This window comes from Tachyglossus aculeatus, chromosome 2, assembly GCF_015852505.1.
Source record: "Tachyglossus aculeatus isolate mTacAcu1 chromosome 2, mTacAcu1.pri, whole genome shotgun sequence".
Taxonomy (NCBI): Eukaryota; Metazoa; Chordata; class Mammalia; order Monotremata; family Tachyglossidae; genus Tachyglossus; species Tachyglossus aculeatus.
The window spans coordinates 134,500,360-134,552,017 of NC_052067.1; the positions used below are offsets into that span (position 1 = coordinate 134,500,360).

Below are 51,658 nucleotides of genomic sequence, written 5' to 3' on the forward strand. Positions count from 1 at the left end.
CTTCGTACAGTGTTCTGCACAGAATAAGTGTTAAACAAATATGATCGATTGGAATGTGAGGAGGCAGGATCTCTGAGGTTTTTCCCTTGGAGAGAGAGGGAATCCAAGAAAATGAGGCCTACACCAGCTGTCCTCCCCAGACCAGGCAGATTGTTGTCTTTCTCATTCTTACCTCTTCCCAGGGAAAGAGTCTGCTCAGTCACTCCATTTCTGAATGAACCACCAACCATTTAGAAAGTTTTCTAGGTAATCATTGCCAACAGGATCTTCATGATCATCATTACTACCTGATCACCATCATCATCGTCATTATCATCATCAACATCATTTTCAATCCCAGCTTCTCATCACCTGCTTCTCTCCTGCCAAGGAGACTCAGTCATATATCCTAGGGCCTGTCTCAAAGCAGCTCTTCATTCCAACTTTTCACCCATTCATTGTTAAATCCCCAATTCTGAGCCCTCCAGTTCCTTAGAGCAATCCCTCCAGAAGACTTTCTCTAGAAACCATGTGTTCTAGTAAAATGACATTATACATTTCTGTCTGCTTGCAATTTCTTCTCAGACAAGGGTTGCATATTTCCCATCTCCTGACATGTGAACATCACCTCTTAGTTTTCTGCAGATCACCAGCAATATCACATACATCACCTTCAATATCACCTGTGATCATGTGTCTTTGTCTTGTCTTATGCTGTCAAGTCGTCTCCAATCTATAGTGACGCCATTCATTCATTCATTCAATCGTTTTTATTGAGCACTTACTGTATGCAGAGCACTGTACTAAACACTTGGAAAGTACAATTCGGCAACATTCATTCATGCATTCAATTCTATTTATTGAGCACTTACTGTGTGCAGTGCACTGTACTAAGCACTTGGGAAGTACAAGTCGGCAACATACAGAGAGGGTCCCAACCCAACAACAGTCTCACAATCTAGAATTGGGGAGACAGACAACAAAAAAAACCAAGCAGACAGGCATTAATAAAATCGATGTAAATAAAAAGAATTATAGATATACACACATCATAAATAAAATGAATAGAATAATAAATATGTACAAATATACCCAAGTGCTGTGGGGTGGGCAAGGGTGTAGAGCAGAGGGAGGGAGATGGGGCAATAGGGAGGAGAGGAGGAGCAGAGGAAAATAGGGGCTGAGTTTGGGAAGGCCTCCTAGAGGAGGTGAACTTTCAGTAGGGCTTTGATGGAGGGAAGTATGCTAGTTTGGTGAATGTAAGAAAGGAGTCCATTCCAGGGCAGAGGTAGGATATGGGCCAGGGGTTGATGGCGGGACAGGTGAGAACAAGGCATAGTGAGGAGGTTAGAGCCAGAGGAGAGGCATGTGTGGGCTGGGCTGGAGGAGAGAAGGGAGGTGAGGTAGGAGTCGGCAAGGTGATGGAGAGCTTTGAAACCAGTAGTCTGGAGCTTTTGCTTCATAAGAAGTTGATAGGCTTTTGAGGAGGGGGGGTGACATGCCCAGAGCATTTCTGTAGAGAGATAATCCAGGCAGCAGAGTGAAGTATAGACTTAAGTGGGGAGAGACAGGAGGTTGGAAGATCAGAAAGGATGCTGATGTAGTAATCCAGTCAGGATATGATGAGTGATTGTACTAACAAGGTAGGGGTTTGGATGGAGAAGAAAGAGTGGATATTGGCGATGTTGTGAGGGTGAGACCAGCAGGTTTTGGTGATGAATTGGATGTGTGGGGTGAATGAAAGAGCACCCACCTCCATCTGCAATCATTCTGGTAGTATACCCATTGAATTTTCTTGGTAAAAATTTGGAAGTGGTTTACCATTGCCTTCCTCCATGCAGTAAACTTGAATCTCTGCCCTCAACTTTCTCCCATGCTGCTGCAGCCCAGCACAGGTGAGTTTTAACTTGTAGCAGGTTGCCTTCCATTCACTAGCACAGCCCAAGCTAGGAATGGAATGAGTATGCCTCTACTTGATTCTCCCTCCCATAGTCGAGGCTGGTAGAGTACTGGAAACTCTCCAGATGTGACCCTGTGAGGGGGATATCATGTATATCACCTGTGATATCACAGTAATCATCTGAAATACCACAACGTTCACCTATCAAATACCACATCTGTGTTACCCAGAAACCATCCGCAATATTCATTCAATCGTATTTATTGAGCACTTACTGTGTGCAGAGCATTGTACTAAGCGCTTGCAATATGGCACACATCCCCTGGGATATACAATGGTCATCTGCAATCTTAAATACAGCCCCTGTGTTATTACATTCATAATCTGCAGTATCACACATGTCCCCTTTGATATCACAATAATGATCTGCAATATCACCTAAAACACCTGTGCAATTACATCCATCACCTGAGATATCACATATGTATCCTGCAATATCATATTTTTCAGCCACCTATTTGGATTCAATGTCAACACAGAAACATGATGCCCAGTCTCAGGGAGCTCATTGTCACATGGTCTGGACAGAGTTCAAAGTTCAGAGAGTCTGTTCCTTCTCCATTCCATTACCTTCCTTCTCAACCACCCCCTCTTCAGTCCCCCTGCCCACCTCATAGACACCTGTGGGGTTCTTTGCAATGATCATTTGCCCAGCAGCCTACCCAGTGATCTCTAGAAAGGAGCCTGTATTCAGACATTGAACAAGGAACATTGAACGAGGATCTGACAGTGCCCAACTGAGCAGCAGCTCACTACCTCGCTGGCTCCTTCAGGGAAACAACAGCTCCCATCGACCAGATCACTGGTCGAAAGCCAGTCGCTAGCCCCACTGTGTGGCTCAGGGTCCAGGTGGTTGAATGAGGCAGCTTAAGGGGGACAGTCTCTGATGATTCTGCAAAGGGCCAATACGCAGAAAAAGTTGCCACCAGGCTGCCAATTCTGCTCCATTATCAGTCAGGACAACTGCAGCAGGAGGGGTTTCAGCGGGAGGGGGCTGCTTGATTGGGACCATGTTAGCGAGGGATGTTGTGGAGTCTCCTTGTGGAATCTTCTACAGGAAACTCCCATCTGGTTAGCCTTGTTGCGCTGCAAGTTGTTGAAGGGAGGAGATGGATGAGGCGACCATAAGAAACACCAGCCTGGCCCAGAGATCAGTGATGAGGGTGGTGAAATTCCCCAGGGGAAGCACACCTGTTATTCATTGGCCTGGTCTCCATTGCCCCTTGTCTACCCCTCCCCAGGGCTAAGCACTTCTCTCTGAGTGCCCTGTGGGATGAGAGACCTGGCCAGAGCCCTGGAAGCATTGGTCTCAAAGGCGCTGCCTACATTATAAAGATCCTTCGCACCAGCTATTCAGTGAGCATTTACTATGTACAGAGCACATAGTGCAGAGTGATTTGGAGAGTACAAGACAATAGAGTGAGTAGACACAATCTCTGTCCTCAAGAAATGGCATAGTATAAGGTTATGTGCATATGAGTTGTGGGGCTGCTGGTGAGTAAAAAAGTGTTTAAGGAGCACAGAACAAAGTGTATAGATGATCCATGTTGAGGAGGACAAATAGGGTAGGGAGATGAGAGGCCAGTCAGAGAAAGATTCTGAGAGGAGATGTGATTTTAGTAGCACTTTAAAGATGGAGAGAGGAATGATCTGGTGAGTATGAAAGGGAAGGTGTTCCAGCCAGAATGGAAGATGTGAACCTCGGGAAAGTGGTGAGACAGAGGAGATCCAAGTACAGTGCACAGTGTGGTAACTGGTAAAGTGAAGGGTGTGTACTGGGCTGCAGTGAGATCTGGGGGAAGCTAAGGAGAAAGGGGAGAGCTGATTGAATGCTTTAAGTCCAACGGTGTGGAATTTGTGTTTTGAGGCAGAGTTGCATAATTAACCATTGGAGGTTTAGAGCAGTGGAAAGATATGTGCAGAATTATTTTTTATAAAAATGATACTGACAGTAAAGTGAAAGATAGCATGGAGTGGGAAGAGACTAGAGGCAGAGGAGTTAGCTAGGAGGCTGATGTAGTGGTCAAGGAGTAGTGCTTAGATTAGCATAGTAGCAGGTTGGATGGAGAGGCAGAGGTGGATTTTAGAGATACAGTGAAGGCAGAAGCAATTTGGTCATATACTGAATATATGTGTTGAATGAGAGAGATGAGTTGAGGATGATGCCAAGGTTATGGCTTTGTGAGAGAGGGAGGATTGTGGTCTTTGCTACACTGATGGGAAACCCTGGCAAGGAGATGGTTGGGGCTGGAAGATGAACAGGTTTGTTTTGGACATGTCAAGTTTTAGGTGTCTGAGGCACAACAAATACTATCATCATAACCATAAAAGTAGAGATGTTCTGAAGCCAGTAGGAAATGTGAGAATGTAGAGAAGGAGAGAGGTTTGGGCTGGACAGATAGATTGGGGAATCATCTCCATAAAGATGATAGTTGAAGCCATGAGAGTGAATTAGTTCTCCAAGGGGGTGGGTGAAAATGGAGAATAGAAAGTGACCCAGAACTGAGCTTTGAGGGATCCCTACGGTAAGGGAGCCGGAGGCAGAGCGTGAACCGGTAAAAGAGAATGAGGGAGGGATCAGGGAGATAGAGAGATCCGAGATAGTACACTCTCAGTGAGGCCAAGATTAGATAGTGTTTCCCGTTGAAGAGGGTGGGCCATAATGCTGAAAGCAGCTGAGAGATCTAAGAGGATTAGGATCGGGTAGGGACCGATGGATGTGACAAGAAGGAGGTCACTGGTGACTTTAGAGAAGGCTGTTTCTGTGGAGTGGAGGATACAGAAGTCACATTACAGGGTATCATTTAGAGCATTGACGGAGAGAAAGTGGAGGCAGCAGGTCTGAGAAACTTGCTAGAGGAGTTTGGAAAGGAATACTAGGAGGGAGATGGGGTGACAACTGCAGGGTGCCATAGGGACAAGGGAGGGATTATTTTGGATAGGGGATGCATGAGCATTTTAAAGGGGAAGGCACCGTTGGAGAATAAGCAAGGAGTTGGAGATTGCAGTCCTGGACGGAATAAGGGAAGTGGCAAGTGTTTTAAAAAGGTGTGAGAGGATGCGATAATAACAAAGAAAAAATAATGGCATTTATTAAGCACTTACTATGTGCTAAATACTGTTTTAAGCAGTGAACAATAATGATGGCATTTGGTAAGTGCTTACTATGTGCCAAGCGCTGTTCTAAGTGCTGGGGGGGATACAAGGTAATCAGGTTGTCTCACATAAAGCTCACAGTCTTAACCCCCATTTTACAGATGAGGTAACTGAGACACAGAGAAGTGAAGTGACTTGCCCAAAGCCACACAACTAACAAGTGGCAGAGCAGGGATTAGAACCCAGGACCTCTGACTCCCAAGCCCAGGCTCTTTCCACTGTGCCACACTGCTTTTCTGCTTCTCTATGTGGTCTGCTCTGTCCAGTCATCTCTGTGAACCTTAGGACTGGGTTTGAGGGCCAAGAGACTGCACAAGGGAAGGGATTAAAGGGAATAATTTACAGAATCAGCAAATTGATCAGAACGCCAGAGGAGCAAGTGAGAGTGCAGAACATTGGAAACAGGTGTCAAGTATTTTTGAGTTTTCCAGTAACTGTCTGGAATCATTCCCAGGGTATCAGAAGCCTGGTAGTCTTGACTGTTTATCCCATCAGTCACTATCTTTCCAATAGCAGGGAAATCTAAGAGTCTATCCCTGGAGTTGCCAAGGAAAACTGTGTTTCATATGTCCTTTATCAACTCTGACTGCGTATGACTTGTTGAGCAGCAAATGTTAGGTGGGCAGGGAATATGTCTACCAACTCTGTTATATTATATTCTCCCAAGCTCCTAGTGCAGGACTCTGCACCCATTATGCCATTAATAAATGTGATTGGTTGATTGACTGATGTAGGGCTAAACAGTATTTAAAATGGTCCCGATCTCTCCCCAGTCCTCAAGGGTACTGACAGATCACTCAAGAGCCCTAACATTTCCCCTATGTATTTCAAACTTTCCCTCTAAAAACCTATCCATGGATCACTCACCCAAGACTTTAACCATTTTTTTCTGCAAATGGCTGGAATTTTCAACCTGCTCAACTTCATATGGGCATAAATTTCACTCTCTTAGTGAAGTGTGTGCCTTTGGTTGTTGTTAGATGGTGCTCCCTAACAGGGCTGGGGTGAATCTGCCTGCCACTGCCCAGAGGCAGCAGTACAGTGACTGTAGCCATAAGAGCCTTTTGCTGTGAATATAGTTTGGATGTACCAGAACAGAGATGGGAAAGCTGATTTTCTCTGGAAATCCCACTGACCCCATTCTGTTATATTATTCCAGCCCCTGGCTAAAGACCTGTGGGCAGGGAATATGTCTACCAACTCTGTTATATTCTTCCAAGCTCTTAGTGCAGGACTCAGTACCCATTATGCAATTAATAAATGTGATTGGTTGATTGACTAATGTAGGGCTAAACAGTATTTAAAATGGTCCAGATCTATCTCCTAATGGCTAATGCCTCTACCTTTTCTTCTGTTGCCTTACACAGGGTAGGATCCAGTTGTCTGTTCTGAAGCTGAGGTCAAGGAGACATTACATGGCCAACAACATCACAGGACAGCCCCTTTCCTCCTTTTTCCTCATTGGGATTCCTGGGCTGGAAAAGTTTCACCCCTGGCTCAGCATCCCTGTCTTCCTCTTGTACAGCCTGTCGTTGCTGGGGAACTGCCTCATCATCCTCATCATCAGGATGGAGTCAAGCCTCCACCAGCCCATGTACTTCTTCCTCTGTATGCTGGCTCTCAATGACTTGGCTCTCTCCTCTTCCCCAGCTCCCAAGATGCTCAGCATCTTCTGGCTGGATGACCATGACACTGGCTTTGACACCTGCCTGGTCCAGCTGTACTTCATTCACACCTTCTCCATCATTGAGTCGGCCCTCCTAGTGGCCATGGCCTTTGACCGTTATGTGGCCATCTGCCAACCGCTGCGCTACACCACCATTTTGACTAATAAGGTGGTGGTACTGATGGGGTTGGTGTCGTCATTCCGGGCAGCCATCATGGTGTTCCCATGTATTGTCCTTATCAAACGTCTGACCTTCTGCAACAAGAACACTATTCACCACACATACTGTGAGAACATGGCTGTGGTGAAGCTGGCCTGCTCCAATGCAATCATCAACCAGATCTATGGCATCTGTGTGGCTTTTTCGGTAGTGATGCTAGACGTGGGGCTCATCACCGTGTCCTATGTCAGGATCCTCCAGGCCGTGTTCCGACTCTCCTCCAACAAAGCCCGGACCAAGGCATTGGGAACTTGTGCCGCCCATGTCTGTGCCATCCTAATATTTTATGTGCCTGCCCTCTTCAGCTTCCTGACCCACCGCATTGGCAAAAAGGTGTCCCCATCCATCCACATCATCTTTGCCAGCATCTACCTCCTGGTGCCCCCTGCTGTGAACCCTCTGGTCTACGGGGCCAAGACAAAGCTGATCCGGGACCGGGTGATTTTCATCTTTTTTTCTAACAAGCAGACAGTCTCCAAAAAGTAGATCTCGGTCTTTGTTTTTCCAGGGCTCCCGGCATTGCTTGATTCCAAACACTATAACTAAACATGCATGCATATTTTTACATGGACAGATATTGGTAAGGTCTTCATGCGTATATTGAGCCTCACTTGTGCGTTGCTACTTGTGAACTGTTTCAATGTTCCATTCAGGTTTTACTGATATCTTCGTGAAGGTTGTACTTTCAGGGCTGCTGCATCCCTGGTTTTGCTCAGGCTGAATCTAATGAAAAAGGGGCAAATTCAGGTTGCAGAGTGTGGGGAAAGGAAAGCCACAAGCTCCATGGCAACCAGGGACTGAAAGAGCTTGGTTTGCAATAGCGGGTGAGGATATTTCCCTGATGAATTTGCACAAGTGAAAGGACAACTTTCCATCACTCTGGGAGGAAGTTATTTTGACCAGGCTGATGTGGAACCTTTCTGCTAGACCCTGGGACCAGCCCATTAAAAACAAAGCAGATGTCCAAATGGCAGAGGGAAGTCCATTTGCACCTACTCACAGCCTCCAGACCAATGAATCAATCACCCACTCTGGGGAGCACTTATGTGCATCAATCAATTAATTAATCAGTGGTATTTATTGAGTACTTACTGTGTGCGGGACTGTACTTTGCATTTGGGTAAGTACAAGTATACAAGGAGCTGAGAGTCTAAAGGGCTGTAAGTGATCATCACTTGTCTCCAAAGGGAATAAAACCTAAGAAGAGGAAGGATTCCTGATCATGTCACTAGGGATGAACGAACCCCAGTTTAAGAGTTCATACAGGAGGCACAGGGCAGGTGAAGGTGTAAAAAATCTCAGGAAGGGAAGCATGCCATTAGGGTCACGGTCACCTGCCAAGGATGTTCACTTTGGAAGAACTGTGGGAAGGTATGTGGAAGGAGAAATACGCAGATGAAAACATAAAAACCCAGCAGAAGCCCAGAAATGGACATAATTGGAAGGTTTATGAAGCAGTCTCTTGCTCATGTAGCCTTTTAGAATGAGAAAGAGGCTTCCATTTTGATGCTAGATTTGGTTTTCTGCTCTTTTGTACTGATTCAACCTGGTTATCCGATGCAGGTTTTTTGATAGTAATTTAGTTTAGATGTCATTGCTTGAATTACTTTCCTTTAGCTTTATGAAAATACGTTTCCTTTCTTTTAAAATACGAGTTCTGGGCACTGTGGCATTTTCAGTCAGTTTTTGAGGTCAAATGACCAGTTTCTAATACCAATTTAGGGGTAATTTACAGCCAAGATAGGGACTCTCTTGGGGCCCCACACTAGTGCACTTAGAGATTGCCCCTGAAGTTTGCTGCTTCCATTCTGTGACTCCTGGACTTAGAATGCCCTAAGGCCTCAGGAAGCATCTGTTCTTCAGGCAGTCCAGTCCTGTTCCCTAAGGGCTGACTGTAACCTTTCCCTGGGATAACGAGCGTCTGAATTTGCAGGTTCTACCTACACAGCTCACTCCAGCACACCCTTTAGTATTGAACAGATAACCACTATCCTCTTGAAGGTTTCAACAGCAGTAGGTAATGGTACTGACACCTGTCTACTTGTTTTCTTTTGTTGTCTATCTACCTCTTCTAGACTTTGAGCCCATTGTTGGGTAGGAACCATCTCTATATGTTGCCGATTTGTACTTCCCAAGTGCTTAGTAGAGTGCTTTCCACGCAGTAGGCACTCAATAAATACAACTGAATGAATGAATGAATGAATTGCACTTGTGCCATCCACGGCACTGTGAAGCACCAGTGGAGAGCAGAATAGTTAGTTGGTAAAAGCAGCATCGTAGAGAAGACCTAGGAGTAACATCTACTACTTGTTCCTATGTGGCTTAGTGGAGTTGGGTAGGGACTGTCTCTATATGTTGCCAACCTGTACTTCCCAAGCACTTAGTACAGTGCTCTGCACACAGTAAGCACTCAATAAATGCGATTGATGATGATGTTAGAGCAATGGCCTCGGAGTCAGAAGGACCTGACATCTAATCCCGGCTTCACCACCTGTCAGCTGTATGACCTTGGGCAAGTCACAGAACTTCTCTGGGCCTCAGGGGGATTAAGACTATGAGTCTCAGGTGGGACAGGGACTGTGTGTAACCTGATTAACTTGTATCTCCCCCAGGACTTAGAACAGTACTTGGCACATAGTAAGAGTTTAACAAGTACAATAATAATAATAATTAAAGCAAGGCTTGTTGGCTCCCCATCTCCTGCTAAAATTTCCTCAGGGGCACCTCTATGGACACACTATCATCAGGTCACTCAATCAATCGTACTTATTGAACACTTATTTGTGCAGAGCACTATACTAAGCACTTGGGAGAGTACAATATAACAGAGTTGGTAGACATGTTCCCAGCCCACAATAAGCTTCTTTGTTGTCCTTCCCTGGAAAGTCACCTGTTGATCTTCAGGCTTCCTCACTAACTTCCATTTCCTAGTGGTATTCTCCTCCAGAGCCTGGAAGGAATTCCCTCTCCTCCTGGCTCCAGGGTTTCTTACCTTTTTTCCAGGCCTTTATTTCTTGTCTAGCCTCTGTCATTGGCTAAACTCCAGCTCATATCACCAGGCAAGAGACTGACATCCCTTGAAAAAGAGCTTTCCTTCTGCGAGGAATTTGTTTTCATGGCATTTTAATGGCATGTTAAGTGCCAGGTGTGCCAGGCACTGTACTAAGCATGAGGGTAGATACGAGATATGGACACAATCCGTATCCTATGTGGGACTCACAGACAATCCCAGTTTTACAGCTGAGGTAACTGAGGCACAGATAAGTTCTGGCACTTGTCCAGGATCACAGAGCAGACAAGTGGCAGAGCTGGGATTAGAAGCCATGTGCTTTTGGATCCCAGGCCCGTGTGCTTTCCACTAGGCCTCCCTATGGAGTGAGCTGTTTCTCTATTCTAGAAGCTGCTGGTACTTTCCTCCTGATTTCTATGGATTCAGCCTGCTGGGCTGCCACAGCCACCTTCTTATATTAGAATTACCCATCTGTGGGGCTGATTAGTATTCATAAAACTGATTTACTGCCCACTGCAAAGAGTTTGATAGCAGAACCCCACTTTATTCCAGAAAGAGACTGGAAGTTAAGTCATGAGATGGTGGTAGTAATTTCCCTGAGTAATCTTGGGAAACATTCCTTTTTTAAAATGGTATTTGTTAAGTGCTTACTATGTGCCAGTCACTGTCCTAAGTGCTGGGTTAGATACAAGCTAATTAAGTTGGATACAGTCCATATCCTACATACAGTCCATAGCTACATAGTGCTTTGCACAAAGTAAGTGGTCAAGAAATGCCATCATTATTATTATTAATCCCCATTTTACAGATGAGGTGACCGAGGCACAGTGAAGATAAATGACTTGCCCGAGGGGACACAGCAGACAAGTGGCAGAGGCAGGATTAGAACCCAGAGTCTTCTGGGTCTTCTGAGTCTTCAGGCCCATGCTCTATTCACTAGGCCACATTGGCTTTAAAGCTCTCCATCACCTTGTCCTCTCCTACCTCATCTTGCTTCTCTCCTTCTACAACCCAGCCCACATACTTTGCTCCTCTGGTGCTGACCTTCTCACTGTGCCTCGATCTCACCTGTCTTGCTGCCAACCCCTGACCCACATCCTGCCTCTGGCCTGGAATGCCCTCCCTCCACAAATCTGCCAGACAATTACTCTCCCCCTCTTCAAAGCTTTATTAAAGGCACATCTCACCCAAGAGGCCTTACCAGCCCCACTTTTCCTCATCTTCCACTCCCTTCTGTGTTGCCCTGACTTGCTCCCTTTGCTCTTTCCCTACACAGTGCCCCAGTGCTTATGTATATATCTGTCATTTTATTTATTTGCATTGAAATCTGTTTGTTTGTACTGATGTCTGTCTCCACCCCTCTAGACTGTGAGCTCATTTTGTGGGCAGGGATTGTCACTGTTCACTGTTGTATTGTACTTTCCCAAACAGTACAGTGTTCTGCACACAGTAAGCACTTAATAAATATGATTGAATGAATGCATCCTATAGGAGTGAGAAAAGCTGAGAATCTCAAGATGCTGATAAATAGAATATTTGAGTTGGGGAAAATTTATGACTGTTTCAAGAGGTAGAAACCTGAAACAAGTGAGCACTTTGAGGAATTTAGCAAGAGGATTTCCAGTGTACAGTCCACCATCATCAATCAATCAATCAGTTGTTACAGAAGTTTTAGAATCCTCTTTCCTACCTAACTTTCTCATCAAAACCTAACTTTCTCATCTTCCCCATTCCTCAAAATGTAATCTTGGCTTTATCCTTAACTCCTCCCATTCTTTTGACCCCTCTCCCCTTCCCGCTCCTGCCATTTAGTTGGTTAACAATTCCTTTTGATTCTTCTTCCCCAACTTTTCTAGAATCCCACCCTTTCCTTTCTACCCATTACCCATATTAAATGCCATTATTATTGTTATTATTAATTATTACCCAATCTGCCATTATTGTTGTCCAGGAACTTATCCTATCCTGGTTTGATGATGATGATGATGATAATGATGGTATTTGTTAAGCACTTACTATGTGCCAAACACTGTTCTAAACTCTGGGGTAGATACAAGGTAATCAAGTTGTCCCACGTGGGGCTTACAGTCTTCATCCCCCTTTTACAGATGAGGTAACTGAGGCACAGAGAAATTAACTGACTTGCTCAAAGTCACACAGCTGACAAGTAGTGGAGCTGGGAGAAGAACCCATGATCTCTGACTCTCAAACCTGTGCTCTTTCCACTAAGACATGCTGCTTCTTCTGGTTTGACTACAGCATCAGCCTCCTCACCGATCTCCCTGTCTCCTGTCTCTCCCCACTACAGGCCACATTTCTCTCCACTACCCTGATCATTTTTCTCAAAGATCTGTTCTGACTTCCATGAGGAGTGTAGCATAGGAAACACCTCAACGAGCAGCTCACTACAGTCCATAAGCCTTTATTACCACTCTCTCCCAAGAGTTGACAGCATATTTGTACAGGCCCAGGTACTGCCAGTCACTCAGTCAGTCAGCCAGTCAATCGCATTTATTGAGCACTTACTGTGTTCAGAGCCCTCTACTAAGTGCTTGGGAGAGTACAATATAACAGATACATTCCCTGCTCACAACCAGCTTACAGTCTAGAGAGGGAGACAGACATTATATAAATAAATTACAGAACACATGTTGACTACAAATTTGGGCTTTTATTTCTTTGACCACTGACATATTCCCCCAGATTCTCATGGTGCAAATCCTCCGTGGCCTTTGATGGCTGCTGGGTCATCAATCTGTTCCCAGTCAATCAGTACTGGCTGCCATTACAGTTCATACCTTAGGGTGAGATGGATGGGACCTGCCATCCTTCGTTTGCTGGCTCCATGTGGCCGGGTCACAGGGCTCGAATGCTGGGTGAAGGAAGGCGAGGTAACAGGGTTGGACCTCTGCCAGGCTCCAGAGAACAGGGAATTGGAGTGCAGGTCCCCACCACCATGGGGCTGACTGCTGGGGAGCCGGAGGGGACCACGGGGAAGGGTTGGGTCAAGCTCCACCTTCTGCTTAACTACAGAAAGTCTGGGGCAGGGAAGAAGAATAATAGTAATTATGGTATTTCCTTAGCACTGACTACATGCCAAACACTCTACTAAGCACTGGGGTGGAAACAAACAAATAGGGTTAGACACAGTCCCTGTCCTAATTAGAGCTCACAGACACAATTTCCATTTCAGACTGTGAGCCCAATGTTGGGTAGGGACTGTCTCTACATGTTGCCAATTTGTACTTCCCAAGCGCTTAGTACAGTGCTCTGCACATTGTAAGCGCTCAATAAATATGATTGATTGATTGATTGATTTTACAGATGAGGCAACTGAGGCACAGCAAAGTGTAATGACTTGCCCGAGGTCACACAGCAGACAAGTGGTGGAACTGGAATGAGAACCCACGACCTTCTGACTCCCACTCCTGTGCTCTAGCTACTATGCCACACTGGGTCTCATAAAGTGGGAGAAGTGGGTGAAGGAGAGCTGGAAAAAGGGGTCTGATCTTTGAGTAGAGAGGGGAGGGATATCAACTCAGCAGCAGAAGCAGCAGCAACCCAAACTTTCTGCATGACATGTGCCCCCACCATCCCTCCCACCCATGTCCCAGAACCAGCACCATCCACCCGTACACCACTGTCTGCATCCTGGTGCTTGCAGGAAACAAGTCATCATCTGCCCTCTCACTCCCTTAGCTGATGCCCCTCACCTGCATCCCAGGAAAGCTGAAACTCTCTGCTCCACCCCCTCACCTCCAGGATGATATAGGGATGCTCCTGGTGGGATCTATCTTCCTGGGTACAGGCTAGACCCAGAATTACCACTATCTTAAGACATGATTTGGCTATGGGAATGGTCTCTACCTCAAGTTTGGGGGTTAGGGGTAGGAGCCAGATTAGGGAAATGGGAAATGAGGAGAGGGAGAGGGAAAAGAGAAAACAGGGAGGGTAAGAGAGGTATAGCATAGGCATGGCAGAAGGGGTAACTAACTGCCTGCCTATCGTGAGCAGTCCAGGGCCTAAAAGAAATGAAACCAGCCCAGTGGAAATCAGTGAGGAATGGTAGTGAAAGAAGTCCAACGATCTGCCCAGCTGCCTGCTGTGGGGTGGGATCTCTGGAGAGTGGAGGCATAGTGCGAAGAGACAGTAGACGGAGAACTGAGACTCACATTGCAGCCTCCTCCTGCAGCTGTTCCAGCCTCTCAGTTCAGGGGTGGGAAAATAGGGAGGAATGAGTAGGAGTATGGGAAGGAGGATTTAGGGGACTGTGAGGCTTGGAGAGGTTGTCAGGGTGCTCAGATCAGGCAGAGACAATGTGCCGCAGTGTGACCTGGGAGGCAGCCACAGGAAGCAGAATGGGAGGGGGAAGTCCTGGTCTTTCTTCTATGCCCCATCCTTTTTTCAACCTAGCTATGCCTAATGAATTTTAGTGTCTGTCACCCCCCTGTAGACTGTAAGCTCCTTGGGGGCAGGGAATGTGATTACCAACTCTGTTGTATTCACCCAAGCTCTTACTTCAGTGTTCTGCACACAGTAGTGCTTAATCATTACCACTGATTGATTAATTGCTGATGTTCATAACTGCAACTGTGGTGAATAATGATTGACTGGTCTGGAGGCTGTGAGGGTGCAAATGGCCTTCCCTCTGCCATTTGGTCAACTATTTTGTTTTTAACAGGCTGGTCCCAGGCCTTTGCAGAAAGGTTCCACATCAGTCAGGTCAAAATCAATTCCTCCTACATTGATGAAAGCTTGTCCCTTCACTAGTGCAAATTCATCAGGAAAATATCCTCACCTTCTCCTGCAAACCCAGCTTCCACAGTCCCTGGTTCCCATGGAATTTCTGCCCTTCCTGACCTGCACTCTTCATCCTGAATTTGTCCCTTCTTCATTAGATTCAGCCCTGAGTAATAACCAGAGAGGCAGCATCTCTGACCATACAACCCCCACAAAAGTGTCAGTAAAACCTGAACAATTCACAAGTAGCAATGTACAGGTGAGGCTCAATTTAAACATGAAGCCCTTACCAATATCTACCCATGCATACATATGCATACATGTTTAGTTATAGTGTTTGGAGACAAGCAATGCTGGGTGCCCTGGAAAAACAAAGACCGAGATCTACTGTTTGGAGACTGTCGCCTTGTTAGAAAAAAAGACAAAAATCACCCAGTCCCGGATCTGCTTTGTCTTGGCCCCGTAGACCAGAGGGTTCACTGCAGGGGGCACCAGGACGTAGATGCTGGCAAAGATGATGTGGATGGATGGCGACACCTTTGTGCTAATGCGGTGGGTCAGGAAGCTGAAAAGAGCAGGCACATAAATTGTTAGGAAGGCACAGACATGGGCAGCACAAGTTCTCAATGCTTTGGACCAGGCTTTGTTTGAGGAGAGCCGGAAAACAGCCTGAAGGATCCAGACATAGGTCATGGTGATGAGACCCACGTCTAGTGCCACTACAAAAAGAGCTATACTGATGCCATAGATCCAGTTGATGATTGCTTTGGAGGAGGCCAGCTTCACCACAGCCATGTGCTCACAGTACACGTGGTGGATAACATTGTGGGTGCAGAAGGTCAGATGCCTGATAAGGACAATACATGGGAACACCATGATGGCTGCCCGGACAGATGCCACCAACCCCATCAATACCACCACCTTGTTAGTCAAAATGGTGGTGTAACACAGTGGTTGGCAGATGGCCACATAATGGTCAAAGGCCATGGCCACTAGGAGGGCTGACTCAATGATGGAGAAGGTGTGAATGAAGTACAGCTGGACCAGGCAGGTATCAAAACCAATGTCATGGTCATCCAGCCAGAAGATGCTGAGCATCTTGGGAGCTGGGGAAGAGGAGAGAGCCAAGTCATTGAGAGCCAGCATACAGAGGAAGAAGTACATGGGCTGGTGGAGGCTTGACTCCATCCTGATGATGAGGATGATGAGGCAGTTCCCCAGGCTGTACAAGAGGAAGACAGGGATGCTGAGCCAGGGGTGAAACTTTTCCAGCCCAGGAATGCCAATGAGGAAGAAGGAGGATAGGGGCTGTCCTGTGGTGTTGCCAGCCATAGTGATGTGTCCCGGACCTCAGTTTCAGATTATATTACCTGATCCTGGCCTATGTATGACAACAGAAGAGAAGGTAAAGCCATTAGCCATCAGGAGGTGGATCTGGACCATTATAATCACTGTTTACCATTATAATCACTGTTGAACCCTACACCAATCATTCGGTCAATCAGTCGTATTCATTGATTGCTTACTGTGTGCAGAGTTCTGTACTAAGAACTTTGGAGAATACAGGCTGACAGAGTTGGTAGATATCTTCCCTGCTCACAAGAACTTAAACTAGGGGATGGAATAATAGAACACAGTGTGACCAGTTGGATTTCCAGAGAAAATTAACTTTTCTATTTCCAATCCATCTACCCAAGAATTTCCCAGCATTGTGCAACTCAATTAAAATTGCCCCAAGCTACATTCACAAAACACTGTCTCACTGTAGAAAATGACTATGTTAGGTGAACATTTCTCCAAACTAAGTTTAGTGTCCTTACAGGTTAAAATGATGGGCTATGAAATGGGGAGAAGCTATCAAATTTTCTAAGTCCCCTTCGATCTAAGTGTTCATCCTACGCTGTTGATGCCATAGAAAGATGGGAAGACCTGGTCTAGCCCAACCTCTTGATTGATGCAGTAGAGCTGATGTGAGAGCAGCACCAAAAGGTTGGTAGTAAACAATTCAAAATCAATCCGGATTAATATTAGGCTCATGGAGAGATGAATTACTAGGGCCAGGCCACATTTCCCACGGTCTGGGACATTATCAATCACCCAAAGTCCTTGTCCCAAAGAGGTCATGCTTGGAGAATTGGTAGAGAGCCTGTGAACACCCTTCTCTGCTTTGCCCCATCATCTTCCCCGTTGACTTTTCAATACATCCGAACTATGTACACAGCAGAAACCTTTTATTGCTATTGCCACTGTACTGCTGCTTCTAGGCCATGGACAGCAGATTCCCCCCGGACCTGGTGCGGAGCTCCATCAAACAACAAAGGCACGCACTTCACCCTCCGGGTGGAATTCATAATCATGGTTAGTTGAGCAGCTGGGAAATTCCAGACACTTGCAGAAAAGTTGGATAAAGCCATGGTGAAGATGCAGCATGGCTTAGTGGAAAGAGCACCGGCTTGGGAGTCAGAGGACATGGGATCTAATCCTGGCTCCACCAGTTGTCTGCTGGTAGACAAGGTAAGCTTGACCTTGAGCAAACCGCTTAACTTGTCTGTGCCTCAGTTACCTCATCCGTATAATGGGAATTAAGACTGTGAGCCCCATGTGGGACAACCTGATTACCTTGTATCTACCCCAGTGCTTAAAACAGTGCTTGGCACATAGTAAGTTCTTAGCAAATACCATAAATATTATTGAGTGGTCTTAGGTTAGTAGAGGGAAGGTTTGAAGAATATAGGGGAAATGTTAGGGATGTTGGGTGGTCTGTCAGTAACCATGAGGATGAGGGAGAGGAGTCATTGCACAGATCCATCAAGCATCTTGGGTCCATGATGGGAGGCATACTCCTGGACTGGCTTGGTATAGTGTGTCACTCCAGAGTCTCTTTTCCACCCTCAAACCCTCTCTCCTCCGCCCCCTACTCCCACCTCTCCCCGACCCTCCTCCCCACCACCTTTCAGGGAATCCAGATAGCCTGACGAATTGAAAGCCCTGGGTCAGAGCTGACCTGGCAAAATTAACCTGACGGCACTAACCAGACAGAGCAGGCCAGACAGAGATGAGCGGGCAGAGCAGAACAGACAGAGATGACCAGACAGCTGACAGGACAGAGCTGATCATACAGAAAACACTAGACAACGTAGATCAGACAGATGATTGGGCAGACCAGATAGAACAGACTAGAAAGAACAGACTGGACTGAGCTGACCAGATAGAGATGACTGGACGGATCAGACAGAGCTGACCAGGCAGAGCTCACAGCATGGAACTGACTAGAGAGAGCAGACCAGAAAGAGATTACCAGACAAAAATGACCAGTTACAGCTGACCGAACAGAGTTGACAGCATAGAGCTGTCCATACAGAGCAGAGCAGACCAGACCAGACAGAGATGACCAGATAGGGCAGACTGGACAGAACAGACCAGATAGAGATGACCAGACAGCTGACAGTACAGAGCCGACCAAACAGAGCTGACAGGTCAGATCTGACCATGCAGAGCAGACCAGACCAGACAGGGCAGACTGGACAGAGCAGATCAGATAGAGATGACCAGACAGCTGACAGGATAGAACTGACCAGACAGAACAGACTAGACAGAACACTCCAGATAGAGATGACTAGACACACAAGACAGAGCTGCCCAGACAGAGCTCACAGCACAGAACTGACCAGACAAGGCCGACAAAAGAGATTACCATAAAAGACAAACAGAAAGAGATGACCTGACTAAACAAACCAGAGAGAGATGACCAACCACAACAAACCAGCTCGAGCAAACCACACAGAGATGACCAGGCAGAGCAGACTGGACAGAGATGACCAGACAAAGAAGACTAGACAGAGCTGACAGGATAAAGCTGACCAGACAGAGATGACCAGACAAAGAAGACTAGGAGTAGCCTGGCAAAGCTGACCTAATATAGACTACCAGACAGAGATTATCAGACAGAGCTGATAGGACAGAGCTGACCAGGCAGAGTCAGGCTGTCAGTCAGTCGTGCAGACCTATCGAGACATGCCCACTGGATTGCCAACTCCAGTGGGAAAAAATCTGTCTGTATCGGTTCAGACTAAAACTTTCAGCCTTTTCAGTGAGAGTAGTCAAATAAAAGTAGTCAGGCCAAACCAACCTAATACTTGCTGCTTATCAAGTCATATGCAATCAGAGTTGATAAAGAACACATGAAATACAGTTCTCCTTGCCAACCTCAGGGCTAAGCTCTTAGATTTTCCTGTCACGAGAAAAACAGTGGTTGATGGAATAAAGTCAAGACTGTCAGATTTATGGTACCTTGGGAAAGATTCTGGACTGTCAGTGGAAAACACAAATACACTTAACACTTGATTCCAACATTCTGCCTCTCACATACTCTTTTGGCATTCTGATCAGGTTGTGCTTTTCCTCTGCTAATTCTGTAAGTCATTCAATTTAATCCATTCCGTCATGCATGCTTTTGGTCCTTAAGTCCCGCCCTGAGGTTCTCCTGTTGCATTAATCATCCCCTGCAAAATCCAATTGGGTTTGCAGCTACCATGGATTTATTGGTAATAGTGACAGCATAACAGTGCTTTGTACATAGTAAGTGCTTAACAAATGTCATAATTATTATTATTATTACAGGGAAGTTCCCCAAGAAACACTCACAATATACAGAACTGATGCCCAGTGTCACAAGGGTGTTGGCAATGTCAGTTTTTCTAGGATACTGTCTGTAGCAGAGAACTTTAGCTGAGTAAATGTGAGATATTTGAGGGGAGCCCAAGGATGAAGTTCCTGGGTTGGAGAAAGATTTGGGAAACATATTCAGACTGTACCGCCTCTATCCAGTAACAATACTACTCTACCCAGGGCTTAGAACAGTGCTCAGCACATAGTAAGCGCTTAACAAATACCATAATTATTAATTATTATTATTACCTTTATCGACTCTCATGCCTATGGCCCATGCCAGGTTTTTCAGACTTTTAAGTCACCCTATAAATTCCCTGATACCGCCATATACACCATCTTTTACCCCTAATGGTCTTACCATCTGTTTTGTTGATAAAAGTGAACACAGCTGGTGTGATCTCTCTCAAATCTCACCTGGTGTTCTCCAGACCCACCCACCACCTCATCCCTCTTTGACTCTCAGTAAATTAGTGGTATTTATTCAGGCCTTTTTATGTGCAGAGCACTATATTAAGTAGTTGGAGGAGTACAATACAGCATAATAAACAGACACTTTACCTGCCAATAACTAGCTTTCAGTCTAAAAGGAACTCTCCCACCTTTCCCACCAGGATTTAAAGAGGAGCTCTCCTGTCTCCCACTATAACACAGCACACACACTTACCATAACCAAACCGTGCACTGTAGTTGGCTCTCCTCTGTCTCACCACTGTCCTGTAGTTCACATCCTTCCCTCTTCATATCTGTTAGACCACCACTCTTCCCATCTTCAAAACCCTACTAAATCACATCTCTCAGAAACTTCCTCACTGGCCTCTCACCCTACTCTTCCTTCCTCCTGGATTATCTCTGCACATGTGTCTGTGGCCCCCATTGACTTCATTACTTACCCCAACCAGAGGCCCACAGCTCATATACACATATTCGTGTATATTATTGGCAGTAGGGATTGTGTCCACCCAATTTATTGCACTGAACTCCCCAAAGCAATCCGTATACAGCAAGCACTCAATGAATAACATTGATTGATTGATTGATTGACTTGTCCAGAATCAGTGTTCCTCCCATGTCGCAGGAGCCCTCTGGCCTCTTTTCCACTGACACAGTGGCACTCTGCAGGTGGTTGCCTACCATATTCTGGGCATGAATGGACTCACCTCAGAGTCCGAGCACTCGGGTTCCTTAGGCCCGCCCAGTAGCTGCACTGTAGACTGGTTCCCCATAGGCCAAGCCCAAGCCCCATCCCCATCCCCAGGCACCTACTGGAGAACCTTCTACTGGAAGCAGGTTCCTGTGGTGTGTGGGGTGTGCGAGCCAGGCACAGGGCAGGGAGCTCTCTGCCCCGGGGCTCGTATGAAGGATCTTTATAATGTGGGCAGCACCTCTGAGACCACTGCTTCCTGGGCCCTGGCCAGGTCTCTCGTTCCACTAAGCACTCAGAGAAAGTGCATAAACCCCAGGAGGGGTGGGAAGGGGGCAGTGGAGACTGGATTTATGAACAACAGCTGTGTGCCCCAGGGGAATCCCCCCATCATCACTGGTCTCTGGGCCAGAAATCCCGAGGTTGCCACATCCATCTTCTCCCTTCAGCCGCTTGCAGCACGCCCAGCCTAGCCAGATGGGAGCTTCCTGTAGGACACTCCACAAGGAAACTCCCCAAATTCCTTTGTTAATCCGGTCCTCGTCCAACATCCCTCTCCCACTGAAATCCCTCCTGCCACAGTTTCTCCTATCTTGTCCTGAACAGGAATGGAGCGGATTTGCCCGAGGTCACATAGCATGCTAGTGGCATAGCTGGGAGCCCTAGACCCCAGCCAGGTCCCCTTTGGGTCAGGGGATCTACAAGTGGTGAGGGAGAACGGGGTGGAGAAGAAACAAATTCTCTGAACTTTGAACTTTGTCAAAGCCATGCAACAATGGGCTCCCTGATCCAGAGCATCAAGTCCCCTATGACTGACACCTGCCAGGCATATGATGCAATCTGAAGCTGGCCTAGTGTCTGCCCCTGGAATCAGTCATATGATGCAATCCATAAGTGTCCCAGGTCCCCAGCAGAAGAGACTGCATGGCACAGAGTAAGTCCCCTGAGCCTATATCATGGAGCTGTCCTGGGGAGGACTCTGAATGCCCTGCACCTCCTGCCCCCACTGTGGGGGATCAATGCTGGGGTGAGGGACCGGGGCAACCCCATGGCTCATGGTCAACTTGGAGACCTCTACATAGGGCTTTTTTATGGTATTTGTTATGTGCTTATTATGTGCCATGCATTGTACTAAGCTCTGGGGTAGGAATAAAGCTGTCAGGTTGGGCACAGTCCCTGTCTCCCATGGGGCTTACAGTCTTAATCCCCATTCTACAGAAGAGATAATTGAGGCACAGAGAAGTTCAGTAATAATAATAATTATGGTATTTGTTAAGTACTTACTATGTGCCAATCAATCAATCAATCATATTTATTGAGTGTTTACTGTGTTTAAAGCATTGTACTAAGTACTTTGGAGAGTACACTATAACAACAAACACATATTCCTGCCCACAACAAGCTCAATGTCTAGAGAGGGAGACATAAATAGATAGATAGATAAATAAATAAATTATATATATACTATAATATATATTACATATATGGATAAATACATATGTACTGTGGGGATGGGACGGAGGATGAATGAAGGAGCAAGGAAGAGTGCACAGAAAGAGGTGGGAGAAGAGGAGAGGAGGGTTTAGTCAGAGAAGGCTTCTTGGAGGAGATGTGTCTTCAATAAGGTTTTGAAGTGGGGGAGAGCAATTATCTGTCTGACATGAGAAGGGAGGGCATTCCAGGCCAGAGGTAGAATATGGGCGAGAGGTAGGCGGTGAGGTAGGCGAGATTGAGGTACAGTGAGAAAGTTAGCATTAGAGGAACAAAGTATGAGGGCTGGGTTGTATTAGGAGAGTAGCGAGGTGAAGTAGGAGAGGGCAAAGGGCTTAAGCGCTAAGTACAGTGCTCTGCACACAGTAAGCGCTCAATAAATACGATTGATTGATTAAGTGCTTTAAAGCCAATGGTGAGCAGTTTTTGTTTGATGTGGAGGTGGATGGGCAATCACTGGCATTTCTTGAGGAGGGAGAAAACATGGTCTGAACGTTTTGAAGGAAAAAGATTCTGGCAGCAGCTGGAGTGGGGAGAGACAGGAGGCAGGGAGGTCAGAAATTAGGCTGATACAATAATCAAGGTGGACTAGGATAAGTGCTTGTATTACCGTGGTGGCAGTTTGGATGAAGAGGAAGAGGAGGATTTTGGTGATGTGGATGGATTTTGGCGATGTACTACAAGCACTACTAGACTTGGATACAAGCAAATCGGGTTGGACAATCCCTGTCCCACGTGGGGCTCACAGTCTTAATCCTCATTTTACAGATGAGCTAACCGAGGCACAGAGAAATTAAGTGATTTGCCCAAGGTCACACAGCAGACAAGTGGCAGAGCTGAGATTAGAACCCGGGTCTCTGGCCCCATGGTGAACTGAAGGTGTGATGGGAAGGAATGATGGGTGGCGAAAGGGCGGCAAGGAGTATTTAAGAATTATTGCCTTCTCCCATTTTCAGTTATATGGAAATTAATTTATAGGAAGCTGCCCTCCTTTCAATTATGTCTATCATCTTTTTCCTGGAGCCAACTCTCAGTCCTCCTCCCAGGCAACACAGGCAAGGAACAGACAAGACTCCCAAGAAGCCACAGAAGCTGTGCTTTGGTTTTCCTTCCTGCTTCCTCCTAACCTCTTAGCTGCCTTTAACACTGTGGACCACCCTCTTCTCCTTGAAACTATATCCAACCTTGGCTTCACTGACACTGTCCTTTCCTGGTTCTCCTCCTTTCTCTCTGACCGCTTCTTCTCGGTCTCTTTTGTAGGATCCTCCTCTGCTTCCCACCGTCTGATAATGAGAGTCCTTCAAGGCTCAATTCTGGGTCCCCATCTATTCTCCATCCCCACCCACTCCCTCGGAGAACTCATTCACAACCACAGTTTCAATTACCATCTCTATGTGGATGATTCCCTCTAGACTGTAAGCTTGTTGTGGGCAGGGAATGAATCTGTTGTATTGTACTGTCCCAAGCACTTATTAAAGTGCTCTGCACACAGTAAGTGCTCAGTAAATACAGTTGATTCCCAAATCTACATCACTAACCCAGCTCTTTCTCCTTTTCTGCAGTCTCATATTTCCTTCTGCCTTTGGGACATCACCACCTGGATGTCCCACCAGACCTCAAACTAAAGATGTCCAAAACAGAACGACATATCTTCCCAACCAAGCACTGCCCTTCTCTTGTCTTTCCCATCAGTATAGATATCACTATCCGCCCTACCTCACAAGCCCATAACCTTGGTGTTGTTGACTCATCTCTTTCATCCAACTCAGATATTCAATCTGCCACCAAATCCTGTTGATTCTACCTTCACGCCATCACCAAAATCCACCGTTTTCTCCTCACCTAAACTGCCTCCATGTTAATCAAAACATTTATCCTATCCTGCCTTGACTACTGCATCTACCCCCTCACTGACCTTCTTGCCTCCTGTCTCTCCCACTTCCAGTCCATACTTCACTCTGCTGCATGAATCATTTTACTAAAAAAGTCAGTCCATGGCCATGTCACTCCTCAAGAACCTCCAGTGGCTGCCTAGCCACCTCCACATCAAACAGAAACTCCTTACCAAAAGCTTTAAAGGACTCATTTATCTCAGCCCCTCCTATCTTACCTCACTGATTTCCTACTGCAGCCCTGAACACATATGTCACTCCTTTAGTGGGAGTTTCCTCATTCTCATGTATCTGAATATCTACCCTGTTTCCATGTTCTCCTTCTAGCTTGGAACTCCCTTCCCCTCACATTAGACCATGACTCTTCCCACCTTCAAAGCCTTATTGAGGTTACAGCATGGCATAGTGGATAAATCATGGGCCTAGGTGTCAGAAGGTCATGGATCCTATTCCCAGATCTACCAATTGTCTGCTGTGTGGCCTTGGGTGAGCCGCTTCACTTCTCTGTGCCTCAGTTACCTCATCTATAAAGATTGCGAACCCCATGTGGGACAAGGACTGTGCCTAACTTGATTTCCTTGTATCCACTTCAGTGATTAGTACAGTGCCTGGCACATAATAAGCACTTAACAAATGCCAGAATTACTATTATTATCTCTTCCAAATCCTTTCCTGATTAAGCCCTCTTTCCCTGGCTCCCTCTCCCTTCTCCATCACCTATGCACTTGTATCTATATGACCTTTGGACATTTGGTACTTGCCCCCACCTCAGCCCCACAAGAACTATGTACATATCTATCAATTATCTATTATTTGTTTATTTATTTATTTATTTATTTATTTATTTATTTATTTATTTATTTATTTATTTATATCATTGTCTCTCTCTTTTTCTCCCTCTAGACTGTGAACTTATTGTGGGCAGAGAACATGTCTACCAACTCTGTTATATTGTAGTAATAATAATAATAACAATGGAACTTGTTAAGCACTTACTATGTGCCAGGCACTGTACTAAGCACTAGGGTAGATACAAGCAAATTAGACACAGTCCCTGTCCCACATGAGGATCACAGTCTCAATCCCCATTTTACAGATGAGGTAACTGGTCACACAGCAGACAAGTGGTGGAACCAGGATTAGAACTCCCAGGCCTGTGTTCTAATCACCATGCCATGCTGCTTCTCCCAAGTACTCTCCCAAGTGCTCAGTACAGTGCTCAGTACACAATAAGTGCTCAATCTATCTATCTATCCCAAACAGAGAGTAGCATAGATGTCATAAATGTTAAATATGGCAACCTGAGGGGTGCTTACCGAGCTAGAAGAAAAATTGCCCATCAGTGGGAGTCTTTAAAACTAACCTCATATCACCTGAAAAGACTTGGAGGTAAGGTGGGTGGAGGAAGAGTGGGGAAGAGTATTTAAGAATACTTAAATAATTGTCTTTATCCATTTCCAATTGTATAGGAATTAATTAATAGAAGACCACCCTTCTTTTGGCCATTTTTCAATATCTCTCTGACATGCGTCGGTCAATTATCAATTTTAATTTAATTCCCACAATGTGCTGAGTACTGTAGGAGGCTCTGAAGAGGATAGCTGCAAAATTCATTCATTCATTCAATTGTATTTACTGAGTGTTTACTGTGTGCAGAGCACTGCACTAAGCTCTTGGAAGAGTACAATATAACAATAAACAGACACAAACTCTGCCTTCATTAAGCTTACAGTCTATCACCCCACTTAATCAATATGAATTGAAGCAGTGTTGTCTAGTGGAAAGAGCCACGGGCATGGTAGTCAGAGGGTGTGGTTACTAATCCCGGCTCCACCACATGTCTGCTGTGTGACCTTGGGCAAATCACTACATTTCTTTGTGCCTAATTTACCTCATCTGTAAAATGGGGATTAAGACTGTGAGCCCCAACTGGGACAGGAACTGTGTCCAACCTGATTACCGGCCTGCTGTTGGGTAGGGACCGTCTCTATATGTTGCCAACTTGCACTTCCCAAGTGCTTAGTACAGTGCTCTGCACACAGTAAGCACTCAGTAAATATGATTGAATGAATGAATTACCTTGTATCTACCTGAGTGCTTAGAGCAGTGCTTGGCACATGGTAGGTGCTTAACAAATATCATAATTATTATTATTATTAGCCCATATTTTCAGATCTGTTCTTTATTTTGACCATCCACTCTCATGCCTGATTTCTCTTTGAAAACCAACTTGGGCATCTACAAATAGAGCTGTTCCTACATTGTGATAAAGTGGGAGAAAAAGGAACATTACAGTCCTTTCATTTTACCAGGAAAAGATGTCTTTGATAAACCTTGTTTTAATCATAAATGTTGAGGATATAGGGTGTGAATAGGAAACAAAAATTGACAAGCCCTGGGCCATCAGTTGACAAGCTCTGCCCGGTATTGCATTGGGAAGTGAAGGTGCTTTTCTCCCAGGGCCAAAGGGCAACAACAGACAAGCACACCCACCTTTGGGCCCCTCTTGGTTGCCAACATCCTACTCCACAGTCCATTCCCAGTCTGGGCCACTGGAGATTTAGGGTGAAGATGGGGGCCTGAGACCCAGGAACCTCCCCAAACTGTTCTCTTCCCAGATCCAAAACACCAACCACGCCCTACATCATTCCCTATTCCAACCATCCCACTCAGGTTGCTGTGGACAGGGTAAACATGGAATCAGTTTCTACCACATCCCATGCACCAGGGAAAAGATTCATCCACTTCAATGCTTGAGGGCCAGATTTCAAGAGCTATGTTACCCAGGACCCTCTCCCTTGGGCGTGTGGTTGTGCTGGGCAGGAAGGCCCTGTTTACAAGGCACATTATCATTGGCCAGCTCCTTGGAGGCTCCCAGCAGCCCCAAGGCCCAGCCTGCCCTCCCCCTGCAGCTGCACAGTGACTCCCTCCTGCCCTTCCTCACAATAAACGCACAGAGCACTACAGCTTCAGCCCTGATGGAGCCCAAAGGATGAGCTGTATTCCAGTTGTAGCCCCCTGTCAGAGAGAAGCCCCAGCCCATCTGCACTCCACTGGTGAGTACGTCAGTGCAGGCAGTCTTGGCCTGGGGAGGACTGGTTGTGAGAAGCAGAATTTCATTCATTCATTGACTCATTCAATCGTATTTATTGAGCGCTTACTGTGTGCAGAGCACTGTACTAAGCGCTTGGGAAGTACAGGTTGGCAATATATAGAGACGGTCCCTACCCAACAGTGTGCTCACAGTCTAGAAGGGGGAGACAGAGAACAAAACTAAACATATTAACAAAATAAAATAAATAGAATATGTACAAGTAAAATGAATAAATAGAGTAATAGTGCGTACAAACATATATACATATATACAGGTGCTGTGGGGAAGGGAAGGAGGTAAGGCAAGGGGGATGGAGAGGGGAAGGAGGGGGAGAGGAAGGAGGGGGCTCAGTCTGGGAAGGTCTCTTGGAGGAGGTGAGTGCTCAGTGGGGCCTTGAAGGGAGGAAGAGAGCTAGCTTGGTGGATGTGGGGAGGGAGGGCATTCCAGGCCAGGAGAATGACGTGGGCCGGGGGTTGACGGCGGGACAGGTGAGAATGAGGCATGGTGAGGAGATTAGCGGCAGAGGAGTGGAGGGTGCAGGTTGGGCTGTAGAAGGAGAGAAGGGAGGTGAGGTAGGAGGGGGCGAAGTGATGGAGAGCCTTGAAGCCCAGGGTGAGGAGTTTCTGCCTGATGCGCAGGTTGATTGGTAGGCACTGGAGATTTTTGAGGAGGGGAGTAACATGCCCAGAGCGTTTCTGGACAAAGACAATCTGGGCAGCGGCGTGAAGTATGGATTGAAGTGGGGAGAGACAGGAGGATGGGAGATCAGAGAGGAGGCTGATACAGTACTCCAGATGGGATAGGATGAGAGCTTGAACGAGCAGGGTAGTGGTTTGTATGGAGAGGAAAGGGCGGATCTTGGCAGTGTTGCGGAGGGGACCGGCAAGCAGAATCAGACTCCTCCTGAAAGGGCTTGTGGAGACAGCTCAATCCATCAATCAACAGTATTCGCTGAGCACTTACTGTGTGCAGAGAACTTTACTAAGTACTTGGAAGAGTTCAAGGTAACAGAGATGGTAGACCCGTTCCCTACCCACAGTCTAGAGATACACATTACTATAAATAATTATGGATATGTTCATAAGTGCTGTGGGTCTGAGGGAGGGGTGAATAAAGGGTACAAATCCAAGTGTAAGGGTGATGCAGAAGGGAGTGAGAAAAAAGGAATGGAGGGCCTAGTCGGGGAAAACCCCTTGGAGGAGATGTGCCTTCAATATGGCTTTGAAGATGGGGAGAGTTATCGTCTGTAAGATATGAAAAGGGAGACTTCTAGACTGTGAGCCCACTATTGGGTAGGGATTGTCTCTATATGTTGCCAACTTGTACTTCCCAAGCACTTAGTACAGTGTTCTGCACACAGTAAGCGCTCAATAAATATGATTGATTGATTGATTGATTGAGAGCATTCCCGGCCCAAGGCAGGACATGGGTGAGAGGTCGACATTGAGATAGATTATATCGAGGTACATTGAGTAAGTTGACATAGGAGGAGTGAAGTGTACAGGTTGGGGTCGTGTGAATAAGACAGATGACTCTATATCTCGCTCACTGCTTCTGAAGAACAAATAGTTGAAGGTGGCAGTCTGGGAGGGAGGGAAGAGAGTGCTTTGTTCAGGTGAGATGGGATGAGGTCAGAGGCGTAGGTAGGTGAAGTGGGTGGATTTTGAGAGAAGGCAGATCTACTCTTGAGATACTGCTGGGAAAGATGGGAAAGTTGAAGAAAGGGCAGGAGGGAGGGATTGGAGAAGAGCAGGGGAGATTTTTAGGGAGATCATGTTAGTGATTCCAATTTTCTCAGTGAAGTATGTGGCCAGCTCATTAAGGGCCAGAGTTGGGGGTGGCAGAGAGGCTGGGTGTTTGGAGTTTACCAACTGAAACAACTGGCAAGAGCAATGGGCACAGGACTCAATACGAATGGAGAAATAGTGTTGCTGGGCAGAGGAGACAGCAAAGTTGAAGCATGCAAAGTTGAACTGGAAGTAGATGAGGTCAGCCTGATATCTGGATTTCCACCAGCAGCACTCTGTGGCTCATTCATAGGCATGAAGGAAGCAGATTGTGATTTTGGTTTGTTGTCTGTCTCCCACTTTTAGACTGTGAGCTCGTTGCTGGATAGGAACCGTCTCTATACGTTGCTGATTTGTACTTCCCAAGTGCTCAGCACAGTGCTTTGCACACAGTAAGAGCTCAATAAATACGATTGAATGAATGAATAAGTGAATCCAGGGCTGTGGGTTACTGGTACATGATTCATGAGGGAATAAGGGATTGAGTGAGTTGAGTTCAGTGGAGAGGTTGGTGTTGAGGGTGTCAATTTGATACTTACCAAGTGCTTAGTACAGTACTCTGCACACAGTAAGTGCTCAATAAATACAATTGAATGAATGAATGAATGAATGAATCAAAGAAAAGCAGTTTGCGTATGGAGGCTAAATGGTTCACGCTAACTTGAGAAAATTGGATAGGGTCAAAAGATCAGAGGCCTCTGTTGGGGAACAGGACAGATTTGTTGAGTGGGAGTGTGTGGGAGAGAAGGTAGGAGAGGACGTTGTGGTCAGATAGAGGCATTTCAGAGTTGGTGCGGGAAGAGATTGTACAATGACTAGAGATTATGAGGACTAGGGAGTGTTCAAGTTGGTGAATGGGCAAGGTGGGATGGAGCAGGAGGTCAGTGGAGTTGAGAAGTAATAGCAAGTTTGTAGCAGAAGGGTCATCAGGAACATCTATTTGGATAGTGAAGTCCCCAAGGATCAGTGTAGAGATGGAGATAGAAGGAACATCATCATCATCATCAATCGTATTTATTGAACACTTACTGTGTGCAGAGCACTGTACTAAGTGCTTGGGAAGTACAAATTGGCAACATATAGAGACAGTCCCTACCCAACAGTGGGCTCACAGTCTAAAAGGGGGAGACAAAACCAAACATACTACAAAATAAAATAGAATAGATAAGTACAAGTGAAATAATTAAATAAATAAATAGAGTAATAAATATGTACAAACATATATACATATATACAGGTGCCGTGGGGAAGGGAAGGAGGTAAGATGTGGGGATGGAGGGGGGACGAGGGGGAGAGGAAGGAACGGGCTCAGTCTGGGAAGGCCTCCTGGAGGAGGTAAGCTCTCAGTAGGGCCTTGAAGGGAGGAAGAGAGCTAGCTTGGTGGATGGGCAGAGGGAAGGCATTCCAGGCCTGGGGAATGACGTGGGCCGGGGGTCGATGGCAGGACAGGCGAGAACGAGGTACGGTGAGGAGATTAGCAGCAGAGGAGTGGAGGGTGCAGGGTGGGCTGTAGAAGGAAAGAAGGGAGGTGAGGTAGGAGGGGGCGAGGTGATGGGCAGCTTTGAAGCCCAGGGTGAGGAGTTTCTGCCTGATGTGCAGATTGATTGGTAGCCACTGGAGATTTTTGAGGAGGGGAGTAATATGCCCAGAGCGTTTCTGGACAAAGATAATCCGGGCAGCAGCATGAAGTATGGATTGAAGTGGGGAGAGACACGAGGATGGGAGATCAGAGAGAAGGCTGATGCAGTAGTCCAGATGGGATATAATGAGAGCTTGAATGAGCAGGGTAGCAGTATGGATGGAGAGGAAAGGGCGGATCTTGGCAATGTTACGGAGCGGAGACCGGCAGGTTTTGGTGACGGCTTGGATGTGAGGGGTGAATGAGAGAGTGGAGTCGAGGATGACACCAAGGTTGCGGGCTTGTGAGATGGGAAGGATGGTAGTGCCATCAACAGAGATGGGAAAGTCAGGGGGAGGGCAAGGTTTGGGAGGGAAGACAAGGAGTTCAGTCTTGGACATGTTGAGCTTTAGGTGGCGGGCAGACATCCAGATGGAGATGCCCTGAAGGCAGGAGGAGATGCGAGCCTGGAGAGAGGGGGAGAGAGCAGGGGCAGAGATGTAGATGTGGGTGTCATCAGCGTAGAGATGATAGTTGAAGCCGTGGGAGCGAATGAGGTCACCAAGGGAGTGCGTGTAGATTGAGAACAGAAGGGGACCAAGCGCTGAACCTTGGGGAACCCCCACAGTAAGAGGATGAGAGGGGGAGGAGGAGCCAGCAAAAGAGACTGAGGATGAATGACCGGAGAGGTAAGAGGAGAACCAGGAGAGGACGGAGTCTGTGAAGCCAATGTCAGATAGCGTGTTGAGGAGAAGGGGGTGGTCCACAGTGTCAAAGCCAGCTGAGAGGTCGAGGAGGATTAGGACAGACGGATTAGGATTAGGATTAGGAGGATTAGGAACATGAGAAAATGATCAAAATGGTTCAAATGTCTGGAGGTTGGTCCTGGTGGGTGGTAGATGATTGAGTCTAGTATCTGAAGTGGGTTGTAAAGGCAGATGATATGGGCTTCAAAGACAGGGAACGAGAGGGATGGGGGAAGTGGAACTGTGTGAAAACGGCATTGGGAAGTGAGAAGAAAGCTGATTCCTCCCCTTCAGAGGAGGGAAGTAATTTGGAAGGAGGGTCACAGTGGACTGAACTAAACCAGAGCTGCAGAGTTGGCTGGTCAACAGTAATGTGGCTTTACACAGAATCCACCACTGCCCCCATGATTTCTGATTATAATTGGAAAGGAGCTATGATTTATAGTACCAAATTCAAGATTTAATTATTTATTTTTGCATTTGAAGTTGTACTAAAAGTTGCTTTTTTTCCTATTTTTTCCAGATAATCCAGGAAGGGAGTCACATAACCATCTCCTGCCAGAATAAACTCTGATCTGTATCTTTCAAACAGTAGACATATCTCACCCACTAATTGGCTGGCAAGAGGGCACAGCATCTTCCATTGCCTCTTACCTTGTTTCTTTACAGGTTTGGCTTGCCACTCACCCCAATATCTGGGAAAACCTGAATTTCCCCAACAGTGTGTCATTTTGGGGACAAGGAAATTTGATTTAACATCTTCCAGATACACAAGAAAATCAGAAAGATAGAGAGGCGTGTGAGCATTTATTGTTCCAAAAATCAGAATGGGGCCCCTGATAGAAGGGAAGTAGAAGTGTTGGGTAATAGAAGGATAGTAACTTCAGGCACTTCCTGCCAGCAGCCTGTGCATGCCAAAAGGATGTTTATGTCCACCAGCACCACCAATGGCTCCATCCTCCAGGTAACTGAGTTCATCCAAATGGGTTTCCCAGGCATTCACAGCTGGCAGCACTGGCTCTCCCTGCCCCTGGCCCTGCTCTACCTCTCAGCCCTCTTGGCCAATGCAATGAGCTTCCTCACCATCTGGCAAGAAACGGCTCTGTGCCAGCCAATGTTCTATTTCCTGGCTGTCCTGGCCCTAATGGACATGGATCTGAGCACCACCATCATGCCCAGGATCCTGGCCATGCTTTGGTTAAATGCCCCCACCATCAGCCTCTCAGAATGCTTCTTTCAGATTAATGCTATTCACGTCTTCGTGGGGCTGGAATCCAGCATCTTCCTTTGCATGGCGACGGTAGGTAGGATATGGACCAGGGGTTGACGGTGGGACAGGTGAGAACGAGGCATAGTGAGGAGGTTAGCACCAGAGGAGAGGCATGTGTGGGCTGGGCTGGAGAAGGAGAGAAGGGAGGTGAGGTAGGAGGGGGCAAGGTGATGGAGAGCTTTGAAGCCAGTAGTATGGAGCTTTTCCTTCATAAGATGTTGATAGGCTTTTGAGGAGGGGGGGGGGGGTGACATGCCCAGAGCATTTCTGTAGAGAGATAATCCAGGCAGCAGAGTGAAGTATAGACTAAAGTAGGGAGAAACAGGAGGTTGGAAGATCAGAAAGGATGCTGATGTAGTAATCCAGTCAGGATATGATGAGTGATTGTACTAACTTGGTAGGGGTTTGGATGGAGAGGAAAGAGCGGATATTGGTGATGCTGTGAGGGTGAGACCAGCAGGGTTTGGTGATGAATTGGATGTGTGGGGTGAATGAAAGAGCACCCACCTCCATCTGCAATCATTCTGGTACTATAACCATAGAGTTTCTTGGTAAAAATTTGGAAGTGGTTTACCATTGCTTTCCTCCATGCAGTAAACTTGAGCCTCTGCCCTCAACTCTCTCCCATGCTGCTGCTGCCCAGCACAGGTGAGTTTTGACTTGTAGTAGATTGCCTTCCATTCACTAGCACAGCCCAAGCTAGGAATGGAATGAATATGCCTCTACTTGATTCTCCCTCCCATAGTTGAGGCTGGTAGAGTACTAGAAACTCTCCAGATGTGACCCTGTGAGGGGGATATCATGTATATCACCTGTAATATCACAATGACCATCTGAAATACCACAATGTTCACCTATCAAATACCACGTCTGTGTTACCCAGAAATCACCCGCAATATTCAATCATGTTTATTGAGCACTTACTGTGTGAAGAGCATTGTACTAAGCGCTTGCAATATGACACACATCCCCTGGGATATACAGTGGTCACCTGCAATCTTAAATACAGCCCCTGTGTTATTACATTCATAATCTGCAGTATCACACATGTCCCTGTGATATCACAATAATGATCTGCAATATCACCTAAAACACCTGTGCAATTACATCCATCACCTGAGATAGATATCACATATGTACCCTGCAATATCATATCTTTCAGCCACCTATTTGAATTCAATGTCAACATAGAAACATGATGCCCAGTCTCAGGGAGCTCATTGTCACATGGTCTTGACAGAGTTCAAAGTTCAGAGAGTCTGTTCCTTCTCCATTCCATTACCTTCCTTCTCATCCACCCCCACTTCAGTCCCCCTGCCCACCTCATAGACACCTGTGGGGTTCTTTGCAATGATCATTTGCCCAGCAGCCTACCCAGTGATCTCTAGAAAGGAGCCTGTATTCAGACATTTAACAAGGAACATTGAACAAAGATCTGACAGTGCCCAACTGAGCAGCACCTAACTACCTCGCTGGCTCCTTCAGGGAAACAACAGCTCCCATCGACCAGATCACTGGTCGAAAGCCAGTCGATAGCCCCACTGTGTGGCTCAGGGTCCAGGTGGTTGAGTGAGGCAGCTTAAGGGGGACAGTATCTGATGATTCTGCAAAGGGCCAATACACAGAAAAAGTTGCCACCAGGCTGCCAATTCTGCTCCATTACCAGTCAGGACAACTGCAGCAGGAGGGATTTCAGCGGGAGGGGGCTGCTTGACTGGGACCATGTTACCGAGGGACGTTGTGGAGTCTCCTTGTGGGATCTTCTACAGGATACTCTCATCTGGTTTGGCTTGTTGCGCTGCAAGTTGTTGAAGGGAGGGGATGGATGAGGCGACCATAAGAAACACCAGCCTGGCCCAGAGATCAGTTATGAGGGTGGTGAAATTCCCCAGGGGACGCACACCTGTTATTGATTGGCCCCGTCTCCATTGCCCCTCGTCTACCCCTCCCCAGGGCTAAGCACTTCTCTGTGAGTGCCCTGTGGGATGAGAGACCTGGCCAGAGCCCTGGAAGCGTTGGTCTCAAAGCAGCTGCCTACATTATAAAGATCCTTCGCACCAGCTATTTAGTGAGCATTTACTATGTACAGAGCACATAGTGCAGAGTGCTTTGGAGAATACAAGACAATAGAGTGAGTAGACACAATCTCTGTCCTCAAGAAATGGCATAGTATAAGGTTACGTGCATATGAGTTGTAGGGCTGGTGGTGAGTAAAAAAATGTTTAAGGAGCACAGAACAAAGTGTATAAATGATCCATGTTGAGGAGGACAACTAGGGTAGAGAGATGAGAGGCCAGTCAGAGGAAGATTCTGAGAGGAGATGTGATTTTAGTAGCACTTTAAAGATGGGGAGAGGAATGATCTGGTGAGTATGAAGAGGGAAGGTGTTCCAGCCAGAATGGAAGGTGTGAACCTCGGGAAAGTGGTGAGACAGAGGAGATCCAGGTACAGTGCACAGTGTGGTAACTGGTAAAGTGAAGGGTGTGTGCTGGGTTGCATTGAGATCTGGGGGAAGCTAAGGAGAAAGGGGAGAGCTTACTGAATGCTTTAAGTCCAACGGTGTGGAATTTGTGTTTTGAGGCAGAGTTGCATAATTAACAATTGGAGGTTTAGAGTAGTGGAATGATATGTGCAGAATTATTTTTTATAAAAATGATACTGACAGTAAAGTGAAAGATAGCATGGAGTGGGAAGAGACTAGAGGCAGAGGAGTTAGCTGGGAGGATGATGTAGTGGTCAAGGAGTAGTGCTTAGATTAGCATAGTAGCAGGTTGCATGGAGAGCCAGAGGTGGATTTTAGAGATACAGTGAAGGCAGAAGCAATTTGGTCATATACTGAATATTTGTGTTGAATGAGAGAGATGAGTTGAGGATGATGCCAAGGTTATGGCTTTGTGAGAGAGGGAGGATTGTGGTCTTGGCTACACTGATGGGAAACCCTGGCAAGGGGATGGTTGGGGCTGGAAGATGAAGAGTTTTGTTTTGGACATGTCAAGTTTTAGGCATCTGAGGGACAACAAATACTATCATCATAACCATAAAAGTAGAGATGTTCTGAAGCCAGTAGGAAATGTGAGAATGTATAGAAGGAGAGACGTTTGGGCTGGACAGATAGATTGGGGAATCATCTCCATAAAGATGATAGTTGAAGCCATGAGAGTGAATTAGTTCTCCAAGGGGGTGGGTGAAAATGGAGAATAGAAGGGGACCCAGAACTGAGCTTTGAGGGATCCCTACGGTAAGGGAGCCGGAGGCAGAGCATGAACCGGTAAAAGAGAATGAGGGAGGGATCAGGGAGATAGCGAAATCCGAGATAGTACACTCTCAGTGAGGCCAAGATTAGATAGTGTTTCCCGTTGAAGAGGGTGGGCCATAATGCTGAAAGCAGCTGAGAGATCTAAGAGGATTAGGATGGGGTAGGGACCGATGGATGTGACAAGAAGGAGGTCACTGGTGACTTTAGAGAAGGCTGTTTCTGTGGAGTGGAGGATACAGAAGTCATATTACAGGGTATCATTTAGAGCATTGAAGGAGAGAAAGTGGAGGCAGCAGGTCTGAGAAACTTGCTAGAGGAGTTTGGAAAGGAATACTAGGAGGGAGATGGGGTGACAACTGCAGGGTGCCATAGGGACAAGGGAGGGATTATTTCGGATAGGGGATGCATGAGCATTTTAAAGGGGAAGGCACCGTTGGAGAATAAGCAAGGAGTTGGAGATTGCAGTCCTGGACGGAATAAGGGAAGTGGCAAGTGTTTTAAAAAGGTGTGAGAGGATGGGATAATAACAAAGAAATAATAATGGTATTTATTAAGCACTTACTATGTGCTAAACACTGTTTTAAGCAGTGAACAATAATGATGGCATTTGGTAAGTGCTTACTATGTGCCAAGCGCTGTTCTAAGTGCTGGGGGGGATACAAGTAATCAGGTTGTCTCACATAAAGCTCACAGTCTTAACCCCCATTTTACAGATGAGGTAACTGAGGCACAGAGAAGTGAAGTGACTTGCCCAAAGCCACACAACTAACAAGTGGCAGAGCAGGGATTAGAACCCAGGACCTCTGACTCCCAAGCCCAGGCTCTTTCCACTGAGCCACACTGCTTCTCTGCTTCTCTATGTGATCTGCTCTGTCCAGTCATCTCTGTGAACCTTAGGACTGGATTTGAGGGCCAAGAGCCTGCACGAGGGAAGGGATTAAAGGGAATAATTTACAGAATCAGCAAATTAATCAGAATGCCAGAGGAGCAAGTGAGAGTGCAGAACATTGGAAACAGGTGTCAAGTATTTTTGAGTTTTCCAGTAACTGTCTGGAACCATTCCCAGGGTATCAGAAGCCTGGTAGTCTTGACTATTTATCCCATCAGTCGCTATCTTTCCAATAGCAGGGAAATCTAAGAGTCTAGCCCTGGAGATGCCAAGGAAAGCTGTGTTTCATCTGTCCTTTATCAACTCTGACTGCATATGACTTGTTAAGCAGCAAATGTTAGGTGGGCAGGGAATATGTCTACCAACTCTGTTATATTATATTCTCCCAAGCTCGTAGTGCAGGACTCTGCACCCATTATGCAATTAATAAATGTGATTGGTTGATTGACTGATGTAGGGCTAAACAGTATTTAAAATGGTCCAGATCTCTCCTCAGTCCTCAAGGGTACTGACAGATCACTCAAGAGCCCTAACATTTCCCCTATGTATTTCAAACTTTCCCTCTAAAAACCTATCCATGGATCACTCACCCAAGACTTCAAGCATTTTTTCTGCAAATGGCTGGAATTTTCAACTTGCTCAACTTCATATGGGCATGAATTTCACCCTCTTAGTGAAGTGTGTGCCTTTGGTTGTTGTTAGATGGTGCTCCCTAACAGGTCTGGGCTGAATCTGCTAGCCACTGCCCAGAGGCAGCAGTACAGTGACTGCAGCCATAAAAGTCTTTTGCTGTGAATATAGTTTGGATGTACCAGAACAGAGATGGGAAAGCTGATTTTCTCTGGAAATCCCACTGACCCCATTCTGTTATTCCAGCCCCTGGCTAAAGACCTGTGGGCAGGGAATATGTCTACCAACTCTGTTATATTCTTCCAAGCTCTTAGTGCAGGACTCTGCACCCATTATGCAATTAATAAATGTGATTGGTTGATTGACTGATGTAGGGCTAAACAGTATTTAAAATGGTCCAGATCTATCTCCTAATGGCTAATGCCTTTACCTTTTCTTCTGTTGCCTTACACAGGGTAGGATCCAGTTGTCTGTTCTGAAGCTGAGGTCAAGGAGACATTACATGGCCAACAACATCACAGGACAGCCCCTTTCCTCCTTTTTCCTCATTGGGATTCCTGGGCTGGAAAAGTTTCACCCCTGGCTCAGCATCCCTGTCTTCCTCTTGTACAGCCTGTCGTTGCTGGGGAACTTCCTCATCATCCTCATCATCAGGTTGGAGTCAAGCCTCCACCAGCCCATGTACTTCTTCCTCTGTATGCTGGCTCTCAACGACTTGGCTCTCTCCTCTTCCCCAGCTCCCAAGATGCTCAGCATCTTCTGGCTGGATGACCATGACACTGGCTTTGACACCTGCCTGGTCCAGCTGTACTTCATTCACACCTTCTCCATCATTGAGTCAGCCCTCCTAGTGGCCATGGCCTTTGACCGTTATGTGGCCATCTGCCAACCGCTGCGCTACACCACCATTTTGACTAACAAGGTGGTGGTACTGATGGGGTTGGTGTCGTCTTTCCGGGCAGCCATCATGGTGTTCCCATGTATTGTCCTTATCAAGCGTCTGACCTTCTGCAACAAGAACATTATTCACCACACATACTGTGAGAACATGGCTGTGGTGAAGCTGGCCTGCTCCAATGCAGTCATCAACCAGATCTATGGCATCTGTGTGGCTTTTTCGGTAGTGATGCTTGACGTGGGGCTCATCACCGTGTCCTATGTTAAGATCCTCCAGGCCGTGTTCCGACTCTCCTCCAACAAAGCCCGGACCAAGGCATTGGGAACTTGTGCCGCCCATGTCTGTGCCATCCTAATATCTTATGTGCCTGCCCTCTTCAGCTTCCTGACCCACCGCATTGGCAAGAAGGTGTCCCCATCCATCCACATCATCTTTGCCAGCATCTACCTCCTGGTGCCCCCTGCTGTGAACCCTCTGGTCTACGGGGCCAAGACAAAGCTGATTCGGGACCGGGTGATTTTCATCTTTTTTTCTAACAAGCAGACAGTCTCCAAAAAGTAGATCTCAGGCTTGTTTTTCCAGGGCTCCCGGCATTTCTTGATTCCAAACACTATAACTAAACATGCATGCATATTTTTACATGGATAGATATTGGTAAGGTCTTCATGCATATACTGACCCTCACCTGTGCATTGCTACTTGTGAACTGTTTTAATGTTCCATTCAGGTTTTACTGATATCTTCGTGAAGGTTGTATTTTCAGGGCTGCTGCATCCCTGGTTTTGCTCAGGCTGAATCTAATGAAGAAGGGGCAAATTCAGGTTGCAGAGTGTGGGGAAAGAAAAGCCACAAGCTCCATGGCAACCAGGGACTGAAAGAGCTTGGTTTGCAATAGCGGGTGAGGATATTTCCCTGATGAATTTGCACAAGTGAAAGGACAACTTTCCATCACTCTGGGAGGAAGTGATTTTGACCAGGCTGATGTGGAACTTTTCTGCTAGACCCTGGGACCAGCCCATTAAAAACAAAGCAGATGTCCAAATGGCAGAGGGAAGTCCATTTGCACCTACTCACAGCCTCCAGACCAATGAATCAATCACCCACTCTGGGGAGCACTTATGTGCATCAATCAATTAATTAATCAGTGGTATTTATTGAGTACTTACTGTGTGCAGGACTGTACTTTGCATTTGGGTAAGTACAAGTATACAAGGAGCTGAGAGTCTAAAGGGCTGTAAGTGATCATCACTTGTCTCCAAAGGGAATAAAACCTAAGAAGAGGAAGGATTCCTGATCATGTCACTAGGGATGAACGAACCCCAGTTTAAGAGTTCATACAGGAGGCACAGGGCAGGTGAAGGTGTAAAAAATCTCAGGAAGGGAAGCATGCCATTAGGGACACGGTCACCTGCCAAGGATGTTCACTTTGGAAGAACTGTGGGAAGGTATGTGGAAGGAGAAATACGCAGATGAAAATATAAAGACCCAGCAGAAGCCCAGAAATGGACATAATTGGAAGGTTTATGAAGCAGTCTCTTGCTCATGTAGCCTTTTAGAATGAGAAAGAGGCTTCCGTTTTGATGCTAGATTTGGTTTTCTGCTCTTTTGAACTGATTCAACCTGGTTATCTGATGCAGGTTTTTTGATAGTAATTTAGTTTAGATGTTATTGCTTGAATTACTTTCCTTTAGCTTTATGAAAATACATGTTTCCTTTCTTTTAAATTACGAGTTCTGGGCACTGTGGCATTTTCAATCAGTTTTTGAGTTCAAATGACCAGTTTCTAATACCAATTTAGGGGTAATTTACAGCCAAGATAGGGACTCTCTTGGGGCCCCACACTAGTGCACTTCGAGATTGTCCCTGAAGTTTGCTGCTTCCATTCTGTGACTCCTGGACTTGGAATGCCCTAAAGCCTCAGGAAGCATCTGTTCTTCAGGCAGTCCAGTCCTGTTCCCGAAGGGCTTACTGTAACCTTTCCCTGGGATAACGAGCGTCTGAATTTGCAGGTTCTACCTACACTCCAGCACTCCAGCTCACTCCAGCACAACCTTTAGTTTTGAACAGATAACCACTATCCTCTTGAAGGTTTCAACTGCACTAGCTAATGGTACTGACACCTGTCTACTTGTTTTCTTTTGTTGTCTGTCTCCCTCCTCTAGACTTTGAGCCCATTGTTGGGTAGGGACCATCTCTATATGTTGCTGATTTGTACTTCCCAAGTGCTTAGTATAGTGCTCTGTACGCAGTAGGCACTCAATAAATACAACTGAATGAATGAATGAATGAATTGCACTTGCGCCATCCACGGCACTGTGAAGCACCAGTGGAGAGGAGAATAGTTAGTTGGTAAAAACAACATCGTAGAGTGGATCTAGGAGTAACATCTACTACTTGTTCCTATGTGTCTTAGTGGATAGAGCAAGGGCCTGGGAGTCAGAAGGACCTGACGTCTAATCCTGGCTTCACCACGTGTCAGCTGTGTGACCTTGGGCAAGTCACAGAACTTCTCTGGGCCTCAGCGGGACTAAGACTGTGAGTCTCAGGTGGGACAGGGACTGTGTGTAACCTGATTAACTTGTATCTCCCCCAGGTCTTAGAACAGTACTTGGCACGTAGTAAGAGCTTAACAAGTACAATAATAATAATAATAATAATAATTAAAGCAAGGGTTATTGGCTCCCCATCCCCTGCTAAAATTTCCTCAGGGGCACCTCTATGGACACACTATCATCAGGTCACTCAGTCAGTCATACTTATTGAACACTTATATGTGCAGAGCACTATACTAAGCACTTGGGAGAGTACAATATAACAGAGTTGGTAGACATGATCCCTGCCCACAATGAGCTTTTTTGTTGTCCTTCCCTGGAAGGTCACCTGTTGATCTTCAGGCTTCCTCACAACCTTCCATTTCCTAGTGGTATTCTCCTCCAGAGCCTGGAAGGAATTCCCTCTCCTCCTGGCTCCAGGGTTTCTTACCTTTTTTCCAGGCCTTTATTTCCCGTCTAGCCTCTGTGATTGGCTAAACTCCAGCTCATATCACCAGGAGAGAGATTGACATCCCTTGAGAAAGAGCTTTCCTTCTGGCAGGATTTTTTTTTCATGGTATTTTAATGGCATGTTAATTGCCAGGCACTGTACTAAACACTGTACTGTGTGCCAGGCACTGTACTAAGCATGAGGGTAGATACGAGATATGGACACAATCCGTATCCTACGTGGGACTCACAGACAATCCAGTTTTACAGCTGAGGTAACTGAGGCACAGATAAGTTCTGGCACTTGTCCAGGATCACAGAGCAGACAAGTGGCAGAGCTGGGATTAGAAGCCATGTCCTTTTGGATCCCAGGCCCGTGTGCTTTCCACTAGGCCTCCCTATGGAGTGAGCTGTTTCTCTATTATAGAAGCTGCTGGTACTTTCCTCCTGATTTCTATGGATTCAGCCTGCTGGGCTGCCACAGTCACCTTCCTATATTAGAATTACCCATCTGTGGGGCTGATTATGATTCAAAAAACTGATTTACTGCCCACTGCAAAGAGTTTGTTAGCAGAACCCCACTTTATTCCAGAAAGAGACTGGAAGTTAAATCATGAGATGATGGTAGTAATTTCCCTGAGTAATCTTGGGAAACATTCCTTTTTTTAAATGGTATTCGTTAAGTGCTTACTATGTGCCAGTCACTGTCCTAAGTGCTGGGTTAGATATAAGCTAATCAAGTTGGATACAGTCCATATCCTAAATAGGGCTCACAGTAGTGCTTTGCACAAAGTGGTCAAGAAATGCCATCATTTTTATTATTAATCCCATTTTACAGATGAGGTGACCGAGGCACAGTGAAGTTAAATGACCTGCCCAAGGGGACACAGCAGACAAGTGGCAGAGGCAGGATTAGAACCCAGAGTCTTCTGGGTCTTCTGAGTCTTCAGGCCCATGCTCTATTCACTAGGCCACATTGGCTTTAAAGCTCTCCATCACCTTGTCCTCTCCTACCTCATCTTGCTTCTCTCCTTCTACAACCCAGCCCACATACTTTGCTCCTCTGGTGCTGACCTTCTCACTGTGCCTCGATCTCACCTGTCTTGCTGCCAACCCCTGACCCACATCCTGCCTCTGGCCTGGAATGCCCTCCCTCCACAAATCTGCCAGACAATTACTCTCCCCCTCTTCAAAGCTTTATTAAAGGCACATCTCACCCAAGAGGCCTTACCAGCCCCACTTTTCCTCATCTTCCACTCCCTTCTGTGTTGTCCTGACTTGCTCCCTTTGCTCTTTCCCCACACAGCGCCACAGTGCTTATGTATATATCTGTCATTTTATGTATTTGCATTGAAATCTGCTTGTACTGATGTCTCTCCACCTGTCTAGACTGTGAGCTCATTTTGTGGGCAGGGATTGTCACTGTTCACTTTTGTATTGTACTTTTTCAAACGGTACAGTGTTCTGCACACAGTAAGCACTTAATAAATATGATTGAATGAATTTATCCTATAGGAGTGAGAAAAGCTGAGAGTCTCAAGATGCTGATAAATAGAATATTTGAGTTGGGGAAAATTTATGACTGTTTCAAGAGGTAGAAACCTGAAAAAGTGAGCCCTTTGAGGAATTTAGCAAGAGGATTTCCAGTGTACAGTCCACCATCATCAATCAATCAATCAGTTGTAGCAGAAGTTTTAGAATCCTCTTTCCTACCTAACTTTCTCATCAAAACCTAACTTTCTCATCTTCCCCATTCCTCAAAATGTAATCTTGGCTTTATCCTTAACTCCTCCCTTTCTTTTGATCCCTCACCCCTTCCCGCTCCTGCCATTTAGTTGGTTAACAATTCCTTTTGATTCTTCTTCCCCAACTTTTCTAGAATCCCACCCTTTCCTTTCTACCCATTACCCATATTAAATGCCATTATTATTATTATTATTATTATTATTATTATTATTATTATTATTATTATTATTACCCAATCTGCCATTATTTTTGTCCAGGAACTTATCCTATCCTGGTTTGATGATGATGATGATGATGATGATAATGATGGTATTTGTTAAGCACTTACTATGTGCCAAACACTGTTCTATGCTCTGGGGTAGATACAAGGTAATCAAGTTGTCCCACGTGGGGCTTACAGTCTTAATCCCCCTTTTACAGATGAGGTAACTGAGGCACAGAGAAATTAACTGACTTGCCCAAAGTCACACAGCTGACAAGTAGTGGGGCTGGGAGTAGAATCCATGATCTCTGACTCTCAAGCCTGTGCTCTTTCCACTAAGACATGCTGCTTCTTCGGGTTTGACTACAGCATCAGCCTCCTCACTGATCTCCCTGTCTCCTGTCTCTCCCCACTACTGGCCACATTTCTCTCTACTACCCTGATCATTTTTCTCAAAGCTCTGTTTTGACTTCCATGAGGAGTGTAGCATAGAAAACACCTCAACCAGCAGCTCACTACAGTCCAAAAGCCTTTATTCCCACTCTCTCCCAGGAGGTGAGAGCATATTTATACAGGCCCAGTTACTGTCAGTCAGTCAGTCAGCCAGTTAATCGCATTTATTGAGCACTAACTGTGTTCAGAGCCCTCTACTAAGTGCTTGGGAGAGTACAATATAACAGATACATTCCCTGCTCACAACCAGCTTACAGTCTAGAGAGGGAGACATTATATAAATAAATTACAGAGCACATGTTGACTACAAATTTGGGCTTTTATTTCTTTGACCACTGACATATTCCCCCAGATTCTCATGGTGCAAATCCTCCATGGGCTTTGATGGCTGCTGGGTCATCAGTCTATTCCCACAGTCAGTCAGTACTGGCTGCCATTACAGTTCATACCTTCGGTGAGGTGGATGGGACCTGCCATCCTTTGTTTGCTGGCTCCATGTGGCCGGGTCACAGGGCTCGAATGCTGGGTGAAGGAAGGCGAGGTAACAGGGTTGAACAGGGGGTTGGAGTGCAGGTCCCCACCACCATGGGGCTGACAGCTGGGGAGCCATTGGGACCACGGGGAAGGGTTGGGTCAAGCTCCACCTTCTGCTTAACTACAGATTGTCTGGGGCAGGGAAGAATAATAATAGTAATTATGGTAGTTTTTAAGCACTGACTACATGCCAAACACTCTACTAAGCACTGGGGTGGAAACAAACAAATAGGGTTGGACACAGTCCCTGTCCTAAGTAGGGCTCACAGACACAATCTCCATTTTACAGATGAGGCAACTGAGGCACAGCAAAGTGTAATGACTTGCCTGAGGTCACACAGCAGACAAGTGGTGGAACTGGAATGAGAACCCATGACCTTCTGACTCCCACTCCTGTGCTCTAGCCACTATGCCACACTGGTTCTCATGAAGTGGGAGAAGTGGGTGAAGGAGAGCTGGAAACAGGGTCTGATCTCTGAGTAGAGAGGGCAGGGATATCAACTCAGCAGCAGAAGCAGCAGCAACCCAAACTTTCTGCATGACATGTGCCCCCACCATCACTCCCACCCATGTCCCAGAACCAGCACCATCCACCCGTACACCACTATCTGCATCCTGGAGCTTGCAGGAAACAAGTCATCATCTGCCCTCTCACTCCCTTAGCTTATGCCCCTCACCTGCATCCCAGGAAAGCTGAAACTCTCTGCTCCACCCCCTCACCCCCAGGATGATATAGGGATGCTCCCGGTGGGATCTATCTTCCTGGGTACAGGCTAGACCCAGAATTACCACTATCTTAAGACATGGTTTGGTTATGGGAATGGTCTCTACCTCAAGTTTGGGGGTTAAGGGTAGGAGCCAGATAAGGGAAATGGGAAATGAGGAGAGGGAGAGGGAAAAGAGAAAACAGGGAGGGTAAGAGAGGTATAGCATAGGCATGGCAGAAGGGGTAACTAACTGCCTGCCTATCGTGAGCAGTCCAGGGCCTAAAAGAAATGAAACCAGCCCAGTGGAAATCAGTGAGGAATGGTAGTGAAAGAAGTCCAACGATCTGCCCAGCTGCCTGCTGTGGGGTGGGATCTCTGGAGAGTGAAGGCAAAGTCCGAAGAGACAGTAGACGGAGAACTGAGACCCACATTGCAGCCTCCTCCTGCAGCTGTTCCAGCCTCTCAGTTCAGGGGTGGGAAAATAGGGAGGAATGAGTAGGAGTATGGGAAGGAGGATTTAGGGGACTGTGAGGCTTGGAGAGGTTGTCAGGGTGCTCAGATCAGGCAGAGACAATGTGCCGCAGTGTGACCTGGGAGGCAGCCACAGGAAGCAGAATGGGAGGGGGAAGTCCTGGTCTTTCTTCTATGCCCCATCCTTTTTTCAACCTAGCTATGCCTAATGAATTTTAGTGTCTGTCACCCCCCTGTAGACTGTAAGCTCCTTGGGGGCAGGGAATGTGATTACCAACTCTGTTGTATTCACCCAAGCTCTTACTTCAGTGTTCTGCACACAGTAGTGCTTAATCATTACCACTGATTGATTAATTGCTGATGTTCATAACTGCAACTGTGGTGAATAATGATTGACTGGTCTGGAGGCTGTGAGGGTGCAAATGGCCTTCCCTCTGCCATTTGGTCAACTATTTTGTTTTTAACAGGCTGGTCCCAGGCCTTTGCAGAAAGGTTCCACATCAGCCAGGTCAAAATCAATTTCTCCTACATTGATGAAAGCTTGTCCCTTCACTAGTACAAATTCATCAGGAAAATATCCTCACCTTCTCCTGCAAACCCAGCTTCCGCAGTCCCTGGTTCCCATGGAATTTCTGCCCTTCCTGACTTGCACTCTTCATCCTGAATTTGTCCCTTCTTCATTAGATTCAGCCCTGAGTAATAACCAGAGAGGCAGCATCTCTGACCATACAACCCCCACAAAAGTGTCAGTAAAACCTGAACAATTCACAAGTAGCAATGTACAGGTGAGGCTCAATATAAACATGAAGCCCTTACCAATATCTACCCATGCATACATATGCATGCATGTTTAGTTACAGTGTTTGGAGACAAGCAATGCTGGGTGCCCTGGAGAAACAAAGACCGAGATCTACTGTTTGGAGACTGTCACCTTGTTAGAAAAAAAGACAAAAATCACCCGGTCCCGGATCTGCTTTGTCTTGGCCCCATAGACCAGAGGGTTCACTGCAGGGGGCACCAGGACGTAGATGCTGGCAACGATGATGTGGATGGATGGCGACACCTTTGTGCTAATGCGGTGGGTCAGGAAGCTGAAAAGGGCAGGCACATAAATTGTTAGGAAGGCACAGACATGGGCAGCACAAGTTCTCAATGCTTTGGACCGGGCTTTGTTTGAGGAGAGCCGGAAAACAGCCTGAAGGATCCAGACATAGGTCATGGTGATGAGACCCACACCTAGTGCCACTACAAAAAGAGCTATACTGATGCCATAGATCCGGTTGATGATTGCTTTGGAGCAGGCCAGCTTCACCACAGCCATGTGCTCACAGTACACGTGGTGGATAACATTGTGGGTGCAGAAGGTCAGATGCCTGAGAAGGACAATACATGGGAACACCATGATGGCTGCCCGGACAGATGCCACCAACCCCATCAATACCACCACCTTGTTAGTCAAAATGGTGGTGTAGTGCAGTGGTTGGCAGATGGCCACATAACGGTCAAAGGCCATGGCCACTAGGAGGGCCGACTCAATGATGGAAAAGGTGTGAATGAAGTACAGCTGGACCAGGCAGGTATCAAAACCAATGTCATGGTCATCCAGCCAGAAGATGCTGAGCATCTTGGGAGCTGGGGAAGAGGAGAGAGCCAAGTCATTGAGAGCCAGCATACAGAGGAAGAAGTACATAGGCTGGTGGAGGCTTGACTCCATCCTGATGATGAGGATCATGAGGCAGTTCCCCAACAATGACAGGCTGTACAAGAGGAAGACAGGGATGCTGAGCCAGGGGTGAAACTTTTCCAGCCCAGGAATGCCAATGAGGAAGAAGGAGGATAGGGGCTGTCCTGTGGTGTTGCCAGCCATAGTGATGTGTCCCGGACCTCAGTTTCAGATCATATTACCTGATCCTGGCCTATGTATGACAACAGAAGAAAAGGTAAAACCATTAGCCATCAGGAGGTGGATCTGGACCATTATAATCACTGTTTACCATTATAATCACTGTTGAACCCTACACCAATCATTCGGTCAATCAGTCGTATTCATTGATCGCTTACTGTGTGCAGAGTTCTGTACTAAGAACTTGGGAGAATACAGGCTAACAGAGTTGGTAGATATCTTCACTGCCCACAAGAACTTAAACTAGGGGATGGAATAATAGAACACAGTGTGACCAGTTGGATTTCCAGAGAAAATTAACTTTTCTATTTCCAATCCATCTACCCAAGATTTTCCCAGCATTGTGCAACTCAATGAAAATCGCCCCAAGCTACTTTCACAAAACACTGTCTCACTATAGAAAATGACTATGTTAGGTGAACATTTCTCCAAACTAAGTTTAGTGTCCTTACAGGTTAAAATGATGGGCTATGAAATGGGGAGAAGCTATCAAATTTTCTAAGTCCCCTTCGATCTAAGTGTTCATCTTACGCTGTTTATGCCATAGAAAGATGGGAAGACCTGGTCTAGCCCAACCTCTTGATTGATGCAGTAGAGCTAATGTGGGAGCAGCACCAAAAGGTTGGTAGTAAACAATTCAAAATCAATCCGGATTAATATTAGGCTCATGGAGAGATGAATTACTAGGGCCAGGCCACATTTCCCACGGTCTGGGACATTATCAATCACCCAAAGTCCTTGTCCCAAAGAGGTCATTCTTGGAGAATTGGTAGAGAGCCTGTGAACACCCTTCTCTGCTTTGCCCCATCATCTTCCCATTGACTTTTCAATACATCCGAACTATGTACACAGCAGAAACCTTTTATTGCTATTGCCACTGTACTGCTGCTTCTAGGCCATGGACAGCAGATTCCCCCCGGACCTGGTGAGAAGCTCCATCAAACAACAAAGGCAAGCACTTCACCCTCCGGGTGGAATTCATAATCATGGTTAGTTGAGCAGCTGGGAAATTCCAGCCACTTGCAGAAAAGTTGAATAAAGCCATGGAGGAGATGCAGCATGGCTTAGTGGAAAGAGCAAAGGCTTGGGAGTCAGAGGACATGGGATCTTATCCCGGCTCCACCAGTTGTCTGCTGGTAGACAAGGTAAGCTTGACCTTGAGCAAACCGTTTAACTTGTCTGTGCCTCAGTTACCTCATCTATATAATGGGAATTAAGACTGTGAGCCCCATGTGGGACAGCCTGATTACCTTGTATCTACCCCAGTGCTTAAAACAGTGCTTGGCACATAGTAAGTTCTTAACAAATACCATAATTATTATTGAGTGGTCTTAGGTTAGTAGAGGGAAGGTTTGAAGAATATAGGGGAAATGTTAGGGATGTTGGGTGGTCTGTCAGTAACCATGAGGATGAGGGAGAGGAGTCATTGCACAGATCCATCAAGCATCTTGGGTCCATGATGGGAGGCATACTCCTGGACTGGCTGGGTATAGTGTGTCACTCCAGAATCTCTTTTCCACCCTCAAACCCTCTCTCCTCAGCCCCCTACTCCCACCTCTCCCCGACCCTCCTCCCCACCACCTTTCAGGGAATCCAGATACCCTGAAGAATTGAGAGCCCTGGGTCAGAGCTGACCTGGCAAAGTTGACCTGATGGCACTAACCAGACAGAGCAGGGCAGACAGAGATGAGCGGGCAGAGCTGACCAGACAGAGATTACCAGGCAGCTGACAGGACAGAGCTGATCAGACAGAAAACACTAGACAAAGCAGACCAGACAGAGATGATTGGGCAGACCAGATAGAACAGACTGGAAAGAACAGACTGAATAGAGCTGACCAGATAGAGATGACTGGACGGATCAGAGAGCTGACCAGGCAGAACTCACAGCACAGAACTGACTAGAGAGAGCAGACCAGACAGAGATTACCAGACAAAAATGACCAGACACAGCTGACCGAACAGAGTTGACAGCATAGAGCTGTCCATACAGAGCAGAGCAGACCAGACCAGACAGAGATGACCAGATAGGGCAGACTGGACAGAACAGACCAGATAGAGATGACCAGGCAGCTGACAGTACAGAGCCGACCAAACAGAGCTGACAGGTCAGATCTGACCATGCAGAGCAGACCAGACCAGACAGGAAAGACTGGAAAGAGCAGATCAGATAGAGATGACCAGACAGCTGACAGGATAGAATTGACCAGACAGAACAGTCTAGACAGAACACTCCAGATAGAGATGACTAGACATACAAGACAGAGCTGCCCAGACAGAGCTCACAGCACAGAACTGATCAGGCAAGGCCGACAAAAGAGATTACCATAAAAGACAACCAGAAAGAGATGACCTGACTAAACAAACCAGAGAGAGATGACCAAGCACAACAAACCAGATCGAGCAAACCACACAGAGACGACCAGGCAGAGCAGACTGGACAGAGATGACCAGATAAAGAAGACTAGACAGAGCTGACAGGATAAAGCTGACCAGACAGAGATGACCAGACAAAGAAGACTAGGGGTAGCCTGGCAGAGCTGACCTGATATAGACTATCAGAAAGAGATTATCAGACAGAGCTGATAGGACAGAGCTGACCAGGTAGAGTTGTCCAGACAGAGCTGACCAGGCAGAGTCAGGTTATCAGTCAATCATGCAGACACATCGAGACATGCCCACTGGATTGCCAACTCTGGTGGGAAAAAGTCTCTGTCTGCATTGGTTCAGACTAAAACTTTCAGCTTTTTCAGTGAGAGTAGTCAAATAAAAGTAGTCAGGCCAAACCTACCTAATACTTGCTGCTTATCAAGTCATATGCAATCAGAGTTGATAAAGAACACATGAAATACAGTTTTCCTTGACAACCTCAGGGCTAAGCTCTTAAATTTTCCTGTCACAAGAAAGACAGTGGTTGATGGAATAAAGTCAAGACTGCCAGATTTATGATACCTTGGGAAAGATTCTGGACTGTCAGTGGAAAACACAAATACACTTAACACTTGGTTCCAACATTCTGCCTCTCACATACTCTTCTGGCATTCTGATCAGGTTGTGCTTTTCCTCTGCTGATTCTGTAAGTCATTCAATTTAATCCATTCCGTCATGCATGCTCTTGGTCCTTAAGCCTAGCCCTGAGGTTTTCTTGTTGCATTAATCATCCCCTAGAAAATGTAATTGGTTTTGCAGAGCTACCATGGATTTATTTGTAATAGTGACAGCATAACAGTGATTTGCACATAGTAAGCGCTTAACAAATGCCATAATTATTATTATTGTTACAGGGAAGTTCCCCAAGAAACACTCACAATATACAGAACTGATGCCCAGTGTCACAAGGGTGTTGGCAATGGCAGTTTTTCTAGGATACTGTCTGCAGCAGAGAACTTTAGCTGAGTAAATCTGAGATTTTTGAGGAGAGCCCCAGGATGAAGTTCCTGGGTTGGAGAAAGATTTGGGAAACATATTCAGACTGTACTGCCTCTACCCAGTAACAATATTACTCTACCCAGGGCTTAGAACAGTGCTCCACACATAGTAAGCACTTAACAAATACCATAATTATTCATTACTATTATTACCCTTATCGACTCCCATGCTTATTGCCCATGCCAGGTTTTTTGGACTTTTAAGTCACCCCATAAATTCCTTGATACCCCCATATACACCATCCTTTACCCCTAATGGCCTTAACATCTGTTTTGTTGATAAAATTGAAGACAGCTGGTATGATCTCTCTCAAATCTCACCTAGTGTTCTCCGGACCCACCCACCACCTCATCCCTACTTGGCTCTCAATAAATTAGTGATATATATTCATGCCTTATCATGTGCAGAGCACTATATTAAGTAGTTGGAGGAGTACAATACAGCAGAATTAGCAGACACTTTACCTGCCAATAACTAGCTTTCAGTCTAGAAGGAACTCTCCCACCTTTTCCACCGGGATTTAAAGTGGAGCTCTCCTGTCCTCCTCCTATAACACAGCACACACACTTACCAAAACCAAACTATAAATTGTAGTTGGCTCTCCTCTGTCTCACCACTGTCCTGTAGTTCACACCCTTCCCTCTTCATATCTGTTAGACCACCACTCTTCCCATCTTCAAAACCCTACTAAATCACATCTCTCAGAAACTTCCTCACTGGCCTCTCACCCTACTCTTCCTTCCTCCTGGATAATCTCTGCACATGTGTCTGTGGCCCCTATTGACTTCATTACTCACCCCAACCAGAGGCCCACAGCTCATATACACATATTCGTGTACTTGAAATTTTATTGGCAGTAGGGATTGTGTCTACCCAATCTATTGAACTGAACTCTCCAAAGCATTCCGTATACAGCAAGCACTCAATGAATAACATTGATTGATTGATCGATCTGTCCAGAATCTGTGTTCCTCCCATGTCGCAGGAGCCCTCTGGCCTCTTTTCCACTGACACAAGTGGCACTCTGCAGGTGGTTGCCTACCATATTCTGGGCATGAATGGACTCACCTCAGAGTCCGAGCACTCGGGTTCCTTAGGCCTGCCCAGTAGCTGCACTGT

The 51,658-nt window shown here is 46.3% G+C and overlaps 4 protein-coding genes and 2 non-coding genes across 6 annotated transcripts; 2 read left to right on the forward strand and 4 right to left on the reverse strand.

Moving 5' to 3' along the window:
* Positions 1-1,884: 1,884 nt before the first annotated feature.
* On the reverse strand, positions 1,885-2,021 carry LOC119924576. Its single transcript, XR_005449281.1, has one exon. It is a non-coding gene; the product is annotated as a small nucleolar RNA SNORA7 (small nucleolar RNA).
* Positions 2,022-6,510: 4,489 nt separating this feature from the next.
* On the forward strand, positions 6,511-7,467 carry LOC119942616 (olfactory receptor 52K1-like). The gene has a single exon (XM_038763488.1). The coding sequence runs from the start codon at positions 6,511-6,513 to the stop codon at positions 7,465-7,467; it is 957 nt and encodes a 318-aa protein (XP_038619416.1).
* Positions 7,468-15,115: 7,648 nt separating this feature from the next.
* LOC119942623 (olfactory receptor 52K1-like) lies at positions 15,116-16,063 on the reverse strand. The gene has a single exon (XM_038763500.1). It carries the CDS (start codon positions 16,061-16,063, stop codon positions 15,116-15,118), a length of 948 nt encoding a protein of 315 aa, XP_038619428.1.
* Positions 16,064-32,093: 16,030 nt separating this feature from the next.
* On the forward strand, positions 32,094-38,675 carry LOC119942631 (olfactory receptor 52J3-like). Its single transcript, XM_038763512.1, has 2 exons — positions 32,094-32,475; positions 38,068-38,675. Exons 1-2 carry the CDS (start codon positions 32,094-32,096, stop codon positions 38,673-38,675), a joined length of 990 nt encoding a protein of 329 aa, XP_038619440.1.
* Positions 33,100-33,236, reverse strand: LOC119924448. Its single transcript, XR_005449161.1, has one exon. It is a non-coding gene; the product is annotated as a small nucleolar RNA SNORA7 (small nucleolar RNA).
* Positions 38,676-46,118: 7,443 nt separating the features above from the next.
* On the reverse strand, positions 46,119-47,075 carry LOC119942642 (olfactory receptor 52K1-like). The gene has a single exon (XM_038763524.1). The coding sequence runs from the start codon at positions 47,073-47,075 to the stop codon at positions 46,119-46,121; it is 957 nt and encodes a 318-aa protein (XP_038619452.1).
* Positions 47,076-51,658: the final 4,583 nt, after the last annotated feature.

Bases quoted from the DNA above. Each gene is read 5' to 3' on its own strand.
- LOC119942616 (XM_038763488.1), top strand. From the start codon at position 6,511: ATGGCCAACAACATCACAGGACAGCCCCTTTCCTCCTTTTTCCTCATT.
- LOC119942623 (XM_038763500.1), bottom strand. From the start codon at position 16,063: ATGGCTGGCAACACCACAGGACAGCCCCTATCCTCCTTCTTCCTCATT.
- LOC119942631 (XM_038763512.1), top strand. From the start codon at position 32,094: ATGTTTATGTCCACCAGCACCACCAATGGCTCCATCCTCCAGGTAACT. The intron at 32,476-38,067 runs GTAGGATATGGA...CAGCCCTCCTAG, and splicing joins CCTTTGCATGGCGACGGTAG to TGGCCATGGCCTTTGACCGT.
- LOC119942642 (XM_038763524.1), bottom strand. From the start codon at position 47,075: ATGGCTGGCAACACCACAGGACAGCCCCTATCCTCCTTCTTCCTCATT.